We start from the raw sequence: 60,948 nt of genomic DNA, 5'->3' as shown, positions 1-60,948 counted from the left end.
TACACTGGGCTAGTGCTGGAAGTAATACATGAGGTTACAGTATACACTGGGCTAGTACTAGGTTTAATACAGAGGTTATAGGGGGCACCGGGCTAGCACTAAGGGTAATACAGGAGGTTACAGAATACACTGGGCTAGTACTAGTGGTAATACAGTAGGTTATAGGGGGCACTGGGCTAGTATTAGGGGTAATTCAGTAGGTTATAGGGGGCACTGGGCTAGTATTAGGGGTAATTCAGTAGGTTATAGGGGGCACTGGGCTAGTATTAGGGGTAATTCAGTAGGTTATAGGGGGCACTGGGCTATTACTAGGGGTAATTCAGTAGGTTATAGGGGGCACTGGGCTAGTATTAGGGGTAATTCAGTAGGTTATAGGGGGCACTGGGCTAGTACTAGGGGTAATATATGAGATTCTGTTAACAGTCACGCACCTTTATATTCTTCATATGACGGAAAGGAAACCCCTAATGGAATCAGCATTTGGACCTCCGCATGTAAACAAACGCTGCTCAACCAATAGAAGATAAACAGAAAGTTACCATAACCAATCGGGTCGACTTTCATGTGAATAGAATACGTCTTATCCAATCAAAATGTAACTTTTTACTCAAATACAGGTTTCCCACATGCACCCATGTTGCTAAGGAACAGTAACCATGGACTCAGCGCGCCTTGGAGTCAAGGTCTCATTTGTAACTTGCGATGAGAGGTCTAAAGTCTGATTGGCTAATAGAAACAGCAGAGTACTTCCGGTTGGGCAAAGTGTTGTGTAAGCGAAGTTAAGGCGACATGGGTGAAGTGGAGTTGGATTATACGATTGTTTTCCCGGAGCCGGTCCCACGAAACGGTAATGATGGTTTGTTTATTGGTTTGCGGTATCTAATTTATTCTTGTCAGTGAATAGTAAAGTATTGTTTGCAGACTTAAGCTTGTAAACTTTACTCAATTTATAATTGTGACACTCACAGTTTAAAGTAACCTCCTTAGTGTCATTAAACAGGTGCATTTTCTGACTTCCACACCCTTTATACAGCAGTGGGCACAATACCGTACCGTGTAACTGGGTGACCCACAGCAGTGGGATTGGTACGGTGTGAGTGGGTGCTCCCCAGCAGTGTGCTTGTTACAGTGTGTACACCCCAGCAGTGGGCTTGGTACAGTGTGTGTGTGTGTACACCCCAGCAGTAGGCTTGTTACAGTGTGTGAGTGGGTGCTCCCCAGCAGTAGGCTTGTTACAGTGTGTGTGTGGGTACACCCCAGCAGTAGGCTTGTTACAGTGTGTGTGTGGGTACACCCCAGCAGTAGGCTTGTTACAGTGTGTGTGTGTGTACACCCCAGCAGTGGGCTTGGTACAGTGTGTGTGTGTGTACACCCCAGCAGTGGGCTTGGTACAGTGTGTGTGTACACCCCAGCAGTGGGCTTGGTACAGTGTGTGTGTGTGTGTACACCCCAGCAGTGGGCTTGGTACAGTGTGTGTGTGTGTACACCCCAGCAGTGGGCTTGGTACAGTGTGTGTGTGTGTGTACACCCCAGCAGTGGGCTTGGTACAGTGTGTGTGTGTGTACACCCCAGCAGTGGGCTTGGTACAGTGTGTGTGTGTGTGTACACCCCAGCAGTGGGCTTGGTACAGTGTGTGTGTGTGTACACCCCAGCAGTGGGCTTGGTACAGTGTGTGTGTGTACACCCCAGCAGTGGGCTTGTTACAGTGTGTACACCCCAGCAGTGGGCTTGGTACAGTGTGTGTGTGTGTGTACACCCCAGCAGTGGGCTTGGTACAGTGTGTGTGTGGGTACACCCCAGCAGTGGGCTTGGTACAGTGTGTGTGTGTACACCCCAGCAGTGGGCTTGGTACAGTGTGTGTGTGTGTGTGAGTACACCCCAGCAGTGGGCTTGGTACGGTGTGTGTGGGTACACCCCAGCAGTGGGCTTGGTACGGTGTGTGTGGGTACACCCCAGCAGTGGGCTTGGTACGGTGTGTGTGGGTACACCCCAGCAGTGGGCTTGGTACGGTGTGTGTGGGTACACCCCAGCAGTGGGCTTGGTACGGTGTGTGTGGGTACACCCCAGCAGTGGGCTTGGTACGGTGTGTGTGTGTGGGTACGCCCCAGCAGTGGGCTTGGTACGGTGTGTGTGTGTGGGTACGCCCCAGCAGTGGGCTTGGTACGGTGTGTGTGTGTGGGTACGCCCCAGCAGTGGGCTTGGTATGGTGTGTGTGGGGGTACGCCCCAGCAGTGGGCTTGGTACGGTGTGTGTGGGGGTACGCCCCAGCAGTGGGCTTGGTACGGTGTGTGTGGGGGTACGCCCCAACAGTGGGCTTGGTACGGTGTGTGTGGGGGTACGCCCCAACAGTGGGCTTGGTACGGTGTGTAGGTATGCCCCAGCAGTGGGCTTGGTACGGTGTGTAGGTACGCCCCAGCAGTGGGCTTGGTACAGTGTGTAGGTACGCCCCAGCAGTGGGCTTGGTACGGTGTGGGTTTGGTACGGTGTGTGTGTGTGTGGGTACGCCCCAGCAGTGGGCTTGGTACGGTGTGTGTGGGTACGCCCCAGCAGTGGGCTTGGTACGGTGTGTGTAGGTACGCCCTAGCAGTGGGCTTGGTACGGTGTGTGTGTGTGTGTAGGTACGCCCCAGCAGTGGGCTTGGTACGGTGTGTGGGTGTGTGTGTGTGTGTGTGTAGGTACGCCCCAGCAGTGGGCTTGGTACGGTGTGTGTAGGTACGCCCCAGCAGTGGGCTTGGTACAGTGTGTGTAGGTACGCCCCAGCAGTGGGCTTGGTACGGTGTATGTGTAGGTACGCCCCAGCAGTGGGCTTGGTACGGTGTGTGTGTATGTGTAGGTACACCCCAGCAGTGGGCTTGGTACGGTGTGTGTGTGTAGGTACGCCCCAGCAGTGGGCTTGGTACGGTGTGTGTGTGTGTATGTAGGTACGCCCCAGCAGTGGGCTTGGTACGGTGTGTGTGTGTAGGTACGCCCCAGCAGTGGGCTTGGTACGGTGTGTGTGTGTAGGTACGCCCCAGCAGTGGGCTTGGTACGGTGTGTGTGTGTGTAGGTACGCCCCAGCAGTGGGCTTGGTACGGTGTGTGTGTAGGTACGCCCCAGCAGTGGGCTTGGTACGGTGTGTGTGTAGGTACGCCCCAGCAGTGGGCTTGGTACGGTGTGTGTAGGTACGCCCCAACAGTGGGCTTGGTACGGTGTGTGTGGGTACGCCCCAACAGTGGGCTTGGTACGGTGTGTGTGGGTACGCCCCAGCAGTGGGCTTGGTACGGTGTGTGTGTGTGGGTACGCCCCAGCAGTGGGCTTGGTACGGTATGTAAGTATTGTTTGCAGACTTAAGCTTGTAAACTTTACTCAATTTATAATTGTGACACTCACAGTTTAAAGTAACCTCCTTAGTGTCATTAAACAGGTGCATTTTCTGACTTCCACACCCTTTATACAGCAGTGGGCACAATACCGTACCGTGTAACTGGGTGACCCACAGCAGTGGGATTGGTACGGTGTGAGTGGGTGCTCCCCAGCAGTGTGCTTGTTACAGTGTGTACACCCCAGCAGTGGGCTTGGTACGGTGTGTGTGTGTGTACACCCCAGCAGTGGGCTTGGTACGGTGTGTGTGTGTGTACACCCCAGCAGTGGGCTTGGTACAGTGTGTGTGTGTGTACACCCCAGCAGTGGGCTTGGTACAGTGTGTGTGTGTGTACACCCCAGCAGTGGGCTTGGTACAGTGTGTGTGTGTGTGTACACCCCAGCAGTGGGCTTGGTACAGTGTGTGTGTGTGTACACCCCAGCAGTGGGCTTGGTACAGTGTGTGTACACCCCAGCAGTGGGCTTGGTACAGTGTGTGTGTGTGTGGGTACACCCCAGCAGTGGGCTTGGTACAGTGTGTGTGTGGGTACACCCCAGCAGTGGGCTTGGTACAGTGTGTGTGTGTACACCCCAGCAGTGGGCTTGGTACAGTGTGTGTGTGAGTACACCCCAGCAGTGGGCTTGGTACGGTGTGTGTGGGTACACCCCAGCAGTGGGCTTGGTACGGTGTGTGTGGGTACACCCCAGCAGTGGGCTTGGTACGGTGTGTGTGGGTACACCCCAGCAGTGGGCTGGGTACACCCCAGCAGTGGGCTTGGTACAGTGTGTGTGTGGGTACACCCCAGCAGTGGGCTTGGTATGGTGTGTGTGGGTACACCCCAGCAGTGGGCTTGGTATGGTGTGTGTGGGTACACCCCAGCAGTGGGCTTGGTACGGTGTGTGTGGGTACACCCCAGCAGTGGGCTTGGTACGGTGTGTGTGGGTACACCCCAGCAGTGGGCTTGGTACGGTGTGTGTGGGTACACCCCAGCAGTGGGCTTGGTACGGTGTGTGTGGGTACACCCCAGCAGTGGGCTTGGTACGGTGTGTGTGGGTACACCCCAGCAGTGGGCTTGGTACGGTGTGTGTGGGTACACCCCAGCAGTGGGCTTGGTACGGTGTGTGTGGGTACACCCCAGCAGTGGGCTTGGTACGGTATGTGTGGGTACACCCCAGCAGTGGGCTTGGTACGGTGTGTGTGTGCGGGTACGCCCCAGCAGTGGGCTTGGTACGGTGTGTGTGTGGGTACGCCCCAGCAGTGGGCTTGGTACGGTGTGTGGGTACACCCCAGCAGTGGGCTTGGTACGGTGTGTGTAGGTACGCTCCACCAGTGGGCTTGGTACGGTGTGTGTGGGTACGCCCCAACAGTGGGCTTGGTACGGTGTGTGTGGGTACGCCCCAACAGTGGGCTTGGTACGGTGTGTGTGGGTACGCCCCAACAGTGGGCTTGGTACGGTGTGTGTGGGTACGCCCCAGCAGTGGGCTTGGTACGGTGTGTGTGGGTACGCCCCAGCAGTGGGCTTGGTACGGTGTGTGTGGGTACGCCCCAGCAGTGGGCTTGGTACGGTGTGTGTGTGTGGGTACGCCCCAGCAGTGGGCTTGGTACGGTGTGTGTGTGTGGGTACGCCCCAGCAGTGGGCTTGGTACGGGGTGTGTGGGTACACCCCAGCAGTGGGCTTGGTACGGTGTGTGTGGGTACACCCCAGCAGTGGGCTTGGTACGGTGTGTGTGGGTACACCCCAGCAGTGGGCTTGGTACGGTGTGTGTGGGTACACCCCAGCAGTGGGCTTGGTACGGTGTGTGTGGGTACACCCCAGCAGTGGGCTTGGTACGGTATGTGTGGGTACACCCCAGCAGTGGGCTTGGTACGGTGTGTGTGTGCGGGTACGCCCCAGCAGTGGGCTTGGTACGGTGTGTGTGTGGGTACGCCCCAGCAGTGGGCTTGGTACGGTGTGTGGGTACACCCCAGCTATGGGCTTGGTACGGTGTGTGTAGGTACGCCCCAACAGTGGGCTTGGTACGGTGTGTGTGGGTACGCCCCAACAGTGGGCTTGGTACGGTGTGTGTGGGTACGCCCCAACAGTGGGCTTGGTACGGTGTGTGTGGGTACGCCCCAACAGTGGGCTTGGTACGGTGTGTGTGGGTACGCCCCAACAGTGGGCTTGGTACGGTGTGTGTGGGTACGCCCCAACAGTGGGCTTGGTACGGTGTGTGTGGGTACGCCCCAGCAGTGGGCTTGGTACGGTGTGTGTGTGTGGGTACGCCCCAGCAGTGGGCTTGGTACGGTGTGTGTGTGTGGGTACGCCCCAGCAGTGGGCTTGGTACGGGGTGTGTGTGTGGGTACGCCCCAGCAGTGGGCTTGGTACGGGGTGTGTGTGGGGGTACGCCCCAGCAGTGGGCTTGGTACGGGGTGTGTGTGGGGGTACGCCCCAGCAGTGGGCTTGGTACGGGGTGTGTGTGGGGGTACGCCCCAGCAGTGGGCTTGGTACGGGGTGTGTGTGGGGGTACGCCCCAGCAGTGGGCTTGGTACGGTGTGTGTGGGGGTACGCCCCAACAGTGGGCTTGGTACGGTGTGTGTGGGGGTACGCCCCAACAGTGGGCTTGGTACGGTGTGTAGGTACGCCCCAGCAGTGGGCTTGGTACGGTGTGTAGGTACGCCCCAGCAGTGGGCTTGGTACGGTGTGTAGGTACGCCCCAGCAGTGGGCTTGGTACGGTGTGGGTTTGGTACGGTGTGTGTGTGTGTGTGTGGGTACGCCCCAGCAGTGGGCTTGGTACGGTGTGTGTAGGTACGCCCTAGCAGTGGGCTTGGTACGGTGTGTGTGTGTGTAGGTACGCCCCAGCAGTGGGCTTGGTACGGTGTGTGTGTGTGTAGGTACGCCCCAGCAGTGGGCTTGGTACGGTGTGTGTAGGTACGCCCCAGCAGTGGGCTTGGTACGGTGTATGTGTAGGTACGCCCCAGCAGTGGGCTTGGTACGGTGTGTGTGTATGTGTAGGTACGCCCCAGCAGTGGGCTTGGTACGGTGTGTGTGTGTAGGTACGCCCCAGCAGTGGGCTTGGTACGGTGTGTGTAGGTACGCCCCAGCAGTGGGCTTGGTACGGTGTGTGTGGGTACGCCCCAACAGTGGGCTTGGTACGGTGTGTGTGGGTACGCCCCAACAGTGGGCTTGGTACGGTGTGTGTGGGTACGCCCCAGCAGTGGGCTTGGTACGGTGTGTGTGTGTGGGTACGCCCCAGCAGTGGGCTTGGTACGGTATGTAAGTATTGTTTGCAGACTTAAGCTTGTAAACTTTACTCAATTTATAATTGTGACACTCACAGTTTAAAGTAACCTCCTTAGTGTCATTAAACAGGTGCATTTTCTGACTTCCACACCCTTTATACAGCAGTGGGCACAATACCGTACCGTGTAACTGGGTGACCCACAGCAGTGGGATTGGTACGGTGTGAGTGGGTGCTCCCCAGCAGTGTGCTTGTTACAGTGTGTACACCCCAGCAGTGGGCTTGGTACAGTGTGTGTGTGGGTACACCCCAGCAGTGGGCTTGGTACAGTGTGTGTGTGTGTACACCCCAGCAGTGGGCTTGGTACAGTGTGTGTGTGTGTGTACACCCCAGCAGTGGGCTTGGTACAGTGTGTGTGTGTACACCCCAGCAGTGGGCTTGGTACGGTGTGTGTGGGTACACCCCAGCAGTGGGCTTGGTACGGTGTGTGTGGGTACACCCCAGCAGTGGGCTTGGTACGGTGTGTGTGGGTACACCCCAGCAGTGGGCTTGGTACGGTGTGTGTGGGTACACCCCAGCAGTGGGCTGGGTACACCCCAGCAGTGGGCTTGGTACAGTGTGTGTGTGGGTACACCCCAGCAGTGGGCTTGGTATGGTGTGTGTGGGTACACCCCAGCAGTGGGCTTGGTATGGTGTGTGTGGGTACACCCCAGCAGTGGGCTTGGTACGGTGTGTGTGGGTACACCCCAGCAGTGGGCTTGGTACGGTGTGTGTGGGTACACCCCAGCAGTGGGCTTGGTACGGTGTGTGTGGGTACACCCCAGCAGTGGGCTTGGTACGGTGTGTGTGGGTACGCCCCAGCAGTGGGCTTGGTACGGTGTGTGTGGGTACGCCCCAGCAGTGGGCTTGGTACGGTGTGTGTGGGTACACCCCAGCAGTGGGCTTGGTACGGTGTGTGTGGGTACACCCCAGCAGTGGGCTTGGTACGGTATGTGTGGGTACACCCCAGCAGTGGGCTTGGTACGGTGTGTGTGTGCGGGTACGCCCCAGCAGTGGGCTTGGTACGGTGTGTGTGTGGGTACGCCCCAGCAGTGGGCTTGGTACGGTGTGTGGGTACACCCCAGCTATGGGCTTGGTACGGTGTGTGTAGGTACGCCCCAACAGTGGGCTTGGTACGGTGTGTGTGTGGGTACGCCCCAACAGTGGGCTTGGTACGGTGTGTGTGGGTACGCCCCAACAGTGGGCTTGGTACGGTGTGTGTGGGTACGCCCCAGCAGTGGGCTTGGTACGGTGTGTGTGGGTACGCCCCAGCAGTGGGCTTGGTACGGTGTGTGTGGGTACGCCCCAGCAGTGGGCTTGGTACGGTGTGTGTGGGTACGCCCCAGCAGTGGGCTTGGTACGGTGTGTAGGTACGCCCCAGCAGTGGGCTTGGTACGGTGTGTAGGTACGCCCCAGCAGTGGGCTTGGTACGGTGTGGGTTTGGTACGGTGTGGGTGTGTGTGGGTACGCCCCAGCAGTGGGCTTGGTACGGTGTGTGTAGGTACGCCCCAGCAGTGGGCTTGGTACGGTGTGTGTGTGTGTAGGTACCCCCAGCAGTGGGCTTGGTACGGTGTGTGTGTGTGTGTAGGTACGCCCCAGCAGTGGGCTTGGTACGGTGTGTGTAGGTACGCCCCAGCAGTGGGCTTGGTACGGTGTGTGTGTATGTGTAGGTACGCCCCAGCAGTGGGCTTGGTACGGTGTGTGTGTATGTGTAGGTACGCCCCAGCAGTGGGCTTGGTACGGTGTGTGTGTATGTGTAGGTACGCCCCAGCAGTGGGCTTGGTACGGTGTGTGTGTGTGTAGGTACGCCCCAGCAGTGGGCTTGGTACGGTGTGTGTGTGTAGGTACGCCCCAGCAGTGGGCTTGGTACGGTGTGTGTGTGTGTATGTAGGTACGCCCCAGCAGTGGGCTTGGTACGGTGTGTGTGTGTAGGTACGCCCCAGCAGTGGGCTTGGTACGGTGTGTGTGTGTGTAGGTACGCCCCAGCAGTGGGCTTGGTACGGTGTGTGTGTGTAGGTACGCCCCAGCAGTGGGCTTGGTACGGTGTGTGTAGGTACGCCCCAACAGTGGGCTTGGTACGGTGTGTGTGGGTACGCCCCAACAGTGGGCTTGGTACGGTGTGTGTGGGTACGCCCCAACAGTGGGCTTGGTACGGTGTGTGTGTGTGGGTACGCCCCAGCAGTGGGCTTGGTACGGTGTGTGTGTGTGGGTACGCCCCAGCAGTGGGCTTGGTACGGTGTGTGTGTGTGGGTACGCCCCAGCAGTGGGCTTGGTACGGTGTGTGTGTGTGTGGGTACGCCCCAGCAGTGGGCTTGGTACGGTGTGTGTGTGTGTGGGTACGCCCCAGCAGTGGGCTTGGTACGGTGTGTGTGTGTGTGTGGGTACGCCCCAGCAGTGGGCTTGGTACGGTGTGTGTGGGTACGCCCCAGCAGTGGGCTTGGTACGGTGTGTGTGGGGGTACGCCCCAGCAGTGGGCTTGGTACGGTGTGTGTGTGTGTGGGGGTACGCCCCAGCAGTGGGCTTGGTACGGTGTGTGTGTGTGGGGGGGTACGCCCCAGCAGTGGGCTTGGTACGGTGTGTAGGTACGCCCCAGCAGTGGGCTTGGTACGGTGTGTAGGTGTGTGTGTGTGTGTAGGTACGCCCCAGCAGTGGGCTTGGTACGGTGTGTGTAGGTATGCCCCAGCAGTGGGCTTGGTACGGTGTGTGTGTGTGTGTGTAGGTACGCCCCAGCAGTGGGCTTGGTACGGTGTGTGTAGGTATGCCCCAGCAGTGGGCTTGGTACGGTGTGTGTGTGTGTGTAGGTACGCCCCAGCAGTGGGCTTGGTACGGTGTGTGTAGGTACGCCCCAGCAGTGGGCTTGGTACGGTGTGTGTGTGTGTGTGTGTGTTTGTGTGTACTCCCCAGCAGTTGATTTGGTACGGGGTGTGTGGTTTTTTTTTTTTTTTTTTCTTTGTTTTTAAAGTTTCTCTTTTCAAACCTGCATGCTTTGGACATTTAGCTTCTGTCTTTTTTTTTTTTTTTTTAAACTTGCTTTTAGCTGTATCTTTTGCCTTTAAAACTTTCTAAATTTTTGCTCTTTCTTGCAAACTTCCTTGTCTTATTTTTATCAAGATAAGGTGGGTTTTAAAGACATATATATATATATATATATATATATATATATATATATATATATATATATATATATATATATATATATATATATATATATGTGTTTTACCTTCAAGGGACACTAACCCCACATTATTTTTTCTTTCATGATTTAGATAGAGCATGCAATTTTAAGCAACTTTCTAATTTACTCCTAATTATCAATTTTTCTTTGTTCTCATGTTATCTTGATTTGAAAAAGCAGTAATAAATGGTTAGGAGCCGGCCCATTTTTAGTTCAGCACCTTGGTAGAGCTTGCTGATTGGTTTGCTACATTTAGCCACAAATCAGCAAGTGCTACCCAGGTGCTGAACAAAAAATGGTCTGGCTCTAAAGCTTACAGTACTGCTTTTTCAAATCAAGATAGCATGAGAACAAAGAAAAATTAATAGGAGTAAATTAGAAAGGTGCTTAAAATCTCATGCTCTATCTGAATCATGAAAGAAAAAAATTAGGTTTAGTATCCCTTTAAGTGGTTTTTCAGATAACAACATCAATCAGGAGATTATAGCCCTTGCCCTAATCCAAAAACGTAATTTAGTCGTCTCTTACTTAAAGTGATGGTAAACTTTCCCCTTTATGTAGACAGAACCGCAATGTTATTTATATATATAATATAAATATAAATATATATATATATATATATATATATATATATATATATATATATATACATATCATATATAATCTAGTTTTCATAAAGGGGGGAGTTTACCATCACTTTATTTTAGATATTGTAAGAACATTACCATTCTACTTTCACATTACAAAGGATTTTTGACAATCCTTTTAATTTGTCTATTCCTTAGTCCACGTAAAGGTCAGAGGGCTACATCTGTTTCTTAACTTATTTTTTGGCTAAATCTCTTGATTACCAAGGTTTACTTGGAGGAGGAATAGTGTTTTTTTTTTTTTTTTTTCAAAACACTTTATTGCCCATTTTTCTAGATCAGTTTCCTCTTCTTGGATTTTTCAAGAATGAGGTTGATAATAAATATATTTACAAGGCAACAACATACTTTCTCTAAATTCTTCCACTTTAATATGTTTGGTAGGAAAATCCTTCAGGAAGCTGTGCCTGGTAATTAGGTGCCTGCCTTTAAAAAATTGTTGTCCTGCCCATTTATACGTGGACTCCACAACTTGAGTATTCCCAGAGCTAATTGCTTGTGGACTCTTACCACTGTATGAAAGAAAACAAACTTTATGCTTACCTGATAAATTAATTTCTTTCATGGTGATGATATTCCATGAGACCCGCCCATTTTCCTTTTTAATTTTTTTTGCTGGCGGAACTTCTAGTTTGCACATCTTTTTCCCTGCTTTGTCCATTCCTACCTATTAACTTCTCCTCCTTGGCTATAAGTCAGACTGGAATACCAGAGAGGTGGGAGGGATTAAGTGGTCTTAGAGCTCTGGAAATCTTTGCCTCCTCCTAGTGGTCAAAGATTCCCAGAGCTCTAAAACCACTTAATCCCAGGCTCATGGACTCTCACCACCATTAAATGTATTTAACAGGTAAGCATACATTTTTGTTTTTGAAATGCAACTACTCCTTGGATTTATTCGCTAGGAGGGAGGTAAGACTATTTAATAATTCATTAGCTGGGATATTTTTTTTTTTCTGTCCACTAATCAGTTTACTTATTAATTAATGTTCATAAAGAGGATCCTTTATTCCTAATTATTGATTTTTGTATCCTAACTCTTGGATTTTAACTTTAAACACCATAAGATTTGTATATAAAATGTTGTGTGAAGTGTAATGTAAGTATATTGCAATTTTTTTTTAAATTTATTTCCTCCTTAGCTGATGAGTCCATAGCTTCATAACGTGGAAAATATTCCTACTATAAGGAGGAGTTAAAGAACCCTGACAGAGCTTTAGTCCCTCCCACTTCCCCTCCCTCTCCAGTTTTTTCTAGGCCTCAGAGGAAAGATGTTGAAGATTTCAGAGGTGCTCTACTATCAAGAGTAATTTATCTTTTCAAATGATTTGTGGGCTCAGACCTGACTTGGGACCCAGTACCCGTAGGCAACATTACTCCAAGAAGCTTTAAAAAGACTCTGACTGAAACGGGGGTAAGGGTTACATCTGTTAGGTGCTTTCCACTACCCTAGTGGGTAATCTATCCGTCATAACTGCCCTCAAGCGTCACAGGGACCCATCCCTAGCCTCCCCCTGATGGTTTACAGGTATATCCGCTGTATCCTCTGCAGTATATTTACTTGCACTGGATGTGTTCTCTACTGGTTCAGGAACCTGTGAGGGATTAAGGCCTCAGCCAGCTGGTAAGACACAGTAGAGTGGTGCTTTAGTCCAGGTAAGTGACTCAGGCACTCCACAGCCCAGGAGCCATCCAATTATTATTAGAGCTATCCAGTTCTCCTTACAGGTACTACATAGCTGGGGGTCACAGCCTTACACCCGAAGAGCTTTACCTATGTGTTTAACACATGAATGTGGGGGAAATGAGGCACAGTATAGTTCTTATCTAGCATCCTTGGGACTCCTTAGAAACAAAATGCAAAAATAAGGTTTTTTTCATGTAAAAAAGGTATATTGGGCTGCTAAGAAATGGGCTCTGTCTCTTTGAGAGCCAGTAACTGCCTTGTGCATAGGGTTGCCATGTTTTCCTGGACACTTATGAGTTACGCATGCTGCAGGGTAGAACATGTATTGTGCCTCTAGACATCACATGAATAGTGCTCATGAACAGCACCCTGGAGCATGTGTAACTCATAAGTGTCCAGGAAAACATGGCAGAGGTGGCAACCCTACTTGTGCAGTTATCAGTTAGATCTCTCGCAGTGCAGTTGGGCACAAGGGCCTTTTGGAGAGGTGTTTTTTCATCATTTTGAAAGTTATTTCCAACTGCACAGGCCTTGGGCCTGCAAATTGTTATGGTGATGCGCTCTGCACCCTCTCATAGACATTTACCCTCTCTGCATCAGCTGTTGTGAATTTGATCTGGTGGATTCTAAGGCATTTTGGTGTTTTTAACCCCTTCTTTGCCATGGAGGTGGGTGAGTAACTCTTACAAGAGCTGCTAGGGATGTTGGGTGTTTAGAAAGTTTTCTTTGCTACTTAAGGTGTGCTGTTGGCTAATACTGGTGTGAATAATTTTATTCCCAGTTTTTGTACAGCAAATTGCATGTTGTTAAAGGGACACTGTACCCAAAAGTTTTCTTTCGTTATTCAGATTGAGCATGAAATTTTAAGCAAATTTCTAATTTACTCCTATTATCACATTTTCTTTATTCTCTTGGTATCTTTATTTGAAATGCAAGAATGTAAGTTTAGATGCCGGCCCATTTTTGGTGAACAACCTGGGTTGTCCTTGCTGATTGGTGGATAAATTCATCCACTAATAAAAAAAAAGTGCTGTCCAGAGTACTGAAACCAAAAAAAGCTTAGATGCCTTCTTTTTCAAATAATGATAGCAAGAGAACGAAGATAAATTGATAATAGGAGTAAATTAGAAAGTTGCTTAAAATTGCATGCTCTATCTGAATTACAAAAGAAAAAAATTGGGTTCAGTGTCCCTTTAAGTGTATATCCCCCATCTGTCCATAGTTGTGTGTTGAAAAGCAAATGTAACCCCCCCCCCCCCTTTAACCTACTAATGGGCACTTTGACTCCAGTTGGTGTCTCATGCAGGTCTGTCAATCCTGTATTACATAGCTTGGTTTATTTTTCATGCAGCAAGCTGATCAAAACTGTCTTTGTTTCTATAATGAGTTTATATATTGTAACAGGCTTATCTGTTGTAAATTAACAATTTCCATATTCATTCCTCATATAGGATTTTTTATATATATCTCAGCTGCTTAAATTTACATACATGTTTACAGATAATATACATGTATGTCCTTGCTTCTAGAGTATGATCAATTACAAGAGAGAGTTTCTGTAGTGTTCTAAGAAATACAGATATAAAATGGCATACTCTCTGTCTCCTTACAGTACATTACTATATATAGTTATGAATCTGTACAACAGGGTATTTTGAATGTAATTTCAGCACAGTTACATTATCTCTGCAGAGACTGTTTTACTAATCTGCATTACAGAATGTTCAAGACCTCTCTGCAAGGGCTCAACATTTCTTCAAGCATGAATATTTACTTTGTTATATGTATGATTGTTTTTTTTTTTGTTTGTTTTTTGTCAAGCTCATACCATATGTCAATCCCTGCATATATAATTCTAATATATTTATACTACAGATCCTATTACTACCTCTGTTACTCCTCTAGTACAGCACAATTCTGCAGTGAGCAAATAACTTGGTTTTACTTATCCAATGATTATACTTTTATATACAGATAGGTGTGCTTTATGTGCCCATATGTAGCTATATTCATAATTGGTTGCATAACCAGTTTATGTCAGCATACATGTTTTATATGCTCTATCATGTATTTAGCATATACAGTAATGTATTACTCCAAAAAATGCTACTGTTTATTTTTATCAGGGTTAATTTCCTGATACTTCAGTGAATCCATCTTGCCTTCCACATGCTGCAGGTTTTCTTTGTCAGAGGATGCAAAGTAGCCCCAGAGTGTTACCAAGCCACCACCATGCTTAACTATAGGCAGAGTGTTCTTTTCAGCGTAAGCTTCATTCTTCAAATATCACTGATCCATCGGCCAAAAAGTTCTAGTTTTGTTTTGTCGCTCTGTAGAACAGAATCCCAAAGTTCTATGGCTTATTTATATGAGTTTGAGCATATTGGAGCCAAATTTTCTTGTGCTTTTAAGTCACTAGTGGCGTACGTCTTTGAGTTCTGGCATGAAAAACATCTGCGCTTAATACGCACCTTACTGTGCAAACTGAAACCTCAGTGCTTGTTGCCATCAAGTCTTGTTTTTCGGTTTCTTCTGACCTCACTAATATCATGATATTATTAGTTTAGAGTTTTTGACAGACCATGCAAATTACTTTTATCTCAGATACTAAATTGTATCTTTTAGCTACATGCAGATATGGATCTAAAAAAATATTTTAGTACTTGCATCAATACGCACTTCTAGTCTCAATACACACTAGTTATGTTAAAGGTTCAGTCAACACTGTAGATTTGCATAATCAACAAATGCAAGATAACAAGACAATGCAATAGCACTTAGTCTGAACTTCAAATGAGCAGTAGATTTTTTTTCTGACAATTTTAAAAGTTATGTCTTTTTTCCACTCCCCCTGTACCATGTGACAGCCATCAGCCAATCACAAATGCATACACGTACCATGTGACAGCCATCAGCCATTCACAAATGCATACACACTTATTCTTGCACATGCTCAGTAGGAGCTGGTGACTAAAAAAGTTTAAATATAAAAAGACTGTGCACATTTTGTTAATGGAAGTAAATTGGAAAGTTGTTTAAAATGGCAGGCTCTATCTGAATAATGAAAGTTTAATTTTGATTGAGTGTCCCTTTAAGCTAAACGTTAACATACCTAGTTTTACAAATAAAGAATCTAGAGTTTGATTAGACCTGTGGATGCTGTTATCTTTACAGTTATCTTTTATATGTGTGCGTCATGGATATCAGGCTGTCAAGGCCACCCCACTCTCCTATTTGGTTTGTTGTGTTTCCCACCAATTCCCCTTTTGTGTGTTACAATGATTGAACTTTGCCCTGAAAGAGCTGATCGCTACCCCGCTTGGCCCCTTCCTTCATTGCCGAGTCCCAGCCGGAATCTTATAGAACTCGTCGGCTGGGATTGCTAGAGATTCCTGCTGGTCTTTAACCTAGGTCGCTCCCGAAGCCCTTTGCCCCAGAGCTCCACTCTTTTGGGGACTTGTCATACCTTTTGATGGGCATGGGTTGGGGTGATTACTAAGAGGGAACTCACTCGGGAACCTGGGGTTCTGACACCCCCCCCTCCCTCGGACTGTTCCTTAGTACCCTTTGCCAGGCACCCTCCAACGGTACCCTGGAATAGCCGCCTCTCACTTGGGATCACGCCAAAACTACGAACTAGCTTTTGTGGGATCTCTATGCGCCTATGGCTCCTACAGAGGCACCAGCCTGTCTGGAGGGGCGGTGCTCTCTTGATCAGATAAGGCTCTTATCAGATGGCAAATGTGTATATAAGCTGTGTGTTTGTCTCAATAAAGCCTGTCCATGTTTCACCTTAATACTGGTCATGTCTGGTTATTAGGGTGGGCTACTTGCTATAATCACTTTCCCGCTATACAGCTACAGGTCTCGTGGTGGAAGCAGGCCCTTTTGGCGGAGATACCCAGTCGGGGTATCCGGGGTCCGTCACATTGTCTAGCAGCGGTGTGATCTGCTTCCTCCACACGGACAGTTGAAACCACCATGGGGACCAAGTTTCCTGCTGACAGGCTATGGAGCCTTTGGATTGGAACTTTGTCACAGTACCAGCGCAAGTGCTGGCATCAGGGTAAAGAGTGCTGGTCTCTGCCCAGCACCTGCGATATATATCTGCCTTTCCCAGGAGAGAAGGTAGCTGACCTCTCTCCACAGTGGCAAAGCCATTTCCAGGTAAAGGAGGTAGCCGACCTCTCTCTCCAGCAGCAGAACGGTTTCCAGGTATAGAGGAGGTAGCCAACCTCTCTCAACAGCAGCGGAGACAGTTCCAGGAAGATGAGGTCAGCATCCTCACCCCCCCAGTGGCAGTGGATAAAAAAAAAATGGAGGAGAGTTTAGGACTGAACCGTTGGACTAACTCTGGTCCATACCAGTGGGAGAAATGTAACTGAAGCCTCCGTTACTTTTGCACTTGGAGAGGATGGCAGGCCAGCCTCCTCCCCAGTGACTATGGACCCTAGACCTGTAGAGGATTCTGTGTTCTGGGAGGAGGTTGTCCAGGGGACATGTGGAGTAACATCACCAGACAGCCCCAGGCCGACCCATTAGGATCTAGCCAGGTCTGCTGGACTATAGGGGGGGAGCACTGTCATGGATACCAGTCTGCCAAGGCCACCCCTCTCCTATTTGGTTTGTTGTGTTTCCCATCAGTTACCCTTTTGAGTGTTACAAGTGCTCTTTGTCCTGAAAGAGCTGATCGCTACCCCGCTTGGCCCCTTCCTGCCTTGCTGAATTCCAGCAAGAGTCTAATGGCACTACTCGCCGGCTGGGATTGCTATAGATTCCCGGTAGACTTTGACCTAGGTCGCTCCTGAAACCCTTTGTCCCAGAGCTCCGCTCTTTTAGTGACTTGTCATACCTTTGATGGGCATGGGTTGGGGTGATTACTAAGAGGGAGCTTACTCAGAAAACTGGGGTTCTGACACCCCCCACCTTGGCCTGTTCCTTAGTACCCTTTCATGTGGCTTTTTGGACTGAAACATCTAGGGGCCCGGAGCTCTCCAACGGTACCCTGGAATAGCCGCCGCTCCCTTGGGATCACCCCGAAATTACGACCTAGTTATTTTGGGATCTCTATGCACCTATGGCTCCTACGGAGGCGCTAGTCTGTCTGAAGGGGCAGTGCTCTCTTGATCAGATAAGGCTCTTATCCGATGGCAAATGTGTATATAAGCTGTGTGTTTGTCTCAATAAAGCATGTTCGTGTTTCACCGTAATACTGGTCTTGTCTGGTTATTAGGATGGGCTACTTGCTATTATCACTGTTGCGCTATACAGCTACAGGTTCCGGGGTGGAAGCAGGCCCTTTTTGTGGAGATACCCAGTCGGGGTAGCTGGGGTCGGTCATATTGTGTTTTTAACTTTAAATTTTTTTTATATATATATATATTCAAGAATAACACTAATTTTCGGGTGTAGGTGTGATAAGGTCACTTGGCAAATGTGGAAGGTAAGCCCTAATGCTTAGTCAGTCTTTACAGTGTCTTACGAGGTTCCTATTTTCCTTATGACTATCTCAAAGGTACTTTGTTTCCTTGCTCTATAACATTTATGCATCCTTTTTTCTTTTCTTTCTTTGTGTTTTAGTTCTCACATCAGCAGTCGCCGGGGCACCATCTGGAAGTTTTAAGGGATGGAGGGATGCAAGGAGTTTGGTTCCCTCTGGAGGCAAGGTTACCGCTTAACATTCTGGACCTCCAAGTGTTTCTTAGAGCTCTTCAGACCATGGTTCTTTATCAGCCAGGACCCATCTCCATTTCTAATTCAACATCACTGCAGTGGTTGTTTGAATCTATTGTCAAGGGGGGACTTGCATATCCCTCATCATGCAAGAAGAGTCTCTCATCCTGTTATGAATAGAGAACGAAAGCTGTTCTCTATCAACTTTATATTAAAAGAGTGAACAATTGAGAAGCAGACTACTTTAATCAGTTCAGTTGGGAGATTGGGTCAGTTGGGAGATTTATCAAGACGCATATTCGACCAGCTTATTCTAAATTGGGTTCTACCATGTATAGATGTAATGGTGTACAAGCTAAATCATAGGAAACCGCGTAACTGCTGAGAAACGCGTTGCATATCTGTGGGTACAGACTGTGTATACCCACCAGTTTTTAACACTGTATTATTTAAATTTTATATGGTTTTAATAAATCTGTTTTTCAACTACAACAGTGTTAACCAGCCCTAATTGCCAGGTTCACATATGTGTTGGGCCTACTGTTTGGTTCATCACTGTGAGTGTGTTTGAGCTGTCCCTGGACTACGGTCAGCTGTTGGGAAGAGGTAAGCTGACCTACCTTTTATACTGCCAGCCTGCATCTACTAGCACATAAGGGTGCTCTATGGAAATGTGAGTACCCCGAGTTTGACATTTTCTATCTGATTTGTCTATTTGGTGACTGATACACACATGAGGCTTATATTATGAGGCTCTCTTATATTTCCTAGATGCTGTTTTATTCCACTACAATCATGTGAAGAGGAATGCAGCCACTGTGATCCTGAAATTGCTACAGGAAATTTACCCCTGATGAACTGACAATATATGGGAGTTCAGTATATCCTGTGACTAGGGTTAATGTTGTGTATCATTATCTATATATACTTTGTTTCACCTTGTATGTTTTATGTATTCTATCGTTAAGCGTCCCTATAGAGCCATTTTTATAGTTCTTGCTAAATTACAGCTTCAAGCATATTGTGCCAGATATAGAGACTACAGTGCTCTATGATACATGCCTTAGTTTGTCCTTGAATATTTCATTTAGTGTTCCAGTTTTCCCAATTTGTTCTTCTTTTAAGATTCATTGCAAGAATCAAGCCGGATTCAGCTTCAGTAATTCTCATAGCTCTGGAGTGGGCCTTAAGAACTTGGTATGAGGACCTAATTCAGATCTCTTCTCTTCCTACATGGACTCTACCCCTAAGGAATGATCTTCTCTTAGGGACCTCTGTTTCACCCAGATCTCAATTTGCTGAATTTGACAGTGTGAAGGTTAAACGCTTAGACCTCAAGATCAGGGATTTCTTTCTCTATCTATCATCTATCTATTTATCTATCTATCCTTTGCTTCATGCAAGTAAGCTGGAAAGCTTACATTCTTTGTTCTTCTTGAGCCTTTTTGTTTTGGAAATCCTTTGATTTTCCCAGAATACTTAAGTTCTTTCAGGATGGTCTAGATAAGGGCCTATAAGCTAGTTCTCCAAAAGGTCAGATATCTGCGTTTATCTGTTTTGTTTCACAAAAAGATGGTTAAGTTGCCAGATGTTCAAACTTTTGTTCAAGCCCTGGTGCAAATGTTACCTGTTAGACCAATTACTCCTCCTCGGAACTTGAATTTAGCTCTCTCTGTTCTGCTTTTGAACCTATGCTTATTTTAGACCTTAAATGGTTCCCCTGGAAGGTTCTTTTTGTTCTAGTCATTTCTTAAATAAGAAGAGTTTCTGAATTATCAGCTCTATCTTGTGACCCTCCATTTCTGAGTTTTCACCAAGATAAGGCGGTCCTATGGATCAAATATGATTTTTTTTTTTTCTTTTTCCCCCAAAGGAAAATATTAGTTGTTCCTCCTTTGTGTCCAAAACCTTCTAATCCAAAGTAAAGATGACTTCACAACCTAGATCTTTTCAGAGCTTTAAAGTTCTATATTCAGGCTACTAAATACTTTATACAAACTTCCAGCTATGGTGGTAATCCTGGCGTAAGCTTAGTTGTTTGCGGTAAAACCGCCACCGAAAAAAGTAATGGCTCATTATACGAGATCAGTATCTACTTCCTGTGCTTTCAATGATAATACCTCCTTGGAACAGATTTGTAAGGCAGCAACTCGTTTATTCTTTCTCACTTTTTCCAAATTTTTACATTTTTATGCTTCTTCTGATGCAGCTTTTGGCAGGAAAGTCCTTCAGGCCACAATGGCAGGCAAATAGGAGCTGCCTACTTTTTGTAATACAACCTCAGAGCTCTGGTTAACTGTTTCGCAAAACAAACTAAATTTCACAAAACACATAAATACATTACAAAGCACAGTTACACTCATAATACTCTTATTAAAATTAATTGTTGCACAAAATAGTTGTAAGGGCTCAAATGATTTGTGTAAAGTGAGATAGCTCCTGGAAAGCAATAGTTCACAGATAACCCACCAGTTGTTTTGTGGAGCTGTGATATTAGTAATACGCTCCTTTCTATGTTGCTGATATTTTGCCACAGTTTATCAAGCAGGAACCCACTGTGTAACACGCTCAAGGGTTCGGAAAACCGTGAACTGTGGAAAGTCTTTAAATGTATCTTATCATGCATGTAAAAGCCAGATCCCACATAAGAAAACCCTTATCTCACCGTGATGGCTACCACACGCCCTGGAGTACTGGACTCACATGCACTTGCCTATGCTCGTATGCATCACTTAGTATTTGCAGTCCTCATATAGCATGTGGAGGACTCCGGTAGAGCAACAGGTAAAAATGCTGGTTCACAGAGCGCCAGGCTTGACGCGTTTCTTCCCTCAACTTTGCTGGGCTGGCTCTGAGGCTTCTCCGATGCTCAGTGGGATAAGATTTTAATAGAATATCCTCATATCTCTTCTAAAATTCCTCACTTAATCCAATAATTCAAAAAGATCATTTCAGTCTGGGTTAGTAGCTTATAAAACGTGGTTGAGTCCCCTTGTGCAAAATTTAGCAAATAATTAAAGTTCTATATACGCCAAACTATCTTTGACATATTGAGTGATATTTCCCTAGCATTTAGCATAATTTCCGTTTTATACCTGGTAATGGGTATGTTACAGGATTGAATATGTTTTAATTATGACTGTATTGTTTTATTTTAGTGTTTTTGGCTTGGATTTAATAACCTTTTTTTTTTCTTTTTTTTGTGAACATGAGTGCAGCCTTGGATGTAAAAGAATGACAAGTATATGGTGGATGTCTTTCTCCTTTTTAATTTTGATTAGTATATGAATGCTTGCACTGTATAATATCCTTTAAATTGTTTTAGTTGTGTGTACCCCAATTGTGTGTGTTTTCTAGTTTAGGTTTCTCTAATAATGTGTTGTTTCTAGCCAGATATGATCTCTTTCTTTGGGTATCTAGCATAATGTACCCAGATGAGGAATTCCTGTTATGTTCCAATCGAACTCACAATATATATAAAAAATAAAATACAATTATTCTTTGTAAGTAAACAGCCTGCCTATAAATAAACAAATGTGTTGCCCCTAAACCACCTGCTCTATTTAGTGGTAAACAGTGAATTATTTTATTTTCCCTTCTTTTATTTTCCACTATCTTCCCTTACATAAATAGATTGAAGCCTTGAGGATATTTATAGATAAAAATTTTTTTATTATTTTATTGTCCAAGCTAAAAGATTTTATTAAAAATATTTGGGGGACACAGCAGGAATCAAACCCAGGACTTCAGTTCCCAGAACGATAACCCTAACCACTACACCATGCTTCCCTTAACTAAGAGATTTTAAGCTATTGGGGTATTTTACAAACAATATTTTGTGATCAAAATATTAAACTTTAAAACTCTACATTTTATACTAAACAATTTCCTAAAAACGAGATGAGATTTAAAAAAATAATAATAAATTTAGAATAAATATTTTTATATTTATGTAAAATTATGATAATTAAATTAATTAAAACATTTGTGGGTTTTCTTATAATCAAACCCAGGACCTTTAGTGCCTGAAGCAGTAATACCTACCATTCTGCTACCTATCCTAATCTTAAAAAAACCCTTACTAGGAGATTCTATATTCCAAATATAATAATAAATACTCTATATTTAAAATAATTAAAATTATCAGGAGAAATATAAGCTTAAAACTAATGTCTAAAATACTGATAATTATTTAAGTGTAAAGGAACTACCTAAAACTATTCTCACCACACCATTACAAAAAACACCCTAAATCAAAATCTAAATTCAGGCCATATGGTGTAAGGGTTTTTAATTCAAAAATCCATTTTGCTTCTAGTTTAAGAATCTCTTTTTGTATATTGCAACCCCTCCAATTTGGTTTAACTTTGTCTATTACGGTATAGGAAAGATATTTTATGTTCCCATTGTTGCATTTTTTTAAATTTATAGGGACAGGTAATTCTTTGTTTCTTTCTGAATCCATGTTTTCAATGGAGTTTGTGTTCCCTTATCCTATCTTTTACAGCCCTTGTGGATTCTCCAATATACTGGGCTCCACATAAGCATTCTAATAAATAAACAACATTAGAGTATGTGCATCTATAAATGTCCTTAATCTTATACTCTTTGTTAGTAACATTTTATTTAAAAGTTTTTTGACATTTTTTTTTAATTTCTACACGCTTTACAGCTCAAACAAGGGAAGAAACCTGTAATTTTATTTCCTCTTAGATCTTTGTCCCTATTTATACACTGTCCTATGTTCTTCAAATCAGTTGGGGCCAATCAAGTTTTTAAATTCCTACATTTTCTATATACAACTTTGGGAATATTTGGCAAAAAAGGCCCTAAAGTCTCGCCTGACCTAAGAACATGCCAATGTCTTTTTAAAATTCTTTCAAGTTTTTTACTGTCATCATTATATTGAGTGATAAACGGAATATTGAAGGCCTCCGCACCACCTGAAATATTCTTAATTATATTCTTATTGGTTTCTTATTTTTTTAGTTAGTTCTTTTTTAATCAATAGGTTAGCCCTATTTATCCTTAATGCTTCCGATCTGGATGATTCTATTAGGTCTGGGTTATAACCCTTTTGTAAAAATGTATTAACTAAAACTGATTGATCTACAAAATCTGTATCTTTTGTACAATTCTTTCTGATGCGTAAAAATTGGCTTTTCGGAATATTCACTTTACATCTCTCTAGATGGCAGCTTTCAGCATGGATGTAGCCATTCGAGTCGACTGGTTTAAAATAGATTTTTGTTACTATTTTTACATCCTCCACATATATTTTAAGATCTAAAAAATTTATACTGGTATTACTAATCTCGTAGGTGAACTTTAGATTTTTATCATTCAGATTCATTCTGGAGAAGAACCATTCTAATTCCCCCTTAGTGCCTCGCCATATAATTAAAATATCATCAATATACCTCTTAAAGGAGACCAGATTTGCCCCCAAGTCAGTGGAGTCCAGAAAGATTAACTCCCATAAGCCCATAAAAAGATTTGCATAACTAGGGGCAAATCTGGTCCCCATAGCTGTACCACATTCTTGCAAATAATAAGAATTAAAATAATTATGTGATAAAATAAATCTGATACTATTAATAATAAAGTTCTTATGTTCTTTTAGTAAACTGGGATCTTTATCTAGAAAAAAGTCAGTTGCTGCTATACCTAAATCATGTTTGATACAAGTGTATAATGCTGATACATCACAAGTGGCGAGGAGAAAATCCTCCTCCCATTCTATATTTTCTAGTCCCCCAAATATTTTTAATAAAATCTTTTAGCTTGGACAATAAAATAATAAAAAAATGTTTATCTATAAATATCCTCAAGGCTTCAATCTATTTATGTAAGGGAAGCTAGTGTAGTGGTCTGGTCTATCGTTCTGGGAACTGAAGGTTGTGGGTTTTGATCCCTGTTAGGTCTTTTTTTTAAAAACTATTTTTTAAAAACTATTTTTAAAAAAATATATATTTTTTAAGTAATTTTCTAATAATAAGTTTGCCAATTTGAAGGTGCCGGATTTTATTGCAACTATGTAACATATTTATTGTTCTGTTTTTTCTTTCTTTTTTTAAGGATAAAATCCATTAATTTTCTATATAAATTTTTTTTATATATAAATTATTTAGGATTAGTGTAACCATCATATCTGTCTTCTTTAGTTTTGTAATATAATTTTTGTTTTGCAATATAATTTGGTTAGCATTATTTGAAAAGTCCACATATATGATGTTTTAAATCCAAATATGTACTATAATATGCGCTTTGTTTTAAGAAACAGGTGAAAGATAATTAATTAGATCAGGTGTCAGATTTGTGTTTAAAAGGAAGCAACCTGACAGTTAAAATTAGAGCTTGAGAAAGAAACTTCGGTTTTGAAGCGCGTTGCTCTTTTACCTGCTCCAGCACAGGAGCTTTTGATATCCTTATATTCAGGCTAAATAACCCTTTAATGGTGAGAATTGCAGTACTGACCTCTAAAGTAGGTCTTGGAAGTATAGTTTTGCCAGATCAATTCTAAACCCGTAAAAGAATACTGCATTGTGTCACCGGGTTTCCAGCCGAATCCTGTACATTTATACAGCCTAGCAACCCTGCCCAAACACTTAACCCGTATTCTCTGTGGGTGGTCCACGGCACGATCGGTGCTTTGCATACTAGAAGCCGGCTCCTGTTTTCTGATATGTGAGTACGTATATACATTTGTTATTTGCATCTTGATAACACACTAAGGGGACTCGCTGTCCGTAGGAGCACAGCGTCATCTACAATTACCATTTGGACGGCTCCTCTTAACTTTATGCACCTCCACACAGACATCTGTGGATTAACATATAAACAAGCTGAAGCAGATTGCCACATTGAATACGGCTCTGATACGAACATTTTAGCTCAACGGGTGTATTACAAAGCTGCTTCCTATAGGGACAAATAAGAACTTTTATATTCTATATCATATTTGTTTTTAACAATTGTTTTTTGTATATTGTGTATTTATTTTGTGTAATCATTTTGTAATAGGTCGACCTACATATAATAAATTTGTTTGTGTAATTAAAACTTTTACATTTTAGTAATGATGTATATTTCATTATTATTTTGATAAAATCTGTCTTTGTAACCGGCATCTTCCCTTTTTTGGCAATATTATTTATTATTTCTTATGTTCTTTTCACTTTTTTATGAATAATCCTGTGTCCACTTTTGTGGTTAATCTTCTGCTCTTGTGAGATATAGGTTTTTTCTAGCATTTGATATTTTGAATTTAGAGTTAAAATAAATAATTTACACTGGTTTTATTTGGTTATACTCTTTAGCTCTGGTTTGAGCGCTCCCTAGTATTTTTCAGTTATACATAGAAAGAAAACAAAGCAAATTAGGCAATATAAATAAAGTGGAAAGTTATTTAAAATCGCATGCTCTATTTTAATCATGAAAGGGAAGAAAATGGGTTTTATGTCCCTTTTTAACCCCTTAATGACCGTAGCACTTTTACATTTCTGCGGTGTTTGTGTTTAGCTGTAATTTTCCTCTTACTCATTTACTGTACCCATACATATTATATACCGTTTTTCTCGCCATTAAATGGACTTTCTAAAGATACCATTATTTTTATCATATCTTATAATTTACTCTAATTTTTTTTATAAAAAATGGAAAAAAACACACTTTTTCTAACTTTGACCCCCAAAATCTGTTACACATCTACAACCACCAAAAAATCCCATGCTAAATAGTTTCTAAAAAAATTTCTGAGTTTAGAAATACCCAATGTTTACATGTTCTTTGCTTTTTTTGCATAAATACAAGTAGCACTTTGCTATTTCCAAACCACTTTTTTTCAAAATGAGTGCTAGTTACATTGGGACACTGATATCTTTCAGGAATCCCTGAATATCAATTGACATGTATATATATTCTTTTAGAAAACATCCCAAAGTATTGATCTAGGCCCATTTTGGTATATTTCATGCCACCATTTCACCGCCAAATGCGATCAAATAAAAAAAATTGTTCACTTTTTCACAAACTTTAGGTTTCTCACTGAAATCATTTACAAACAGCTTGTGCAATTATAGCATAAATGGTTGTAAATTCTTCTCTGGGATCCCCTTTGTTCATAAATAGCAGACATATATGGCTTTGGCGTTGCTTTTTGGTAATTAGAAGGCTGCTAAATGCCACTGCGCACCACACGTGTTTTATGCCCAGCAGTGAAGGGGTTAATTAGGGAGCATGTAGGGAGCTTGTATGGTTAATTTTAGCTTTAGTGTAGTGTAGTAGACAACCCCAAGTATTGATCTAGGCCCATTTTGGTATATTTCATGCCACCATTTCACCGCCATCAAATTTAAAAAAACGTTAAATTTTTCACAATTTTAGGTTTCTCACTGAAATTATTTACAAACAGCTTGTGCAATTATGGCACAAATGGTTGTAAATGCTTCTCTGGGATCCCCTTTGTTCAGAAATAGCAGACACATATGACTTCGGCGTTGCTTTTTGGTAATTAGAAGGCTGCTAAATGCTGCTGCGCATCACACGTATATTATGGCTAGCAGTGAAGGGGTTAATTAGTTTGTAGGGAGCTTGCAGGGTTAATTTTAGCTTTAGTGTAGAGATCAGCCTCCCACCTGACACATCCCACCCCCTGATCCCTCCCCCACCCCACAATTGTCCCCGCCATCTTAAGTACTTAGCATATTTACATATGCAGCTTTGTAGAATCCCCCTTAGCCCCCAACCTCCCTGATCCACCCCCAAAACAGCTCTCTAACCCTCCCCCTCTGCATTATTGGGGGCCATCTTGGGTACTGGCAGCTGTCTGCCAGTACCCAGTTTCAAGAAAAAAACAAAAACAAAAAATTCTGTAGTGCAGCTTTCCCCCCCCCCCCCCCCCCCCCCCCACAGACAAACCCCAACACCTTAATTAATTTATAAAAAAAAAATGTAGTATTTTTTTGTTTAACTTTTTTCTGTAGTGTAGCGGTTCCCACTCGCTCCCTCCCCGTGCACACGCCCGCCCTTCCGTGCACGCGCGTCAGTGCGTGCCCCCGATCATCCACGCCCACAATCCCGCCCCCCCCCCTGCACGTCACCAAGGCCATCGATGGCCACCTCCCACACCGGCTCCCACCCACCAACGCGGTAAGCCAACGATCTCCGGTGCAGAGAGGGCCACAGAGTGGCTCTCTCTGCACCGGATGGCTTAAAAAGGTTATTGCAGGATGCCTCGATATCGAGGCATCACTGCAATAACCGGAAAGCAGCTGGAAGCGAGCAGGATCGCTTCCAGCTGCTTTCCAGACCGAGGACGTGCAGGGTACGTCCTTGGTCGTTAAGGGTATTTTTTTTAGAGGACGTACCCTGCACGTCCTCGGTCGTTAAGGGGTTAAAGAGAATCTGCTGGCACTCTATAAAAAAACTGTTGTTGATTATAATAACCATAAAAAATAGACCTTTTTTTTTTCTGATGCAGTTGTGGAGACTTTATTTCAGGCAAGGTAGCCTGTAAAGATTTGCTCAATATGGTTTTCACTGACATTCTTTCAGAATTTCAAGATTAATAGGTTAAGGGATTTCTACAATTTTTTTTTTAATTTTTTTTTGAAAGGGCTCTTTTCAGCTCTTCAGTTTTATATTATTATCATTCTTATCATTTATTTGTATAGAGCCACCAAATTCCATAGCGCCAAAGCATTAAGAGATTGGTTTCCTGGCATTCATAATTTTTGTTCAGGCTATAGTCTCTTCTTTGGAACAGTTTTAAGAATCTAGCAAGTTATTTCTTTGAAATTATACATGGCCTTTACATTTATCTTCTGTTTTGGAAGGTATTGTTTCTTTTAGCAATTTCTTCTTCAGAACAGTTTCTAAATTGTCTACTCTGCTTGTGAGGCTTTTTTATTTTTTTATTTCATTATGGGTTTCTACCTTTAATGGTTTCTTAGGAAAGAACCAGCAAATTGTAGTCTCTTTTATTCTAATCCAAAGATTTCTAAAGTGCATTAATTTTACTTACATGTCACAAAGAATTTTAGACAATCATGTATTTTATGGGTTCATTTCTCTGGTTCACATATGGGTTGAAGGCTTCAGCTGTTGATTTGTAAGGCTTCCTAGAGGCAGGGAATTCTCCCTCCTCAAGACATATTTCTGCCCTTTCTACTAGTTCAGTTTCCCCCATTTTGGGCATTTAGTTGAGGCTTCTGTTAATCAGCTGTGCTATGAAGCTAACTGGTCTTCTTCGTACACTTTAACTAAGTTCTACCATTTCGATGTATTGCCTATTTTCAGGCAGCTTTTGGCAGGAAAGTCCTACAAGCTATAGTAAATAGGTGCCTGCCTTACTTTTTGTTCCACTCATGTTACTTGTGGACTCCACAGCTTGAGTATTGGATCCCAGGAGTAATGGCTCGTGGACTCTTGCCACCTTATGAAAGAAAATACAATTTATGCTTACCTAATACATTTATTTTATGGTGGTGACCCACAAGACCCGCCCATATTTATACTTTCAATTGGCATCAGATGTAATGCTCACCTCATTTACCCTGCTTTGTCCTACTTTTCAAATATATATATATATATATATATATATATATATATATATATATATATATATATATATATATATATATATATATATATATATATATAATTTCCCCCTCCTTTCTTGGCTATACTTATAGACTGAGATAGACAGGGAAGTTGGCAGGATTAAAAGCTATTGGACTGTTGGGTATATTTGCCTCCTCCTAGTGGCCAGGAGTTGAATCCCAGGAGTAATAGCTTGTGGACTCTCACCACCATGAAATAAATCAATTTATACGGTAACCGTACATTTTTTGTTTTTATTAAAAAAAATCATCTTACATGTTCATAGAAACAAATTAATTAATGCTTTGGATAATTGTAAAATGTAAGGTATGTGCTTTGGAAAAGCTGAACGTTTTTCATCCAATAAGAATTGCCACTTACATGTACAGTTACAACTCTTACAGTTACATCTATTTTCTTAAAATATAGTGTTGATAATTTGTATTATACTCGGTACATCCTGGAATAAACAATTCTTAATAATAACTCTTTTTTTTTTTTTTTTTTTTTTTACACAGGATGTCACTGGAACCAGGAGCAGGAGCCGGTGGTCATTCTTCTTGGGTGGGGAGGATGTAAAGACCAGTATCTAGCTAAATATAGCTCTATCTACCATAATGAGGTACGGGTATATGATTGATCTTTTGCTTGGCTAATTCATGTGTTTTTTTATTTTTTGTGGGGTTTTTTTTCCTTGTAGTTTATGGTTCTGAATTCATTTAAAGGGACACTGAAACTACATTTTTTCTTTCATCATTCAGAGAGCATGCAATTTTAAGCAGCTTTCTAATTTACTCCTAATATCAAATTTTCTTCATTCTCTTGGTATCTTTATTTGAAAAGCAAGAATGTAAGTTTAGATGCCGGACCATTTTTGGTGAACAACCTGATTGGTGGATAAATTCACCCACCAATAAACAAGTGCTGTCCAAAAATTGTCTGGCTCCTTAGCTAAGATGCCTCCTTTTTCAAGTAAAAATAGCAAGAGAACAAAGAAAAATTGATAATAGGAGTAAATTAGAAAGTTGCTTAAAATTGCATGCTCTATCTGAATCACGAAAGAAAAAATTTGGGTTTAGTGTCCCTTTAAGTATTTCTGAATAATTTAATCCACGAGTCTACTGACTTTGAAAATCCCTTTTTAAAAAGTGATCTCATATTCTTGTGTATTATTTTTTTTTTTAGGGGTGTATTGTCATTCGGTACACTGCAGCCTGGAAAACGGTTTTCATCACAGAGTCCTTTGGCGTCAGCTCTCTCCGTAGTGAAGCAAAGAAGCTCCTTGAGTTGTTGTTTGACTATGAAATTGAGAAGAGCCCAGTAATCTTCCACGTTTTTAGTAATGGCGGCTTTATGCTGTACAGATATATTGTAGAGCTACTACATACGCATAGTCGTCTTTGCAAGCTGCATGTTGTTGGTGCAGTATTTGATAGTGCTCCTGGGAATCGAAATATCTGTGGATCTCTGCGAGCTCTGGATGTTATCCTTAAGTCTTCTATCAATAGTGTGTTGCGCTACTTGGCTTTGGCAGCTTTTGCTATACTTGTAGTTATTCTGCGTATTCTTTTGTATCCACTCACAAAATTATTTCATGAAAATCACTATGATGCAATGCTAAAAGATCCATCTTGTTGGCCTCATTTTTATCTGTATTCTCGCTCAGACTCAATCATATCATTTCATGATGTGGAAGAAATGATCACCACACGTAAACAGCGTGGTCTTCCCACAGAGTCTTTGGATTTTGCTAAGTCTGAACATGTCTGCCATTACCGCATATACCCACAGAGGTATACTGAAGTCTGTATCTCATTCTTGAAAGACTGTGCCAGGAAAGAAATGGAAGGACCCATCTAGCAAGAGGTCCTTGTAACTTTTTTTGAAAAGAAAACATATTTGTATGTCCTTTTTCACGTATTTCAAGTATTCAAGTACTTTTCAAGTATTTTTTTTAACACATTTTAACTATAAATTGATCACTTAAGTAAAATCAAACATTAAATCAGTATCAGATTCATAGAATAAGGTGTTGTTTAAATGCTTACTGAAGCCCTAGATTTGTAATAGGTTTGATCTGTTTAACGTGTAGTGGTAAGATATTACTTAAAAATCATCTAGGGTCAAGTTAATCTAACGGAGAACACAGCAGTACATGATGTAGCACAGTAATAAACATTTTTGAAGAGAAAATATAGAATTTTTGTCCCCGTTTTAATCCATCAGTATTTCCCTGTGAAATTCTCTTGATGACTTTTTGCAGAGTTTTTAGATTCTAAGCCATTTCAGTATAAAAACTATTCAATAACCTGCTTATTGCTAGCTTTTCAAAAACATTTGAAGTATCATCACTTATAATTTGCATGCGGACCCTCTTAAAGAGGTATTTCAGTCCATAAATTAACCGGCAGGGTTTTGGACTTTTCTAAATCATGAGTTTCCAAGTGAATAAAATTTTTATGTCTCTGTTTTGGGAGGCTTATCTTGGCTGCTTATCTTATTTAACGGTTAAAAGCTTTTGCATATGCTCCGTTTTATACGTTAGTGCTATTAACAAAATAAATCTTATGCAAATAATACATTTAAATGGTTAAACTTTTTCTAAAGCAAATTCATCAGGATGTTCATTTCTGATTGCAAAAAATATTTAGATGTTTGTGTTTCATGTTCCTTTAGTATATATTTCAGTTATTTTATAAGTAAAACTTTAAACATTTTCTTTCATAATTCAGACAGGGTAGCAATTTTAAACATTCAAATTTACTTCTATTAACCTTTTCTTCATTCCCATGTTATCTTTTGTTGGAAAACGCTTATGTCTGGAGCACTATATGGCAGCAGTTTTGCAAGAATGTTATACTTTAGCAAGAGCACTAGATGGCAACACTGTTTCTTGTCATGTAGTGCTCCAGACAAGTGAACGCTACCTACCTAGGTATCTTCAATAAAGAATAATAAGAAATCAAATCTGATTATAGAAGTAAATTAGAAACTTTTTTTTAAATTGTATGTTCTGTCTGAATCAAGAATGATATTTTTTGTGTTTCATGTGCCTTTAAGAATTCTGACAAATAACCTTATTTAAATCATGGTCAATTATGTTAATGACAATTACCTGATAATATCCATGTATTATAGTAGAATTTGTAAAAAAAAAAAAACCCTGATATTTATCTATTTCAGAGGAAATTTGACAGACCGTATAGATATTGGATATTTATGCATTAAATAATTAGATTCTAGTTTGAGATTATTAAAACGTCAAAAAAAAAAATCTACATTAAGTGATTAGAAGCACAGGCCCAGATGGATTTACCAATGGTTACTACATGAAATATATGGACATATTAGCCCCACACTTGTTAAAAGTTCTCAAAGATTTAGATAACGAACCCCCTTTTCACCTTCTCTTTTAGAAGCACACATTACAGTTCTCCCCAAGACGGGTACCCCCTCCCCTTCCTGAGGAGCCAGAGAGTTACTGGAAGATATCCCTCTTAAATACCGATGTAAATATTTTAGGAACAATTTTGGCCAAACTAATTAATACTTTCTTGGGAGATATCCTTCATATAGACCAAGCAGGGTTCGTACCCCATTGAGAGGCTCGTGATAGCAGTATTAGAGATATGCCCCTTTTTTATTGAGGTAACCATGTTGTGCATACATGCATAGAAAAATACGTTGGTCCCATTTGGTTATAAGGGGGGACAGAAGGCAGCTCAATTACATATGCATAGTAGGAAAAAAGAATAATGAACATAGACTTTTGAGTAATAATATTAAAATATAAACAGTAAAACATTTGTGACAGACGTGAGCCTTGGTTACCTCATTTTACAGGTGAACTATGTTAAGATTGGTTTAGTATAACTATAATGATTCTGTGCTGTGAGTCATTACCTAAAAGGTTCATTTGCAATCTTTTCAGGAACTACTTTAACCTGACATGCACTGGATCTCTTAATAGATAGGGAGCATTATACAAGTTAGAGTCAAGTAGGTGAGTAGAAAGTACCCAATTGGGTCGCACTGTGTCCGACTGCAAAAGCTTCAATTTCTTAGTTAAAATCAGGCAGGCGGAGAGTGGAGGTAAGGAAAAGAGAAGAGGGGGAAGGAAACGGGGGAGGGGGTGGAAGAGAGGGATCTTCCAGCCAAGCTACTCGGCTGTACAGATGCGGGGAAGGTGATTCCCCGAAGTTAGGTCTATGCGGAACGTCACTAACTTTGTATGGGCTCTTGTCTATCGAACCAGATGTCCCAGATCCTCCAGTAGGAGTCTACTTTGTTCAGGTGTCGAAAAAAACCTCGTTCCATAGAGGCAAATGTCTCTAAGGTTTTCTTAATAATAGTTAGTGGGCGGGGGGTTCTGGTTGTCTCCAACATCTAGCCATCGAGATCTTGGCTGCTGCGAATATGATATATATATATATATATAATTGTTTCAGAGGTTTAGGCATTTTCATAGGGAAGATATGGAGGAGAGCAACTTTAGGTTCTTTCAGGAATAAGATTCCGGCAGCTCTACATAGCTGGAACACCTCCTCCCACAGCCTCTCTAGTCCTGGGCACGACCACCAAATGTGTAGGTCGTTTCCCACCTGTCCGCAGTTTCTCCAACACAAAGGGGAGTGAGTCGAGGACATCTATGCTAGCCTTAGGGGAGTGTAGTTCCATCTAAGTGAGATTTTAGCGTATAGTTCTACTGAGTTAGCGCAGTGAAGTGTAGTCTTAGTGAGTGAAAAGGCGTGTGCCCAGGTCTTGTCAGAGATTGTACATTTTTGGTCTTGAGCCCAGGCCTTGCGCTGCCAGACGTCTCCAGCCACTACATCCTTCATGATTAGACTATAGTGGACAGAGAGGGGTCAAGCCCGACTGCCGCCTCCCCTCCCAAACAGAGCGTTGTCTCAGATTTGAGGTTGGGAAACCCCAACTAGTGAGAAACTTTTGTAGTCTAAGACGTTCAAATTGAAACCAAGGTGGCAGGAGGTCACGCCATTCTGGTAATGGGTCAGCTAGCTGTAGTGTATTCTGTTGGTATAGGTCAGACATGTGAGAAAGATCCCATTTCCTCCACTGTGCAACATGTGAATTCGGGAAACCACGTAGCAGACCGGAGAGAGTGCATTGGGGACGGTTGATGGGGCTATCTCAGTGTAGTGTCTGATAGATTTCCAGATGTCCAGGTTCTGTCTAATGATAATATTTTGGATACTTAGACGGTTAACTTGATAGTCTGGGAGCCAGGGTAGATACCCTAGAGTGATCCCTATTGGGAGAGAAAACTGTTTAACTTTTTTCCAGCCTTGGAGGTTATCAACAGAACCCCAATAGGAGATGTGGGTGAGGCGAGCAGCATCGTAGTAGATGGAGAGGTTAGGGAGAGAGACACCTTCGCGATGGAAAGGTTTTTGTAGTGTTTTCTTAGAAACTCTAGGTTTCTTTCCTTGCCACACATACCTCATGATCAGGGCTTTGAACCTATCCAGGAAATCCCTGGGTAGGTTTATTGGTAGGCACCTAAAGTAGTAAAGTATTTTTGGCAAAATTGTTATCTTAACCGATGCGATGCGCCACAACCAGGAGACCTCCCGGAAGGTCCAAGAGTTCAGCAGACTTCTAATCTCCCGTAAGAGTTTATCATAGTTCCTCTCCCTCACTATGTTGATGTCGGGACCGAATTGAACTCCCAGATGGGTGATGGTCTTTGACGCCCAATTAAATTGGTAGGAGTCTCGGAGGATTTCCAACTCAAATTGTGGGATATGAATGGACCGAGCTTCCGTTTTGGAGAAATTAATCTTGTAGAAGCTCAGAGAACCAAATTGGGTGATAAGGTCAAACAGTGCTGGGAGTGAGCCTAAAGGATACGTTAGAAAAAGGGTGATATTGTCTGCGAATAATGCTATTTTTTCCCCTCCTACATTCTCAGAATGACTCAGGGGAACGCCTCGTATTAGGTGACTGTCTAATAGCTTAGGCCAGAGGCTCGATTGCCAACATAATGGGCGAAAGGGGGCAGAGCCTTGTCTCGTCCCATTAGTGATGGGGAAATCCGATAAGCAAAAACCGAGCACCTTGACTTTGGCATACGGGGAGTTGTACAATGATTGGATGGCTTTAACAATTTCGCTAGGGAACCCGAACTATAGCAGCACTTCCCACAGGTATTCCCATCTGACCCTGTCAAATGCTTTCTCTGCTTATAGAGACAGGGCCAGCATGGGGCCCTCCAGTCTGTTAGCCTCAGTGAAGATGTTTAGTATCCTCCTGGTGTTATCCGGGCCCTCTCTGCACCATGTAAACCCCATTTGATCAGGATAAAGTAAGGCAGGGGTGAGGAGACAACCTATTGGCCCATATTTTGGAATAGAGTTTCAAGTCAATATTGATGAGTGAGATGGGACGATAACTGCCGCATTGAGATGGGTCTTTGTTAGGCTTTGGTATGTTGAGTATCGTGGCCTCCAATAACTCTCTTCTAAAAGTACCGCTGTCTCTAGCCTCTGAGAAGGCCCGGAGCAGGAGTCGCGAGAGAAAAGTCCGGAAAGTCTTGTAAAACATGGCCGGAAATCCATCCGGCCCTGGGGTTTTGCCATTTTGGAGCTGGTTGATAGCTCCCTTTAACTCGATTGCAGAGAGTGGAGCGATAAGTGAATCCACATTAGCCACCGTTGAGGTAGGGAGTCCCAAGGTTTTTAGGAAGCCTCTTATTTTGGATCGGAGAAGGGGATCCCCGGGTTCCGTTTTATGAAGATTGTACAGTTCTGAGTAGTAAGCCGCGAAGGCTTCACCTATACCCCTGGGGGACGTGACCTGTCGGCCCTCCCTGTTTATGGAAAGAATGCGGGAACTCGCACACCTCCCTTGAAGTTTGCATGCTAGGAGAGTAGACGCTTTATTCCCCTGGTAATAGAGGAGCTGTTTAAACCTATGTATAGCCTCTTGGATCCGATTAGTCTCTAGCTCTTTAATCTGATTGCGGAGGGCTTCCACTTCCGAGGATACCTCTGGAGAGGGGTTAGCTTTGTTGAGCCTTTCTTTAGTTCAAAGATTAGCAACCAGAAGGCCCAATGGGGCACCCTTTAATTGTTTGATGGAGGCCTGTTTGTATACAAACGCCTCTAATATAGGCTTTCAAGGCTGCCCAAATTGTCTGCTGGGAAGTGGCAGAATCAGAGTTATGGGTTAAATATTCTTGAATAGAGTTTTGGATTAGGGGCAGGAAGTCAGGATCAAACCAGAGATGGCCCGGCAGTCTCTAGCCTGGGCGAGATGACTTGTGTAAATTAGAGTCGAGAGAGAGTATCAGGGCGTCATAGTCTGACCAGGAGCAGGGCTTGATTAAAGGGACAGTCAACCCAAAAATTACTTTAACTTATTTAGATTAGTTAAATAATGATCTTTACAGTAAACTGTAGCCAAATTTTCATCTAAATAAACTTTGGCAGAAAATACATTTACTGATCTCATCTGGCCTTTTTGAAATGGCCGCCTGACCCCTCCTCCTCTGACGTCTCCCAAAAGCTTGTACTAACAGGATCCTGTCCTTTCTTCTCGTCCCTGCGCGCTCCTGCAATTTCAGCTCTCTAGCAGCTGTTCATACCCGGCACTCACTGCCTCTCATCCATGCTGTGCGCTGCGTGTTACAGAGAATGAGAGGCAGTGAGTGCCGGGCAGGCGGCGATGTGATGGTCTGTGCCCCAGATTATAATAGAGAAATGATATCCAACCAGGAGCTGACTGGGCACTAGAATAAAACACCTTACCAAGCAATTGTTATTATATTTTATGTTTTTTAGCAGATACCTAAATCCACATTCAACTTTATCTCAATTGATGTGGCTTGTGCCCCTGATTTTACAGCTGCGGTCCGTTACAGAAATACACCCTCCCTGCATTTGAGTGTCTGATGACCCCTTATAACCTGATTGCTCCCCAAAAAAGTAGGCACTTAGGCAGAAATAAATTTGCGCCCTTGCAGGTCTTAGAACATTTATCTAATGCGAGTGTGATCGCACAGTACTGGGACACCGGACGCAAATTTATTTCTGCCTAAGTGCCTATTTTTGTTTGGAGCAATCAGGTTATAAGGGGTCATCAGACCCGGTGGTACATTGTCTTGTGTTTATCACTACACATGAGCTCAGCACACGCTACCTAAGAGCAAGCTGCAGATTTATCACATAACGTATTGTCCCGGACACACAGTATACAGGCTGTATATACCGTTATATGTGATAAATCTGCAGCTTGCTCTTACAGTAGACGTTACATTTGTTGCTCTCCGCTGGTTGAGTTTGATCACAGTGAAGATGAAATTACACTCACTGGTTTCTAAGAAATCTTTTTAGGACCTAAAACGTTTGCTAAGAGCACCACAAACACCAACCGGTGTGCAGGGACATCCCATGTAAACGGAAACTGAGAGATGACTATAGTTTCTGTAGGACTGTATACACATGTGCAAAGCTGTCAGTGTGTTCATAGCTGGCACAAACCTTTAGATGAAACAGGAGCAGCGTCTGGGAGGCGAGTAAGATCACACCACCTCTTGTGCCAAGGTGGGAGCAATCAGGTTATAAGGGGTCATCAGATACTCAAATGCAGGGAGGGTGTATTTCTGTAACGGACCGCAGCTGTAAAATCAGGGGCACAAGCTCGATGCGGCAGTGGCTGCAGTGGGACAAGGTAAAGGGGGGTTTGTGTAGTGAAACACCGTGGTGCACAGGACAGTGTGTAAGGTGCTGTGTGCATGCACAGCCAGTGGGCAAGGTGAAGGGGTGCTGCGTCCATGTGTTGTGACAGGCTCTGGTACAAAGGACAGTGGGCAAGGTAGCGTGTGCTGAGCTCAGGGCCGCCACTAGAAATTTTGGGGCCCCTGACTTAACCATTGATCAGGGCCCCCCCCCCCCCCTTTGACATGTGCAATTTTTGACCAAGTGAATAAAACGTATATGCACTTTATTTTTAAGTGTCTATTTAAAGTTGGAAATGTTGTAAAGGTAGTAACATACAAACACACACACACACTCATACACTGAAACACACACACACTCACACATAAGGATTCACATATAGACACTCTAGCAGACACGTAAAGAAACACACAAACACACTCAGACACAGACACCCAAACAGACACTCAGCAGTTGTTTACATTGACCTGACAAGTAATGAGGTAAACTACAGTTTTGTAAAAAAAAAAAAAGGAGATTTAGAAAACAAAATATGGAGTTCTGATTATCTTTTTGTAAAGGAAGATGCCAACTAAATGATGCCAACGGTATGCAGTGGCTGAAAGGAAGGGCCCTGAACTGCCTAAACAATAATTTAAAGTTTAAATGGTGGATTAGTGACTTCCGGAAAGGTCTCATTAGTCTCAAAGTCTGTAGAAAGATGTGAATAATCAGTAGTAAGGTCAAAATGTCCTAAAAAGGAACAGACAATGGACACAAACACACACACACAAACTCAAACTTGCACATACACCCAAGAAAACACCGACAGAGACAGCCTCAGAAGTCACACAAAGACATACACACACACAGAAAGACAACCACATAAAACCCAGATAGATAGACATACATACACACACCCTCACTGAGACATCCACAGAAAACACACAAGGACATACACACCCTCACAGAGACACCCACAGAAAACACACACCCTCACAGAGACATCCACAGAAATCACAGACATACATACATACATACATACACACACACACACACATACACCCTCACAGAGATATCCACAGAAAACACAAACATACACACCCACCCTCACAGAGGCATCCAGAGAAAATAAATATACAAAGACAAACATACACACACCCTCACAGAGACCCCCATAGAAAAAGCTCAAAGACATATGCACACACCCTCACAGACATCCACAGAAAATGCACAAAGACATACACACCCACCCTCAGAGAGAGACCCACAGAAAAAATACTTACAAAATCATAGAGACACAAACCAAAGCACAAAGACAAAAACACAGACACCAACAGAAACACTCACAGGAGGAAACATTTCTGCACCTTGCATCCCCTAAATCAACAGTGTGTGACATGCATGATAAAAAAAATTGCAGAAATTAAGAATCATATTTGTAAATGTGCAAACAAAAATAATTCTGTGAATTCAAAATTGTACATTAATGATCTGGGTAGATGGCTAGATGAAGAAAAGTACTTTTAAAAAGGTTAAAATATGTTTGATTTTCCCCATTTTCCCCAACCAAGAGCACCACTTCAAATATAGTGTACAAATGTTCCCATCTGTCAGCTGTACTTATGGATTTTAAAAATGCTGTATTCTATATGGTCTTGGTTGAACCATAAGCTGTGGTACTCATACCACAAAATGCAGGATTTAGGCATGTTGGTATGTATTTCAAAATTTAGTTAGCTGTAGTGTAAACAGAACAGTTTTAAGTTAACCTGTCTCATTTCAAACACTGAGCAATCTTAGTCTGAGAGTATAACATGTTATGCAGATGTAAACATCTTAGATAAAATGCCTCCTTGCATCTGGAAAGTCCTTGCATAAAGGGGCAGTAAACTGGAATGTAATATATATATATATATAGGAGGAAACATTTCTGCATGGTTTTAAATATAGAAATTCAACAGTATTGTCAAATAATCATAAATACAATGCTGCTAAAAATGTGTTTTTATGGACACCTGGCCCCACCATACAACTACTACCACACTGAAGTTATAATATGAAATTGCACAAAGAAATAAAAAAAACATTTGCTAAGTAAGTCCTACCTCCTCTGCAAATTAAAGTGATCTGCCGTCTGACTCAGGCACACACTGTACAAACAAAGTGCATAGTCTGTCTGACACTGTGCATAGTGGTTGAGTGCACACTCAGAAATCCTCTCAAATGCTAATACTTTACTCCTTGTAATAACATTTCCCATGCTCAATTAGCACTCTGCTGTAGTACCCACTGGTGGCTGCCAAAATTTAAAAAAGTTCTTGCCTCATGGGGCCCCTGACAGGAGTCACCCCTGTCACCCCCTGATGGCGGCCCTGGCTGAGCTCATGTGTAGTGATAAACACAAGACAATGTACCACCGGGTCTGATGACCCCTTATAACCTGATTGCTCCAAACAAAAATAGGCACTTAGGCAGAAATAAATTTGCGTCCGGTGTCCCAGTACTGTGCGATCACACTCGCATTAGATAAATGTTCTAAGACCTGCAAGGGCGCAAATTTATTTCTGCCTAAGTGCCTACTTTTTTGGGGAGCAATCAGGTTATAAGGGGTCATCAGACACTCAAATGCAGGGAGGGTGTATTTCTGTAACGGACCGCAGCTGTAAAATCAGGGGCACAAGCCACATCAATTGAGATAAAGTTGAATGTGGATTTAGGTATCTGCTAAAAAACATAAAATATAATAACAATTGCTTGGTAAGGTCTGTTTTATTCTAGTGCCCAGTCAGCTCCTGGTTGGATATCATTTCTCTATTATAATCTGGGGCACAGACCATCACATCGCCGCCTGCCCGGCACTCACTGCCTCTCATTCTCTGTAACACGCAGCGCACAGCATGGATGAGAGGCAGTGAGTGCCGGGTATGAACAGCTGCTAGAGAGCTGAAATTGCAGGAGCGCGCAGGGACGAGAAGAAAGGACAGGATCCTGTTAGTACAAGCTTTTGGGAGACGTCAGAGGAGGAGGGGTCAGGCGGCCATTTCAAAAAGGCCAGATGAGATCAGTAAATGTATTTTCTGCCAAAGTTTATTTAGATGAAAATCTGGCTACAGTTTACTGTAAAGATCATTATTTAACTAATCTAAATAAGTTAAAGTAATTTTTGGGTTGACTGTCCCTTTAAGGTCTCACAGATTTTATTAAGGGTCCATGTGTCTGTGAAGAAATAGTCCAGTCTTGAGTAGGAACTGTGTGGCCTAGAGAAAAATGTGTAATCCCTAACAATGGGGTGGCATGCTCTCCAGGTGTCATATAAGTTGTGTTGTGAGATGAGATCTCTAAACCTTTTGGCTGTGGTGATTGAGAATGAGTCAATTGTTTTACCGGCACTTACTTTTTTTTTATCTAGGGAGGGGTCCCACATCATGTTAAAATCCCCCCCCCCCCCTACTTGTAGAGTCCCTGACTTTAGTCTGTCAATGTTCTGCAGTAAGGTCTTCAGGAACCTAGGTTGATTTTGGTTTGGGGCATATATGTTGACAAGTATGAAAAGCTGGTTATCTAGCTTGCAAATTAAGATAAGGAATCTGCCTTCTAGGTCTGATTCCAAATATATGTTTTCAAAGCTGACTTGTTTGAGAATGAAAATGGCAAATCCTTTCGACTTATCAGCGTGTGAGGCCGAGACAAAGTGAGTATAGAGTGGGGACTTAAAGATTGGCGGTGTGGTAGATAACCAATGAGTCTCCTGAGCGAATACAATTGTAACTCTGTTGGAATGCATATAATTGTTCAGGAGGCTACGCTTGGTAGGGGAATTTAGGCCTTTACAATTTAGTGAAGCAAAAGTGAGAGTATTCGGTCCTTGATCCATATTAGGGATGGAAGAGTGGGTCAGGGTGAGGAGGGAATAGAAGTAGGACAAGAGATAGGAAGGTAAGGGGGAGAGCAAGGGAAGAGACAGGGAGAAGGCTCTCTCCACCTACCTGAGGATGTTGTTGTGCATTTAGTACCTGAGATGATGGAAAGCTGGGCGTTCTAATATCTAGGTAGCAAAGCATGTCCCTAATAGGGCTAGGGACCAAACGAGCAACTGTGTAACAAAGGAACAAAAGACAGCACAGGTTAAAGATAAAGGCTTGTGTTAAACCAAAGCTATATTCGAAGAACTTGGCAGCACTATTAGACGCCTAACAAGGAACTAGAAAGTTTACCAAAGGGTAATCCAATTCCTTGATCTCATCAAGATGAGAAATACAAACTTGGGGGGGGGGGGGGAAGAGTACGGAGGGAGAATCTAGTACGTAGATTACAGCGTGACCTCTCGGAGGGGGCAATTGAGGGGCCACTGGGGGGGGAGTAGGGGGTGAGACAATATAGAGCCGTAAGGCTCCGAAGCAACATAGGGAACAATCCCAAGTACAATGAGAATGATAACTTCATTAGAAAAATTATGTTATGGTGTTCGGGTCCCAAGCCATCACAGAAAGGTCTCTCAACATTGTAAGGTGACGTGGTCTATTAATAGTGAACTCAGTAATCTCCCAGGCTGGTGTCCAGGGGCTAAACCTGAAAACGGTGAAGGCTATTACCGGGGTAGGAGATATGTGTTTCTGATTCTGAGCCCTGGGCGTATCAGTAGGTGCTTCTTAAAACTTACCTTCTCTAACTATAAGCATGTGATCTCTCTTAGAATCATGGGAAAATGTGTGCGCAAGAGTAGGATTAATTATTGAGTAGTGTATATATCTCCCTGTGTCTCCAACCTAATGGGATGAAGTCCTGAAATGATGGCATTTCAGGCGTGTTGTGTAACCTGTTGGGTTTGGGCCGAGTCCTATTCCCCCCCCAAGAGGAGATCTTGGTAGGTCAGAAGGGATCAATCAACTAAAAATTGACACTGGATTTTCAGGCTATACAATCCCTACCGGAGAGCTCTCACTCCAATGACCATGATCACCCCACAGGACCCCAGGGGTTATTGTCTCTAAGTGGCGAAGGACCCTAAAAACCACAAGAGGAACATACAAGCATTAATCATTAAAACATTAGAACTTTGGCAGTAATGAGAACAGTAACAAATATTAAGAAGGTATGCCCCATAGAGAGTGATGAAAATGAGACAACATAACTTACAAATGAAACCAGTTTCATCAGTACCCAGTATGGGCAAAGGGGGCCTATCCCAGGATAATAGGGTTTAGGCTTGGATGTCTAATTGGGTATATAGTGTTTTCCTGTCCATGTCCCACTGCAGTGTATGGAGGGCATCTTGGCACGGGAAGTCAGGGCCATGTATAGGGATTTTATTTACCTCCGGAAAATAAAAACAGTGACACCAAATAGAAGAACATACCTCGTTAGGGGCATGGAACCCACAAAAAAAAGGGGGGGGGGAAGTTCTCAAATATCAACATTTACATATAGAGTCAAGGTTCCCTAAACGTCAGTAGGAATTACTTAATCCGAAAGTGTGCCCATTCGCCCCACTAGGCCATCCTTTAGCACATCTTAAATCATGGAGAAAGTCTTAATTTCCTGAGTAAAGGGTAGCCTCTCCCCCTGGGGAGGTGGGGAGGATGTCACCTTATGACGATGTGGGGAAAAGGAGCGTGGATATGACCCACCGAGTGGGCCTCGATGGGAAATGGAAGGGGAGAGGCTTCAGTAGATGAACCTATGGGCTGGAACAGGGAGGCTAGTTGTTATCAGTTGCAGACCCTTTTTACTTCCTCTATTAAGTCCTATCTTTGACTTGTGCTTGTATACTAGGGTCTTTTTTCACCACTTAAGTAGCTGCAACTATAGTGATTATTTGGTTTTCAGACCCTCTCCCCTTTCCACCTCAGCAGCTCTATCTATCTTCTCTTTTATGTATGTGTTGTTTATTTAATATTTTCTTTTTCTTATTTCTTTCCCCTCTTTTTGTTACAACTTTATTTATTTTGTTTCCTTTCTCCTTGTTTGTGTCCTCCTGCCCCTCTACTACCGCTATGTCCCGTTTAGCTTAGTAGTTTAGTTCCTCTCCAATTACTGTTGATGAACTGATGCCGGATAGCTCCTATAGGGCCTAAGTCTGAGCAGCTGAAGCTGAGCTTAAGTAGTTAGTGGAGCGGAGGAGTGAGGGCTGCTGTGGGGGAGATCCCTAAATCAGATGAGGGAGGCGGTATTTATGGCCAGGTAGCGGAGGCTGTGAGGGCCTCAACGGCCACGTGGGACAGGTGCAGTGGAGCACAAGGCAGGACAGCAAGGCGGACTGCTTACAGCAAGGAGGTAAGGGGCAAATGAGAAGTTCTTACCAGCTGCCAAGTCTCCAGTAGAGGATTGTTCCTTGGCCTGGTTATCTGAGGCCTCTTCTACAGTTCACTGAGGTACCCGGCCATTGTAGGACAGTGGACAGGAGGTGTCCTTAACAGGTTAGCCTTCCGGGCAGGAGATTGACCGAGATGGCCTGGCGAGGAGGCGGGGCACGTGTAGGTCAGGGCCTCCCTGAACCAGAGGATCTCCAATGCTTCACCGTTGGTGTCTGGTGTTAATCTGCTACTCCGGAGCGGAGCCCCGACCCTCCGGAGAGCAACGTTAAGGCTGCAACGGGTTCTCTGGCTTCAGGATAGAAGGGTTAGGTTTGTGCTTGCGAGCTCCGGTAGCGCTAGTCACCCTGTAAAGAAGGGCTGGCTCTGGGAATGCTGGGCGCCTCAGTTTCGGGGTAAAAAAAAACCCTTTCCTAGGAACACACTTGAGCTCTTAGTGTAATATTATAGGATAAAAGTTAATCTGACTCCAATCCTGGGCAAAATTAGAGGTTTTTAGGGAGTGATGTGGAGAGCTCCCTCAGTACATGTCTTACTAGCTTGACGGTTACCTCCACCCCCCAGAGATATGCCCCTTTTACTATCAGCCAGAAGCTTTGAAATATCTTGGAATATATTTTTGTTTTCTCGCTCTTCAGTCTTATTTGATCACAACTATGAAAACCTTTTACACAACATTCATAGAGATCTTGGTGGTGCATAATTCAGACCATAAAAATGACCATTCTGCCCAGAATATTGTACATAACGCAAACAGTTCCAATTTATTTATCCCCAATATATTTAAGCCAAATACAGAAAGAGATATTACCCTACATTTAGGGTAATAAACTCTGAATTAGTAGCAATATTCTTTAGAGAAATACAGACGGTGGAGGATTAGGGGTGCCACAAATATTGCTGTGTTATAAAGCAGTAGCATTACAAAGAATAGTCGATTGGTACTGTACAACAGGAAAAAAAGCTTGGATTACATTAGACTCCCTTTTATTGAAAACTCACCATGTAGGTGCTTTGTTAGATACCTAGAAATAATAGATTCTTTGTATGTCACCAGTTAAATTTTCACAAATATTGTTATGCTGTTTGTAAACACTTTAGAAAGGTGTCCTGCTCTTGCCCATACCATCTATTTGTGAACAGGGGGACTAGACAACCAGATTCTTTGGGGACAGTGACTGGTCTTAAAAGGTACCTTTAGTGGCCTTAGTGGATAAAGGGAGATTGAAGAGTAGAGGCCAACTCAGATACCCCTGCACACCACTATTCATCCTGGTTTAAATATACCCAGCTTCAACATCTTATCCACACTTCCAAGAAAAAAAAAAAATTATTTCGCCCATTGACGAGTTTTGAGTCAGTATGCTTTAGAGCAGCTCCCATTAAAGGCACTCTTTCTTAAATTAAGCACATATAATAATGCACCATCATATCTCTCTAAATGGCATTACTATTTGGGAATGTAACTCTCGGAAACTGATTGGAGAAGAATATTTAATTAATATCTCCCCCTGCTAGATTACAATATATGTATATATTGGAGGAGTTGTGGAAAGAGAGGAACTCTGTATCACATGCCCAGTTCTCAGATCACTATGGAAAGAGGTAGAGCAGCATTTTAAAAAAAAATATTTTGCTTTATTAAGTGTTGCCTTACTTAATAACTTTCCAAAAGGAGGAAGTAAAATCAGATTATGTTTAGTACAAGTGGGTCTAAATATTATTATTATAAATCAGATTATGTTTAGTACAAGTGGGTCTAAATATTGCTAAATCATTGATAACACGCTATTGGAAAACACCCACACCTCTAACTTGAACAATGTGGTTGAATAGGACCTCAGACTTACTGGCTCTTGAAGAATATGGATTCCGTAAAAGTAATAAACTTCTTTTTTTGGACATGAGGGTTTATTGGGAGCAAGCATTAGGCACTGTCTAACACATAAAATCCCCAAGAGGTGGGCTGATCTCCCCTGCTCTACCTTTTACCCGTCTTCATCGTATTACTCTGTTACGTCCATACTTAAGTTTCTTACTCTCTTTTCTTCTTAAATGGAAAGAGTCCACAGCTGCATTCATTACTTTTGGGGGGGGAAAAGAATCTGGCCACCAGGAGGAGACAAAGACAACCCATCCAAAGGCTTAAATACTCCTCCCACTCCCCTCATCCCCCAGTCATTCTTTGCCTTTCGTCCCAGGAGGATGGCAGAGAAGTGTCAGAATTTAAAATTTTAGTTTTTTGTCTCTTATGGAGGGTAGTACTCTTCAGCATGGGACAGGAGTTTTAAGTAGTCCTGTCAGTCTCTCAGTGAGGGCTTGGATGAAAGTTAGAGTCCAGAGATGCAGAGAGAGTCTTTCTGCGAAACCATCCAGACTCATTAACAGCTCCTCAAGCAATCGGCGTTGTCGAACTTCGTTCCACTGCCTGATTTCTTCCCTCAAGTCCATGGCGGAGGCGATGCCACTATTCGTCACACTTGAAAGGCCGTGTTCCTGTTCCACGGCGTAGATTCCGGTAAGATCGTTTAATTTTACTTTATCGACAATGTACTGTAATGTGAATGTTTTCCCGAGAGGCTACCACACCTTTGCAGGTCTAACTATATGACATAAGGGTCTTAGGGAGTGTCTGTTAGTATCTTGGAATCGAGGGTTAATATCTCCTGAGGGGGGTTATTGAACAGGGGCGTTTATAATCATGTTTGTTATGTGATTCAACCTGCTTATGTGTGATCTTTATGGGCTCGTGGTTGGGACTTTGAGGCCTTTGGAAGTGACGCAGCCTTTTGGTTGGGCGCGCTTTTTTGGGCTGTACGGTTCACCTTGTGTTCCGGCGTGGTTATGTTCCGTTCTCCATTTCCGCATTCCTGACCATGTGGCAAAGGAGATATTCTAGTCCACGGGGGTCTGGTCATAGGAGGTGGTGAGTGCCCCAGCCATTGTGGGTGTCAGGTACCGTTTTTGTTTTAATACTTTAGTCCATATTGATATTCCCTCTATCCATTTATGGAGGATTCTGATGCTGAGACTGTGCTCATTTCAGATTCACTAACGGAGGATTCTGATACGAGACTATTTTAATTTCAGATTCTGTGTCCGGTGATGACTCTGGATTGGCCTAGTTGACACATGTCGATCAGTTTTGTTCCGTATGCCATATGAGAGCACCTGGTTCCTCGTGCTCGGGGAATCAGGGGACTGCTAAGCCATCCATCTCTGTGGGCCCGTCCTCCAAGAGGCGAGTTCCCTACCAATCCATTCTTCTACACATGCGGGTAACCCAGTTTTTGGTTCCTCCATGCGGGGTGGCGTGTCTATGTATGTAGATATGGCTCTTACTCTAGGCCGCGTAAGGTCTGTCTGAGTTATGAGACCTTGGGTCTTCTTCCATTGTCCCGGGTGGGTTAGATCTCCTTTTGGTGATCTGTGTTCCGGACGTTGGTTGATCCTGGTGGGGACTTGTTTAGCTCAGGTTTTCCCGGAGCTGGGAAGGTTTAGCACCTTTTCTTCTGTTAAGTGTGATCAGTCCACGGGTCATCATTACTTCTGGGATATTACTCCTCCCCAACAGGAAGTGCAAGAGGATTCACCCAGCAGAGCTGCACATAGCTCCTCCCCTCTACGTCACTCCCAGTCATTCTCTTGCACCCAACGACTAGATAGGATGTGTGAGAGGACTATAGTGATTATACTTAGTTTTATATCTTCAATCAAAAGTTTGTTATTTTAAAATAGCACCGGAGTGTGTTATTACCTCTCTGGCAGAGTTTGAAGAAGAATCTACCAGAGTTTTTGCTATGATTTTAGCCGGAGTAGTTAAGATCATATTGCTGTTTCTCGGCCATCTGAGGAGAGGTAAACTTCAGATCAGGGGACAGCGGGCAGATGAATCTGCATAGAGGTATGTAGCAGCTTTTATTTTCTGATGAGAAAATCCTGCCATACCGATATAATGTCATGTATGTATACTTTACACTTCAGTATTCTGGGGAATGGTACTTCACTAGAATTACACTGTAAGAAGTACATAAAGCTGTTTAATAACTAGAAATTATGTTTAACGTTTTTGCTGGAATGTAAAATCGTTTTCATTTGCTGAGGTACTGAGTGAATAAATGTTTGGGCACTATTTTTCCACTTGGCAGTTGCTTAATCTTTTTTCTGACAGTTTCTGTTCTCTCTCACTGCTGTGTGTGAGGGGGAGGGGCCGTTTTTTGGCGCTTTTGCTACGCATCAGTTATTTTCAGTCAGCAGCTCATTGTATTTCCTGCATGATCCGGTTCATCTCTACAGAGCTCAGGGGTCTTCAAAACTTATTTTGAGGGAGGTAATTTCTCTCAGCAGAGCTGTGAGAATTATAGTTGACTGAGATAAAAAACGTTTATTCTGTAATTTGTTTCCTGCTTTCAGAATTTGTTATCTTTGCTAATGGGATTAAACCTTTGCTAAAGTTGTGTTGTTTACAGGGATTGAGGCTATAACTGTTTCAATTTATTAATTTTCAACTGTCATAGATCTTCTGTGCTTCTTAAAGGCACAGTACGTTTTTAATATTATTCTAATTGAATTGTATTCCAAGTTGCAAGTTTATTTGCTAGTGTGTTAAACATGTCTGATTCAGAGGATGATACCTGTGTCATTTGTTGCAATGCCAAAGTGGAGCCCAATAGAAATTTATGTACTAACTGTATTGATGCTACTTTAAATAAAAGTCAATCTGTACAAATTGAACAAATTTCACCAAACAACGAGGGGAGAGTTATGCCGACTAACTCGCCTCACGTGTCAGTACCTGCATCTCCCGATCGAGAGGTGCGTGATATTGTAGCGCCGAGTACATCTGGGCGGCCATTACAAATCACATTACAGGATATGGCTACTGTTATGACTGAAGTTTTGGCTAAATTACCAGAACTAAGAGGTAAGCGTGATCACTCTGGGGTGAGAACAGAGTGCGCTGATAATATTAGGGCCATGTCAGACACTGCGTCACAGGTGGCAGAACATGAGGACGGAGAACTTCATTCTGTGGGTGACAGTTCTGATCCAAACAGACTGGATTCAGATATTTCAAATTTTAAATTTAAACTGGAAAACCTCTGTGTATTACTAGGGGAGGTGTTAGCGGCTCTGAATGATTGTAACACAGTTGCAATACCAGAGAAAATGTGTAGGTTGGATAAATATTTTGCGGTACCGGCGAGTACTGAGGTTTTTCCTATACCTAAGAGACTTACTGAAATTGTTACTAAGGAGTGGGATAGACCCGGTGTGCCGTTCTCACCCCCTCCGATATTTAGAAAAATGTTTCCAATAGATGCCACCACACGGGACTTATGGCAAACGGTCCCTAAGGTCGAGGGAGCAGTTTCTACTTTAGCTAAGCGTACCACTATCCCGGTGGAGGATAGCTGTGCCTTTTCAGATCCAATGGATAAAAAGTTAGAGGGTTACCTTAAGAAAATGTTTGTTCAACAAGGTTTTATATTGCAACCCCTTGCATGCATTGCGCCGATCACGGCTGCAGCGGCATTCTGGATTGAGTCTCTGGAAGAGAACATTAGTTCAGCTACTCTGGACGACATTACGGACAGGCTTAGAGTCCTTAAACTAGCTAATTCATTCATTTCGGAGGCCGTAGTACATCTTACTAAACTTACGGCGAAGAATTCAGGATTCGCCATTCAGGCACGCAGGGCGCTGTGGCTAAAATCCTGGTCAGCTGATGTTACTTCTAAGTCTAAATTGCTTAATATACCTTTCAAAGGGCAGACCTTATTCGGGCCCGGGTTGAAAGAGATTATCGCTGACATTACAGGAGGTAAAGGCCATGGGCAAGAGATGTCCAGGATCCCTGGGCGCTAGAGATAATATCTCAGGGATACCTTCTGGACTTCAAATACTCTCCTCCAAGAGAGAGATTTCATCTGTCAAGGTTGTCAACAATCCAGACAAAGAAAGAGGCGTTTCTACGCTGCGTACAAGAGCTCTTGTTAATGGGAGTAATCCATCCAGTTCCACGATCGGAACAGGGACAGGGGTTTTACTCAAATCTGTTTGTGGTTCCCAAAAAAGAGGGAACTTTCAGACCAATCCTGGACTTAAAGATCCTAAACAAATTCCTAAGAGTTCCATCGTTCAAGATGGAGACTATTCGGACAATTTTACCTATGATCCAAGAGGGTCAGTACATGACCACTGTAGATTTAAAAGATGCTTACCTTCACATACCGATTCACAAAGATCATTACCGGTACCTAAGGTTTGCCTTCCTAGACAGGCATTACCAGTTTGTGGCTCTTCCATTCGGATTGGCTACAGCTCCAAGAATCTTCACAAAGGTTCTGGGTGCTCTTCTGGCGGTACTAAGACCGCGGGGAATCTCGGTAGCTCCATACCTAGACGACATTCTGATACAAGCTTCAAGCTTTCAAACTGCCAAGTCTCATACAGAGTTAGTACTGGCATTTCTAAGGTCACATGGATGGAAGGTGAACGAAAAGAAAAGTTCACTTGTTCCACTCACAAGAGTTCCCTTCCTGGGGACTCTTATAGATTCTGTAGAAATGAAGATTTACCTGACAGAGGACAGGCTAACAAGACTTCAAAGTGCTTGCCGCACCCTTCATTCCATTCAACACCCGTCAGTGGCTCAATGCATGGAGGTAATCGGCTTAATGGTAGCGGCAATGGACATAGTACCCTTTGCACGCTTACACCTCAGACCACTGCAACTGTGCATGCTAAGTCAGTGGAATGGGGATTACTCAGACTTATCCCCTTCTCTGAATCTGGATCAAGAGACCAGAAATTCTCTTCTATGGTGGCTTTCTCGGCCACATCTGTCCAGGGGGATGCCATTCAGCAGACCAGACTGGACAATTGTAACAACAGACGCCAGCCTTCTAGGTTGGGGTGCCGTCTGGAATTCTCTGAAGGCTCAGGGACAATGGAGTCAGGAGGAGAGTCTCCTGCCAATAAACATTCTGGAATTGAGAGCAGTTCTCAATGCCCTCCTGGCTTGGCCCCAGTTGACAACTCGGGGGTTCATCAGGTTTCAGTCGGACAACATCACGACTGTAGCTTACATCAACCATCAGGGAGGGACAAGAAGCTCCCTAGCTATGATGGAAGTATCAAAGATAATTCGCTGGGCAGAGTCTCACTCTTGCCACCTGTCAGCAATCCACATCCCGGGAGTGGAGAACTGGGAGGCGGATTTCTTAAGTCGTCAGACTTTTCATCCGGGGGAGTGGGAACTTCATCCAGAGGTCTTTGCCCAAATACTTCGACGTTGGGGCAAACCAGAGATAGATCTCATGGCGTCTCGACAGAACGCCAAGCTTCCTCGTTACGGGTCCAGATCCAGGGATCCAGGAGCAGTCATGATAGATGCTCTGACAGCACCTTGGGACTTCAGGATGGCTTACGTGTTTCCACCCTTCCCGTTGCTTCCTCGATTGATTGCCAGAATCAAACAAGAGAGAGCATCAGTGATTCTAATAGCACCTGCGTGGCCACGCAGGACTTGGTATGCAGACCTGGTGGACATGTCATCCTGTCCACCTTGGTCTCTACCTCTGAAACAGGACCTTCTGATACAGGGTCCCTTCAAACATCAAAATCTAACTTCTCTGAAGCTGACTGCTTGGAAATTGAACGCTTGATTTTATCAAGACGTGGGTTTTCTGAGTCAGTTATTGATACCTTAATACAGGCTAGGAAACCTGTTACCAGAAAGATTTACCATAAGATATGGCGTAAATACCTATATTGGTGTGAATCCAAAGGTTACTCTTGGAGTAAGGTTAGGATTCCTAGGATATTGTCTTTTCTACAAGAAGGTTTAGAAAAGGGTTTATCTGCTAGTTCATTAAAGGGACAGATCTCAGCTCTGTCCATTCTGTTACACAAACGTCTGTCAGAAGTTCCTGACGTCCAGGCTTTTTGTCAGGCTTTGGCCAGGATTAAGCCTGTGTTTAAAACTGTTGCTCCACCATGGAGTTTAAACCTTGTTCTTAATGTTTTACAGGGCGTTCCGTTTGAACCCCTTCATTCCATTGATATAAAGTTGTTATCTTGGAAAGTTCTATTTTTAATGGCTATTTCCTCGGCTCGAAGAGTCTCTGAATTATCAGCCTTACATTGTGATTCTCCTTATTTGATTTTTCATTCGGATAAGGTAGTTCTGCGTACTAAACCTGGGTTCTTACCTAAGGTAGTTACTAACAGGAATATCAATCAAGAGATTGTTGTTCCTTCTTTATGCCCAAATCCTTCTTCGAAGAAGGAACGTCTACTGCACAACCTGGATGTAGTCCGTGCTCTAAAATTTTACTTACAGGCAACTAAGGAATTTCGACAAACGTCTTCTCTGTTTGTCGTTTACTCTGGGCAGAGGAGAGGTCAAAAAGCTTCTGCTACCTCTCTTTCTTTTTGGCTTCGTAGCATAATTCGTTTAGCTTATGAGACTGCTGGACAGCAGCCTCCTGAAAGAATTACAGCTCATTCTACTAGAGCTGTGGCTTCCACTTGGGCCTTCAAGAATGAGGCCTCTGTTGAGCAGATTTGCAAGGCTGCAACTTGGTCTTCGCTTCATACTTTTTCCAAATTTTACAAATTTGACACTTTTGCTTCATCGGAGGCTATTTTTGGGAGAAAGGTTCTTCAGGCAGTGGTTCCTTCTGTATAAAGAGCCTGCCTATCCCTCCCGTCATCCGTGTACTTTTGCTTTGGTATTGGTATCCCAGAAGTAATGATGACCCGTGGACTGATCACACTTAACAGAAGAAAACATAATTTATGCTTACCTGATAAATTCCTTTCTTCTGTAGTGTGATCAGTCCACGGCCCGCCCTGTTTTTAAGGCAGGTAAATATTTTTTAATTTATACTCCAGTCACCACTTCACCCTTGGCTTTTCCTTTCTTGTTGGTCCTTGGTCGAATGACTGGGAGTGACGTAGAGGGGAGGAGCTATGTGCAGCTCTGCTGGGTGAATCCTCTTGCACTTCCTGTTGGGGAGGAGTAATATCCCAGAAGTAATGATGACCCGTGGACTGATCACACTACAGAAGAAAGGAATTTATCAGGTAAGCATAAATTATGTTTTCTCTCCCCTGTGTCCTCTGCCTGTATGGAGGTGATGGGGAGACTAGCCCTGCTAGTAGGGTTTTGGGAACTTCAAGGTATCCCTTCTGTTGTCCTGTGGCCTTGTGAAGTCTCTTCATTTGACTGATAGCCTTGCTCCTTGGAGAGTTGGACTTTATCTATGGGTGGTTCCTTCATTTGGTCGGAGCTTTCGAGTTCTCTGCGCTGTCCAGATTTTTTGGATATGCTTCATTCCTTTTTGTCTGGCTTTTTGGCCAGTCAGGGTGTTTAGTTCTTGGGTATAGTTGCCTAAACTATTAGGTATCCAGACCTGTTTTTTCTTCCTGAGTCTTCCTCTTTCGGGGGCTTCGCTCCTGTCCCAGTTTTGGGTTGTTTGGATGTCAGGGCTGGTCGGGATGTTCCACGGTGGTGGGAGCTGGGGATATGTCCTTGCTCCATCTACCTGACCAGGTCAGGGTTGGCCCGGTCTATCGGAGTATTTATTACTTCTTGCCACAGAGTAACCCATGTCATGTGGGGTTAGCTGCGTGGTTTGTACCTCAAGAATGTGGGTTCCTACCCAGCTGCTGGCACTGGATTCCGGTCTTCTGGTGCGCCTTAGGGTTGCATTTCCCTGTTAGTTTGTCAGGGTGCCCGTGGACTCTCTGCTCTGCAGGCGAATGGGTTGGCTGTGCCTCTGTTGGGCGAACTACTTGTGTGGGGGTCCTTTCTAGGACATTTGCGGGGGATTTTTTCTTCCTGTTTAGCCAGTGGCTTCCGGCCATGAGGACGGTTATTCTGGCCTCTTCCCTTTTTCTTTTCGGGATCTCTATTCCCTTGTATTGGTGCCCCAGCTGGGTCTGCAGGTCAGGATGCCTGAGTGGTCTATGGCCATGGTATTCTTTGGGATGTGTGAGCTTGCTGTATCTATTCTGATAGCTCAGTCTGCTAGGAGTTGGGTTTTTCCTTTCTCCTTTGACAGGAGACGGTTTCCTCTTCCTTCGGGTTCTGAGGGTAATTCTTGTTCTTAGGGGGCCTCTATGGAGGCTTTGTGTTCCCCTTTTTAGGGACCTGTGAGTAGGTCTGGCGGCTTAGGTTGCCTGGAGCGTGCCCTCTGTCGAGGGCTGTTGTGTGCAATCTGTTTCTTGATGACTGCTTCTTCTTCCTTGCAGCTGACTGGACCGCTAGCTCAGCGTACTAATGCACTGTGGCTACTCTGCACTGTAGCAAACCGAGGGTTGCAAGTTAGATCCCCGGCGAGGTCTACTCAGCCTTCTTCCTTTCGAGGTTGATAAGATGAGCAGCGCCTTGAGTCTCTTAAGGGGGATTAGTCGTGCGTTACAAGAACATTCATGTTTTAGCTCCCTCTGTGTTCTCAAACTTGGGGTTTCGCCTGGGTTTATTACACGCTCATGGTCGAATACTTGGGTATTCTATGGGCACGCGCTGGGAGGACTTTGCCTCTTTAGTTGCATTCCATGCTGTCAGGATGTTGGAGAGATGTCTTTTTGGTCTCCGTGCCCGGTAGTATCCTGGGTTTCGCCTGGTATAGGCGTGGCCTCCTTCCCTGTTTGGGTTCATTTGGGTCTCTCATTACTGGGCCCACTCTTGGAGGTGCTGTTTTTTGCATTGAGGGACTTTTTGGTTTCCTCTGTCCTCCTTTGCCTTGTTCCCTTTGGGGTTTTCGGCTGGTTTACCCTTCTTTTGTGAGGGGTGAGTGGTGGGGGACCATCTGTTGGGCGACTGTCTCTCTTGGTGGACTGTTGGCTCAGTCGAGTCCGTTTTGACGTATCTAATTTGGCTCTGGACTGGCTGCGAGTCAGTGTCACTGGGGCTTTTCCTTTGAAATGTTTTTCTCGGCTTCGGATGAAGCGGAATTTTTTATTAGGTAGAGGTCCAGGCCCTGGTGCCCTCAGTATGGGTCGCCTATTGTACCCTCCTGTCTTGGCATTCAGTGTCCTCTATAGCTTAGGAATTGTTTTCCCAAAAGTAATGAATGCAGCTGTGTACTTTTTCCATTTAAGAAGAAAAACAAATTATGCTTACCTGATAATTTCCTTTTCTTCCGATGGAGAGAGTCCACAGCTCCCCACCCGTCGTTTTATGTGGGGCATCCTTATTATTCTTCTGGCACCTTTCACCCTGATATTTCTTCTACTGCTCCTTGTTCCTCTGCAGAATGACTGGGGGATGAGGGGAGTGGGAGGAGTATTTTAGCCTTTGGCTGGGTTGTCTTTGCCTCCTCCTGGTGGCCAGGTTCTTATTTCCCAAAAGTAATGAATGCAGCTGTGGACTCTTTGCATCAGAAGAAAAGGAAATTATCAGGTAAGCATAACTTATGTTTTTTTTTTATCTCTCTACTCTTTCTCTGGACCAAATTATTAGTAGCCTATAAAAATTAATGTTACAAAACATGTTTTTCTCAAAGCTACACTTATTATGTTATTGTTGGAAATGGCCAGCTGTTATTATTAGCAACTGGCATGGTATTTAGCTCACAGATATGCTTAGTAGCTAGAGGAAGTTATACACATATATACAATCCTCCTTTCTGGCCTCACAAACATTTCCCATAGGATTTACCCGCTCATACCTTAGTGGCTGATTGCCTGTCCCTGTTAGCAGAGTAGAAGCTAATACCGGTAGTGGCCTCATTGTGTTCCTCGCATCCAGCGTGTCCGTTGTCGCTCTGACGTCATCGGCTGACCGGGCATACCGCCTCTTGTGTTTCCTGCCGCCGCAATGGAATCTGCATCTGAGTCCTCTGTCAAAAAACCGGCCGATGACTCCAAGCTGCTATTGACATCCTCCTGTACTGATGTTTGCTTGTTCCGTCTTCCCCATGGTCTCGTGCAGCATGATTTCCTTTCTTTGCAAAACCTGCCCTCTGGCGCCATCTATAGACTGTTCCGTGACTGTAGTCCTGTTCATCTCTGATGAATATCATCCGTTTTCTGCTCTCCAGGTGCTTTCTATATTCGCTCACAGACTTTTCACAACTTTCTTGTACTCATCTAGAGGTAAAATTTTAACCATTTGCTCTTTCTGTTGGTTAATATGCTCTATGTATATATCAATTTCCCTTTGTTGTAAACTCAACAGTCCAGGTTATCAAATCAAAGTGGTGTTGGAATTACATGCCATAACTTTATCTGAGTACCATAAGGTACAACGTATTCCCAGAGGACTGAGAATGTCAACATGCCCAACTCTCTTTTCTGATTGTAAAGAATACACTGACAAGTTTGAAAATATTCTTAATAAATGTTCCTTTGATTTGATAACCTGGACTGTTGAGTTTACAACAAAGGGAAATTGATATATACATAGAGCATATTAACCAACAGAAAGAGCAAATGGTTAAAATTTTACCTCTAGATGAGTACAAGAAAGTTGTGATGGAGGTGGAAAAGTCTGTGAGCGAATATAGAAAGCACCTGGAGAGCAGAAAACGGATGATATTCATCAGAGATGAACAGGACTACAGTCACGGAACAGTCTATAGATGGCGCCAGAGGGCAGGTTTTGCAAAGAAAGGAAATCATGCTGCACGAGACCATGGGGAAGACGGAACAAGCAAACATCAGTACAGGAGGATGTCAATAGCAGCTTGGAGTCATCCGCCGGTTTTTTGACAGAGGACTCAGATGCAGATTCCATTGCGGCGGCAGGAAACACAAGAGGCGGTATCCCCGGTCAGCCGATGACGTCAGAGCGACAACGGACACGCTGGATGCGAGGAACACAATGAGGCCACTACCGGTATTAGCTTCTACTCTGCTAACAGGGACAGGCAATCAGCCACTAAGGTATGAGCGGGTAAATCCTATGGGAAATGTTTGTGAGGCCAGAAAGGAGGATTGTATACGCAACCCAGACACGGTAACAAGTGATATAGATAACCGACCACAAAGGTATGAGTGGGCAGATTACATGAGGAATGTCCGTGGGGTTAAAGTAAAGGATGGTATAATTGACTTTGATATGGCTAATGTGGATAATAAACAAGTGGAAATAACCCAGTCTCATACCGATGCAAGAAGGGCTATGATTAAAGATTGCCAAAGTAAAACCAGTACAATAATGACATTTAAATCTGATGACGAAACCTGCACTCTAACTGATGAAACTACTGTTGACTGTAATTCTAATTTATAATCCACTAATGTGGGGGTAGATACTAGTTCACGACCATCTGTTGGACTGAATATTACTCAAAATTTACAATGTATATCAATAACTACCAGTCAAGATGTTAATTTAAATGTAACCAATATGGCCTTTACTGAATCTTTTTCTGATGAAATGGTGGGATTACAAACTGTAGTTGTGAATGAAGTCACTAAGCAAAAGTATGAATGTATCAACACTGCACCTAAATACGAAAATATGAGCATGACTGTGAGTGAGTGTGGTTTTGGTCTGAATGATATTGCACAGCATACCAAAAATTCATCGATATTGAATGAAAGTTTGGTTCATAATTTGTCTTCTTACACTTTAACCAATGAGGAGGAGATAGCCTTGAATAAAGGTTTATCTTATTGTTTAGATAATTTTTTCAATGAGTTTTTGGTCCAACAAGACCTACAAAAGTTTTTCAGGAAACTTGAATTGAAAATTTATTTTGCTATTCAAAAGGGTCACATACAAACACCTGACACAGAGATCACTAATGAAATTAAATTTAGAGATGTTAGAGAATTTGGTATATCTAAAAAAAGCACTTTAACACCTGCAGTAACACATAGTACAGCCACCTATATGAACTTGGTACAAAGAGAGATAGATAATCTTTTTAAGAGAGAGAGAAAAAGGAAATTGGTGCAAAGGAACAAAAAAGATAAATCTGCAATTGAAACACTTATGAAAAATAAAGAGATTATCATTAAAGAGGCCGACAAGGGCGGAGCCATTGTTGTCTTACACAAACTTGACTACATGGCAGAAATTAACAGACAGCTAGCTGACAACCAAGTCTATCAGGAATTAAGCAGAGATCCTACTGCCCAGATAAATAGGGAAATCAGAAACATCTTAGATCTTGCTGTTAAAAGAGAAATAATAACTGAGACATTTAAAGAAACCTTATATGTTGACAATCCTATAAGACCAGTAATATATGTTTTACCAAAAATTCACAAAGCAAAAGAAAAACCTCCTGGTAGGCCCATTGTGGCAGGGATGGGCTCTATTTTTTATTCTCTCTCTATCTTTTTAGATAAAGTGTTGCAGCCATTTGTTAAAAAAGCTACTTCATATGTCAGAGATACAAATGACTTTCTATCTAAGCTGAAAGATCTAGGATATGTTGGAGAAAAGTGTATTCTATTTACTTTAGATGTCTCCAGCTTATACACTTCTATAAAACACACCAGTGGGATTTCAGCAGTAGAAAATATTTTGAGATCAACCAGTGATTATAGTGAAATGGAGATTTGTTTTCTAATTGAATTGCTTTCTATTATATTGTATCATAATTATTTTTTGTTTGGTGATACATATTATTTACAAAGACAAGGGACGGCAATGGGCTTCAGCGTCGCCCCCACATACGCCAACATTTTCATGAATAGTTTTGAGGAATACTATGTATATCCTCATCCTTTGTTCCAACGCTATGGCGCCTCCTGGTGGAGGTATATTGATGATGTGTTTGACGTGTGGGGGGGGGGGCGTTGGTAGCCTTTTGTCTTTTGTACAAGATCTGAATAATTCAGTCATAGGACTTAAGTTTACTCTAAACATTAACGAAATAGGTATTGAATACTTGGATACATTTGTATACAATAAAGGAGGGTTTTTAAATACAGACCTCTATATTAAGAGTACTGATAGAAATAATCTGCTAAAATATGGCAGCTATCACCCTGAAAGTATATTTAAAGCCATTCCAAGAAGTCAATTTACCAGAGTTAAACGTATTGTATCAGACAAAGACCAATTATAGGCTGGAACAGATGCCCAATAAATTCATTAATAGGAATTATCCCCCTACATTAATTGCAAAACAACTAGATGTAATTACTAAGGATATAGATGCAGAAAATAAAAATAAAAAACAGGAATTAAATCGTATGATCTTTGTTACACAATTTAATAGGTTAAGCAATAAAATCACTGGTATCTTAAAGAAATACTGGCATATTTTGAGGGACTGTAATCCAGAAGTTATTGAATTCAAAGAGAATCCAATGGTAGCTTACAAGAGAAATCGGAGTATCAGGGACATGTTGGTGCATTCAGACATTGGTAGCCACAAACAAGAAAGTCAAAGGACTATAGGCCCTAAGAGATATGGTTGCTACCCATGTCTGAATTGCAGCAACTGTAGTTCTATGATAAAAGGAGAGAATTTCTATCACCCCATCAATGGGAAGAAATTTAAAATTAACAAATATTTAACCTGCAGGACAACACACTGTGTTTATCTTATCAAATGCCCATGTGGCCAAATTTATATTGGCGAGACCTGTAGAGAGGTAAGGGAGAGGATAACTGAACACAAGTCTAATATAAGATGTAAAAATAAAGAAGCTCCAGTTTCCTCTAACTTCCTCTCTATGGGTCACAACATCAGCCAACTTAGGTTTCAAATTTTAGAACAGGTAGATAGGCCCAGGAGAGGTGGAGATAGGGAACGATTATTAAAAACCAGGGAAATGTTTTGGATATATAAATTGGAAACAATGAGGCCAAAAGGGATGAATAAGGATTTTGATTGGAGTCTTTTTTTCTAAAAAAATGTTTTTCATATAAATTTCATTTATAGTATATTAGATCTTTAAGATAATATGTAAAACATTACAGGGTTGATCAAAATGTTTTTTTTTGTAAAGGTTGTGCATAATACCTCTTTTTAACATTTATACATGGGTTTTATGTTTTTTTAAATAATATGTTCTGTGTACACATTTATTCTCTTCCTGTGATAACTTTGTGATACATTGATTTTTGTATCCACAAAATGGCACTGTTGTGCAATAGTTTAACACAGGATGATAAATAACAGGTGAGGGTATATAAAGGCATTTACCTGTGTATGTCCAATTATACATGACTAAGAGCCTGTTTAGGCTTGAAACGTTGTATGTTTGTTGCTGAGGACCCTATGTGGAAATAAAAGGTTCTTTCAAAGAATTTTGGAGGCTGGAATATACTTTGTTCATTGGACAGAAAATCAAATGTCATAAAGCTTCAAAGGACACAGGACAGGACAAGGAGGTCATAAATCTTCTGACCAGATAAGGTCAGTCCTGGGATGGGTCGCAAAGGTCAGAAGGCATTAGGAAAACTAATTTCCTGGACAACAGCAACATCTACAGGCAGTTAACTCAACAGAGGAATTGTTATAAAACAGATGATGAATGGATTTGATTGGCTGGGACTGTCTTAATGTTGTGGCTGTTTGGCTATAAATATGTTTTGAGAAGCAGCTTGGAAAGAGGAAAAAGGAAGGACAAAATAACACCAAAGGTAATTGTAACGGCACCCCCAAGCATAAAAGGGTTAAACTGCCGTTTAGTAGATCTTCCCTTTCAGAGGCACAGCATACAGTACATTTCCCCTCTCCCTTCCCCCAAGCATGAGTTAAAGCTCCATGGTGAGGGTCAAACAGATATCAGCAAGAGCTGTGGGTTTATTGTTCTTAAATACACATTTTTACACATTAGTACCACCCACAGGGTTTTGTAAAACAACCAATAAACACATAGAATACTCTCAGACACTCCCACACAAAATCCTCCCCTCTGTCTGTGATACAATTACCTTACCCAATGGTTGATACAATTACCTTACCCAATGGTTGATACAATTACCTTACCCAATGGTTGATACAGTTACCTTACACAATGGTTGATACAATTACCTTACACAATGGTTGATGCAGTTACCTTACACAATGGTTGATACAATTACCTTACACAATGGTTGATGCAGTTACCTTACACAATGGTTGATACAATTATCACAGGCAGAAAAATACAGTTTTCCCACATTATTCATAACTTTTAAAGTATACATCACACATACATAAAACTTATATCATTTTAACCAGTATAACTTGGGGACAAACATATCCAAAAAGTCCTTTGTTACCAAATGAAGCATGGCTTTTCTGCCCAAAACCAGTTCCACGGAGTCTTCTATCCAGGAGATAATTGGGCGTTTCAACATGGGGCCATAGTCTAAAGGCAGCAGGCCGGCAACCAGGCTCCTCCAATGCAATGTGGCGAGATTGGTCTCATCACATCTCTCCCCTTTTCCAAACAGACTAACAGGGTATCTGACCTCCTGCCGGTCAGTGCCCTGGTTAGTCCAGCAGCCCACCCACAAAACACAATCAGCAGTACAGCCCCCCACAATAAATGGTTACTACACCTGGGGAGAAACTTGTCCATGTCCAGGTGCCTCACCACGGCTGTGCGGGGGACTGGTAGGCTGCCTTGATGGGTTGCTGAGTGGGCAGAGACCAGCGGTACTTT

At 43.1% G+C, this 60,948-nt stretch overlaps 1 protein-coding gene across 1 annotated transcript; it reads left to right on the top strand.

Moving 5' to 3' along the window:
- The first annotated feature begins 716 nt into the window (after window positions 1-716).
- Window positions 717-30,960, top strand: LOC128641334 (transmembrane protein 53-A). The gene is made up of 3 exons (XM_053693948.1): window positions 717-847; window positions 28,898-29,001; window positions 29,565-30,960. Exons 1-3 carry the CDS (start codon window positions 790-792, stop codon window positions 30,237-30,239), a joined length of 837 nt encoding a protein of 278 aa, XP_053549923.1. The 5' UTR covers window positions 717-789; the 3' UTR covers window positions 30,240-30,960.
- The last annotated feature ends 29,988 nt before the right edge of the window (window positions 30,961-60,948 follow it).

This window comes from Bombina bombina, chromosome 10, assembly GCF_027579735.1.
Source record: "Bombina bombina isolate aBomBom1 chromosome 10, aBomBom1.pri, whole genome shotgun sequence".
NCBI lineage: Eukaryota > Metazoa > Chordata > Amphibia > Anura > Bombinatoridae > Bombina > Bombina bombina.
This window is presented reverse-complemented; position numbering and strand designations above follow the sequence as displayed.

Bases quoted from the DNA above. Each gene is read 5' to 3' on its own strand.
- LOC128641334 (XM_053693948.1), top strand. From the start codon at position 790: ATGGGTGAAGTGGAGTTGGATTATACGATTGTTTTCCCGGAGCCGGTC. The intron at 848-28,897 runs GTAATGATGGTT...TTTTTTACACAG, and splicing joins GGAGCCGGTCCCACGAAACG to GATGTCACTGGAACCAGGAG. The intron at 29,002-29,564 runs GTACGGGTATAT...TTTTTTTTTTAG, and splicing joins GCTCTATCTACCATAATGAG to GGGTGTATTGTCATTCGGTA.